The 64,042-nt window shown below is 52.8% G+C and overlaps 2 protein-coding genes across 2 annotated transcripts; one reads left to right on the forward strand and one right to left on the reverse strand.

Moving 5' to 3' along the window:
* Positions 1-2,248: 2,248 nt before the first annotated feature.
* On the reverse strand, positions 2,249-5,866 carry MLN (motilin). The gene is made up of 4 exons (XM_063178046.1): positions 5,750-5,866; positions 4,365-4,481; positions 3,134-3,236; positions 2,249-2,374 (listed from the first exon to the last, which is right to left on the reverse strand). Exons 1-4 carry the CDS (start codon positions 5,864-5,866, stop codon positions 2,367-2,369), a joined length of 345 nt encoding a protein of 114 aa, XP_063034116.1. The 3' UTR covers positions 2,249-2,366.
* A 14,489-nt stretch (positions 5,867-20,355) lies between these two features.
* LOC134430194 (green-sensitive opsin) lies at positions 20,356-23,512 on the forward strand. The gene is made up of 5 exons (XM_063177746.1): positions 20,356-20,716; positions 22,319-22,487; positions 22,741-22,906; positions 23,010-23,249; positions 23,381-23,512. Exons 1-5 carry the CDS (start codon positions 20,356-20,358, stop codon positions 23,510-23,512), a joined length of 1,068 nt encoding a protein of 355 aa, XP_063033816.1.
* The last annotated feature ends 40,530 nt before the right edge of the window (positions 23,513-64,042 follow it).

A 64,042-nucleotide genomic window follows, 5' to 3' on the forward strand; every position in this document is an offset into this window, starting at 1 on the left:
CCTTCTTACCCAGATCCAGAGCCCTGACAGCCTGGACTGGGCTGGTTGGGGTCCCTCCATCTCTTTCCAGTGGAAATGTTTCTGCTTCTCCTTCTCAGGCACCTGAGAGAGGAAGGAATTTACTCCCAAAAGTTGAAGGTGTACTTTGGTGCCTGTTTGGACACCACAGTTGGTGCTGCAGGACAGGACAGGGGTTCCTGTGGTCTCTGTCACCACCAGCCATTACATCCTGGGCTCATTTATAACTGGGACAACTGGGACAAGCAATGGAAAATCCATGGCGGGGGTCAAAGCTGGCCCTTGCTGATGCAGCTTGTCTGGGTCCAAGGGTAAGAGTCCTGCTGGTGGATCTCCCTCTGGAATTTTCCACAGCGTCAGCCCCACCATCACCCCAGTGGGAAATGGTCCAGGGAGCAAATCCAAGAGGCTCATGTTCACCTTCTTTCTTTCCATCACTTTCCTTCCTGCATGGCCCAGGGGACGTGTTAGCCTAGAGAATGACAGGAGTGAAGGAGCTGGGAAAGGGCACGCTGGAGGGACAGCTCTGACCCACAGTGGAGCTGATGGAGGGGGTTTGGGGGCAGTTTTCCCTTTCAGGGGGAATTCTCCTTTGCTTTCATGTGGCAGAATCAAACCTGGAGTAAAGGTTTGGGTGTCTCTGAAGTGACAAGGCAAGAGGTGCCCTCTGAAGAGAACAAGGCTCTGACCGTGCTGCACACTGGTGCAAATGTGGCACAGCTCCTCCTGTGATTGCCATGCCAGCTCTTCCGTGGATATCACCCCTCTGCAGATGGAGCTCCTGCAGCCCAGACTGCTCTCACTCCCAGCCTAATGGAATGTGTTATTTCCCATCTCCCTCCCACTCAGAGTCATTACAGAGCTTCCACAGCTCACACTGCCTCAGCATTACTGGGAGCTTCCTGGAGCTGATCAGTCCCTGGACAAGGAGCGTGCCTTTGGATCAAACATTAGAGCTGTAATCCGCTGCACGCTGCCTGTTCCATTACCCATTGGGAGCTTTCTCCTCTCCCCAGGGCTGCTTGCAGCAGAGTGCTCCGAGGGGTGTTGTTCCAGCACAAACAGAGCTCTTGGAATGAGCTCAGCGAGAACAGAACTCCTGGTAGGTTGGGAGGATAAAATTGGATTGGAATTGGATATATTCACGTACATACCATTGATCTCATCCATCCGTACTTTACATATGTTGGATTTCCTGCTGCCAGCAGAGAGGAGTAGCTCTCAGATAAGCCAAAGGTATGGAAATGGAGAGCAGGATGTTCAAGTGGAATTAGGGTTTCACCTTGGGGTGTGTTTGAGAGGCAGGAGAAAGGGCAGAGTGCAGTTCCCTCACACTGTGCCTGGCACAGCTGCCCCTCACTGTGCTGGTGGATTTACAGCACCAGGCTGACAGGAGGGGTTTGGGCACTGGGAGAGGCTGCCCATCAGGGCTCCTGCATTCTCCAGCAGTGTGGGAATGTGCCAGAGCACCCTCCTGGAGCAGGGAACTGAGTTAGGGACACACAGGTCCCCCCTTGTGTCACCAGTTCGGCCAGGAGGTCTGGTAAAGGTTTGCCTCGGTTTCCCTTATGGTTAAAAGGGAGGGATAAGACTTAAACTCCTCAAAGATTGATTCCTCAGGCTCTGACACACACTTTCACAGAATCACAGAATCCTTGAGGTCAGAAAATCCCTCCAGGATCATCGAGTCCAACCTGTGCCCACCCTGAGCACTCAGTGCCACCTCCAGGTGCCGCCTCCAGGGATGGGTGCTCCAAACCCCCCTGGGCAGCCCCTTCCAGCCCTTTCCATGAGGAAATTCCTGCTCATGTCCAACCTGAGCCTCCCCAGCCCAGCCTGAGGCCGTTCCCTCTCCTCCTGTCCCTGTTCCCTGGGATAAGATCCCAAATCCCCCCCGGCTGTGCCCTCCTGGCAGGAGTTGTGCAGAGCCAGAAATTCCCCCTGAGCCTCCTTTGCTCCAGGCTGAGCCCCTGCCCAGCTCCCTCAGGACTTTCCAAACCCTTCCCAGCCCCCTTAGGAGTCTCCAAACCCTTCCCAGCTCCCTCAGGATTCTCTCTAAACCTTTCCCAGCTCCCTCAGCTCCTCACAGGACTCTCAGAGCAGTGCTCAGGAAAACAGGGATGTTCCCCAGAACCTGGAGCCTTTCCTCTCTCTTCTTTCCCACACTGGGCACTCCCCATCTGTTAGAGAGGCTTGCAGGACAGAAGACACAAATCCTCCTTTTAATTACGTTGCACATTTATTATCTCACCTCAGATTTTGTTAATCTCTCTCACAAATTTCGTTTACATAAGTGGAGTCTTTCAGCTTGAGCAGCTCCATCACTCTCTCTTCTGATCCTGCAGATATCAGTCAGCTAAACAGAAAAGAGAGACAAGCACAAGTGTCCTTAAAGCTCAGGAAAGACTGAATGAATGCCAGATTTATGCGTTGTTTCCTCCTCCTCAGCTCCCCAGCTGAAAGCTCAGAGGCAAACTGGGGTGAGCACAGGCAGAGCAGAGCAATCCCACAGGGAGAGCAGGACCCCCTTTCCTGGCCTTAAACATCCCAGAAAAGGCAAAGGCTCAGGGACAGCCCCATCCCACCACCCCTCAACCTGCAGGAGGAAGAGCAGCACAACAGCCTGCCCCTGGATATTTGCTGCTGCAATTCCCACACACGGTCTCCCAAAGGAAAGGGAGGATTTGCAGCAAATTGCAGTGTAATTAAGTGTCAGTGTTAAGCCCCCGTGCAGGCAGAGAGGTGTTCCAAGCTGGCTGCACATGCTGAGCTGCCTCGCAGGTACGGCTGCTGTTATAAGCTCTGCTGGAAATTGTTCCCTGGAGACTGAGGACTTTTTGGGAGGAGGAGGAGGAGCAGGGAGGTGGCAAACAGAGCTGCTGGGAAGGGTTGTGCTGCTGCTTCCAGTCAATATCAGCTCTGGGCAGCACTTTAGGAAGGAAATAACCTTCCCAAAAGGGTGCACACGGGAGTGGTTGGGATCTGAGGGCTCCACAAAGTGAGCAAACACGACACAAAAACCCTTCTGGGGAATATAAATATCTCTGTGCTGATGAGCTGGTGAGAAGAAGGAAAGGCAGAATTCCCAAGGCAGAAATCAACCCTCTGACAGTACCATCTGGGGTGTCCTGTAACAGCTCTGCCAGCAGTTTCTCCAGGACATCTTGGTATTTTTCCAGCTGCCTTGGGGTGAGCCAAGCTCTGACAGGAAGGGCTTGCTGTGGAGGAAACCAGAGAAGTCAGAAGAAAAAGGTGAGGGGAGCAGAGGGAGGGAGGTTGGGGTGCTTTGACCCCACTTGGATCGAGTTAGTGGAGGGTTTAGGATTTGGAGGGAAGAGGATGAGCCTCATATGGGGAAAAGCAACATTTTGAAGGCAACACACTCTTGAGTTGTTCAGAGCGCTGTTGCATAACCCGTGGGCTGGCTCAGAAATCCAGATAAAGGCACCTCCTGGCAGCAGGGATGCAAAGAAAATAATTTCTGAACCTTCTAATCCTCCACTGTGTGGCACATCGACCCTTCCAGCCGGAGCCTGCAGAGCTCCTGCCCTAGCAACAGCTGAGGACGAGCTGTGGTCCTGCTCCAGCCCGCTGGACCTGGAGCCAGCTGTGCCTGAAGCAAAGAGCTCTGTTCTGGTGCTGGCCAGCTCGGGGATGTGCTGGGGATTTCACACTTTGAACTGGGCATTTTGCTGTTCAAATCCTGTTACTGAGTGCTGGTGCATCACAAGTGCAGGAGGAGCTGCACATTGAGCTGGGCCTTGGCCAAATCCCAGCCTGGCTGGTCCTGCTGTCTGTCCCACAGGGTCTGTCCCTGTTTGGGGGGATCTGCACCCTCCTCTTGCTGGCAGAGAGTGGCTGAGCTCCCTGCAGGAGTGACTGCCCACACAGGAAACAGTTTGCTGTGCTCAAATGGCAAAGCACAATTTTCAGACTTGGCTCACCAGGTAAGTCTGCCTTTGAGGGCTTAGCCTGGCACTTCAATCCCTAAAATTGCCCATTTTCTGCTCTGTGCACAGACTCAGAGCCCAAGTTTTTACATAAGGCCTCTCCAGTGCACAGAACTGTGGGGACAGAGGTGACACCAAGCAGGAGCTGAAGCAGAACTGGGAGTTCCTGCCTTGCACCTGGCTGGGCTTCACTGCCTGGCAGAGACCTCGAGCTGTTCTCATCTTCCTCAGGGAGAGGCTGTTGGGTCTCAGGGGTGACCTGGCTGCTGAAGGACCAAGATAATTTAGGGTGGAGCTAAAACTTCTCTCTGATGTAAGCAGGCAGAGGACATCTCTTGGACTCCTTGTCCCCTGCATGTCCTCGTGGGCTTCTCAGAGCCCAATGGCTCCACATACCTGGAGGGTCTTGGCTGCATTGACATCCACACCAGATTGCTCAGAGAAACCTTCCTCCTCCAGCTGCTGCAGCGAGCTCAGGGATTTCTTCTGCCCTGCCTTGTTCCTCTCCTTTTCCTGCAGTTTTGGGGCAGAGAGCAGAGGGGGCAGTTGGTGATGCTGGGAGCAGCAGCAAAGCCACTCTGTGCTGTCCCAGCAGCCAGGAATCCACAGTGCTGGGCACAGAACCAGTGAGGTGGTGGAAGGGCCCATCAGCTGTGGCCTGAGTGACCTTTGGGGACTGAAATCCAGCAGTGCTGGGGGCGAGGTCAGGTTACGGGGCACGGTGTGAAGGTCTGCAGTAAACGGGAGCCACGTCTGGTGGGGGAACCCTGTCAGGAGGACATGGGAGCTGACAGCACTGGGACCTTTCCATGGGAGCTGACAGCTCTGGGACCTTCCCCAGCTGTCCCAGAACCTGGCCAGGTCTGTGCTGGAGCCCTGCAAGGAAACTGAGCCCAGCCCTGCACGTGTAGTGCCCTGCATGTGCAGAGGTCACGTTTCTCCAGCCTTTCTGCAGGTCTGTAATGTCAGCCCATCCCCATTTATTCAGTTGCATTTAGGACCCTCTGGAAAAAGCCAGAGGTGCTTTGGAATATGACAGACACACCAGGACACATCAAATGTGGCACAGGCCATGCTCAGTGTGCAGTGTGTGAGCACAGGCGGGGCAGGGACAGCCTTTGGGGACAGATTTCCCCTTTGTTCCCCCAGAAAACCCCAATCCCTGGCACACACGGAGCTACAATGCCATGGGGTACAAACACAGCCCATGTGTGTCCCCATCCTCGCCAAGGACTTTGCAGAACGCCTGTGCTCCCCACAAACAGCCATTGTTACCCAGGGGGAGGTGTTGGGATCGGGATTTCTCCCGGCATCCAGGGGCTCGGCAGTGCGGGGGAAGCTGGCTGGGGCTGCGTTTCAGAAGCTGCCGTCTCCGAGCCTGCCTGACACCTTTCAACGGTATTTGTTTCACTTCAAAAGGAAAAAACGTTCTCTCGGCACGTCCCAGAGGTGACAACCAGCCGGGGGATGGTTAATTATTTGTTACAACAAAAGAGCCATCACTGAGCTGATGCAGCTGCTCTGGAAGAATTCCAGCACCAGCAAAGGGAAAGGACCCGCAGGGACCGCAGGTGACACCCCCACAGGTGTGGCTGACCTTTGGTAGGGGGTCCAGGCTCTCCCTTTCTATCTCGCACCTTAAAAATCCCCTCTGCCTCCCCCCAAAGCCGTGGATTTTGGGAGGAGGGTATCACAGTGTCTCCTGTTGTTGGTGTGCGCTGCAGTTCGGGGGATGAGGGCGGGAGAAATCTATCCTGGTTTATTCATTCCAGAGGGGTTACCTGCATTTTCTGGAAGTCACTCTGGGTGAAAAAGGGCATGAAGCCTTGGGTCTGCTCAGCCAGCACGGACAGCAGGGACACCAGCAGCAAACTGGCCACCACCTTCCTCGAAACCATCCTGAGAGCCTGGACAGCACAGGAAAGGAGACAGCAGGACAGGAGTGGAGAGGGAGGTGTGACAAAAACCTTTGGCTCTCCACCAGCTGCAACCCAGCCCACCTGAGGGATATTTACTCTTCCAGTTGCTCCCGAGCTGAGAACAGAAGTGCTTTGACTGAGAGTAGAAGTGCCTTGACTGACAATTCTCTTCTCAAAGCTGTTTGTGTAAACAGATTTGTTCTTGAGAAACATCTGCAGGGATTTCAAGCCCAGCCCTTCAGGACTGCTCGAGCCCCCCTGAGCTCTGGAGCCCCAGCCCTGCAGCTGTGCTGGTTTAAGACCTGATCACATCCAGAGCAAACCCATCAATCCCAGCATGGCAGACAGAGGTGCTGCAAAGAGAAAATCCTTCAAACAGCTGGTTTTTAAATTTTTGTTTTGATTTGCCTCACCACCGAAAACCTTCCTGGGTGGACTGGATCTCTCAAGAAGCCTCATTGAGTGCAAGGGAAATGGGAAAGGCGTTTTCTGTCTGAGCCTGGAATAAAGGGCTTTAAAAACCACCTCTGAAGTGATCTAAATGTGACTTCACCTCAGGAAAGGACTTATGTAAACATTGAATGTTCTCTTTAAATATTAAAATATTCTCTCTGGACAGACTTAATGAAGTCTGGTCCTACAGCTTAACTTCTCCACCTGATTGGAGCCTGATCCTTAATTAGTTTCAGCAACCCCTTGGTTTGGACATTATTGAGAAGACATTGTTAAGTTAGATTTGACTCCTGAATTAGATTTCCCATAAATATCAGCTGGTATTGAACCAAGGGCCAGTGGAAGTTAATAAATATTCCCTTTCCACAGCACCTGTCAGTCACACCCTCTCCTGTCCCTTCCCTGGGCACTGCGCTGGTGCCATCTCCCCCTGCCCACCCAGACTGGGCCACCAGAGCCACCTCCAGCCCTGGCACATCCCAGGGTGTCCCAGCCCTGTTTCCTGCAGGGATCCAAGCAGGAATTCTCCGGCTCTGCCCTTGCAATGCAGCCTCAGCAACATCAATCTTTGGTGCTTTTTCATTTGTTCTATCACTGCAGTAAATATATAAATAAATAAAATCCTGCTGAATACAAAGAAAATACACCCAGTCACTTCCTTCATCTCTTCTTGGCTAATCCCTTTGGGAATTGATTCTCTCTCCCTCTTCTCCCAGGAAAAAACACCCACACAGACCTCTCCACTGAGAAACAGCCCTACTGAGAGCCCTGCCTTGCTTGGCAAGCAGGACCTGCATTCCAGCCCCGAGATCTCCAGCTCAGCACCTCTCCAGCAGAGAGCACTTGGTGGATTTGCTTCCCAGCTCCACAGGGAAAAGAAAAAAGCAGGAGGATCCCGAGTTCAGCATCAGCACTGTGGGCACACAGGGCTGGGACACCCCTCAAAACCCGGACAAGTGCCAGCCTGGGGGCAGGAGGGGTGGGCAGCTGGCACAGTGACAGGACAGGATATTCACTACTGAGCTGTCTCCCCAAAAATCCAGCCATTCCTGGCACTGGGACCTGTCTGAGAGTCATTTTCTGCCTGCTCAGAGGGCACCAGGGGCTCCCCACAGCTCCGTGGCAGTGCCCAGTGTCTGCCAGGTGCCCACAGGAGGCAGGAGCTGCTGGAATTGGTGCTGCTGAGGTGGGGATAAAGGAAAAGCATTCCCCATTGTTTCAGCATTGATTTTGTTCCCTCCTCCTCCTCAGAGCTGGCTCTGCTGTGGCCAAGAGGTGCCCAGACCTACCTGGGGGTGCAGCCACGGGACACTGGGGGTCAGAGCTCTTCTCCCTCCTGTCACACCTGGGTGCTCCTGCTGCTTCTCCTCCCTTTATAAACCCATCCAGGCACTGCAGTCACTCACCTGTGACCCTGTCCAGCTGCCTGGCCTGCATGGAAACGCCTTTCCCAGGCAGGGAATGCTATCTGCACTGGAGGTTTCTGAGTTTCCCGTTTCCAGGCAGATCCCCTCTGCTCCCTGCCCACGTTCTTCAGCTGCTCCTGGTGGTCCCACAGCTGAGACAGATCAGCTGCTGCCTCCGTTTCTCCATCTCTAATTTAGAGAAATTCCTCTCTCCTGGCTTGTGTTTCTAGACACCGAGCCTGCAGAATGAGTATTTTAGTTGGTGAATGTCCCAGCACTACAATGACACCTGTGTCAATTATATTTCTACTGTAATTGCAAATCACAATAATATCAAAATTGCCACTTGGAGTCTTCAAGTGGCTCCTTCTCCCATCCTCACTGAGCCTGGCGCACCGATCCCCCTCGGGAACACAAATCCTGCACTGTCATCCCTCTCCAGACAAACGAGGTGCTGAGAGAGGGAGGGAATTGTGCAACAACTCATCCACGCTCCCCCAGGACCATCCGCCAGGAGCTGGTGCCAGAGGCTTTGGGATCAGGCCAGGCACATCCTGGAGCTGCTCCTGAGGGACTCTGGGAGCAGCCAGGCGAGGAGCAGGAGGGAAAAACGAGCTGGGAATCCATGAAATCCTCCTGCATCCAGGGGCTCCATGGGCTGGGAGAGCGGGGAGCATTCCTGCCCGCCCGGGGAGGGATACCGGGAACGGCCATTGCCCAGCCAGGAATGGCATTGGTCACCTGGGAGTGGCATTTGTCACCTGGGAATGGCGTTTGTTACCTGGGAATGGCATTGGTCACCTGGGAATGGCGTTTGTCACCTGGGAATGGCATTTGTCACCTGGGAATGGCGTTTGTCACTTGGGAATGCTGTTAGTTACCTGGGAATGGCGTTTGTCACCTGGGAATGGCATTTGTCACCTGGGAATGCTGTTTGTCACCTGGGAATGCTGTTTGTTACCTGGGAATGGCGTTTGTCACCTGGGAATGGCATTTGTCACTTGGGAATGCTGTTTGTCACCTGGGAATGCTGTTTGTTACCTGGGAATGGCGTTTGTTACCTGGGAATGCTGTTTGTCACCTGGGAATGGCGTTTGTCACTTGGGAATGCTGTTTGTCACCTGGGAATGGCATTTGTCACCTGGGAATGGCATTTGTCACCTGGGAATGCCCTTTGTTACCTGGGAGTGGCATTTGTCACCTGGGAATGCTGTTTGTCACCTGGGAATGGCATTTGTCACCTGGCCCCATGGCAGGCAGTCAATAGGACGCGGGCACACGGGTGTCACAGGGAGCTGCTGCTGTCCCAGCTGTCAATAGCGCTCGATTTGGGACACAGCCCTCCTGAAAGGCCTCGTGTCCAGCACTCAGGTGCTTCCCGGATCCCCGGGCATCCTCCCCAGCTTATCACAAAGCTCCCAGAGGCTCCAGCTCAGCTTTGCTCCCTGGAAACCTCCCTGGGAATGTGGCTGGGGGTGATGGAAAGGATGTCACCCACAGAATGTGGGGTGACACCTCCCTTCCCTAAACAATTTGCACAGACCCCATCCCATTCCCGTTTGAATTGACTTTTCCAGTGCTTTTCTTCACATGGTCGTGATGGATGCAGCTGAAGAGTCAGCAGATGGTGCTGGGAAATGACAAATGAGTTACCAAGAAAGGTCACTTTTCCCAAGCACTGAACTTCCCCGTGTCTTGTCCCTCTGTCCCTCCAAGACGCGTCTGTCTGGCCGCTTTCCATCCATCTGGGACGGAGCCTGGGGAAGGACAACCTTCCAAATCAAGCAGAGGGATGGAAATTAATCATATCTGTATTAGCTGCGTGCAGCCTGCCAGCTTCACCTCTTAATTATGCAAGAGTGCTCCGACAGGAAGGAATCGTGGAGCTGAAAATAAAGGATCTGACTCCAGGTCTGGGAGTGCCAGGGCAGGTGGGAGCAACAGGCACCTCCTGCCTCTGGCTCGGCCCAGTCCATAAATGCAGCTTTTGGCACATCCTGGCTGCAAAACAAGGATAAATGAAAACAAAAAATCCCAGCTGGAGGCCTCCCTGCCAGCGCTGTAATTCCAAAATTCCATCCTGCTGCATCCCTGGCACAGTTTGCAGCCTGCAGCCCCCGAAACTCCCCTTTGGGCTGCGGTGCCAAGCGGCAGCAGAGGTTAGAGGCAGCAGAAACACGATGTGCAGGATGGGTTTGAGTGCAGTTCTGCTTGTTCTGAAAGTTAAACATTTGGCATAACTGGGAGTCGTTTTCCCAGGAAACTGGCAGTGGAGTGCAGCCCACTGGGCCTGGCAGCAGTGGTAGTGCCAAGGAACAAGGGGCAGAACGAGCTGCTCGTGCCAGCAGCACCCCCAAACCTCTCTGGAAACCAGCTCTGAGGTGACCTGTGCACCCCAAAACTGGGGAAATGCTGCCTGTTGCCTCAGCTTTCCATGAAAGAGCAAAAGAGGGGGAAAATGGTTTTCTGGACAGAGCCTGGGTGGGTTTGGCTTCTCTACAAGGGCTGGAGGGGACAGGCACTGACCAAAAGCATAACAATCCTCTTTCACTGGGATAAAAAAAAAATTAAAAATCCCTTTTTCTAATAAAATAAATGTCTGGGCTTATAAAAACTTTCTCTCTGCTCAAATAAGGAAAGAAATAAACAGGAGAAAAATGTTTCATTGCCTGGTTTCTCTACATTTTTGGTCACTCCTTTGCCACCCTCTCCCCGATGTGGAAGGAGTGAAGAGAGAAGGGAGAGGAGGTGAGAAAACACCATGGATGCAGCTCAGCTGTTCCCATTTTGGTTTTCAAATCCGAGCCACCCGGTTTTCACTTGAGGGATCAGGAATATTTTTAGGAATGGTACAAAATGCAGCCTCACACCCAGGGAGGGGATGTGACTGGTTTGTCCCTTGGGGCTGGGTGACATCCCTGGGCACCCCACTGTTCTTTTGGGGTGCTGTGACCCCAGGCAGGCGATGGGAGAGCTCAGAGCCAGGGAAATCACTCAGATTTCAGCCAAAGAGATCCCTGCCCTGCTCCCAGGGGATGTTTGTTCACTTTGGTGAGGAGGAGTTCAGCTTTTCCACACTCCAGGCACCCTCTGACCTTTCATTGCCTCATTCCCTCCTTCCCCTGCCCTGTTCCCGTCTCCAACACCAGTGGATCAGGTTGAGCTCTGCAAGCATCACCACCAAGGCACCAGAAAAAACCCCCAGATGGTTTTTGGGGGGCTTTTGAGGGGAAAAGGGGCAGGGAAAACAACTGGAGGGGGAGAAAAGGAGGGAGAGAAAGAAGAAGAGGGAAAGAAGGGCAGGGAAAACAACTGGGGAGAAAGAAAAGGAAGGGAAAAAAGAGAGGGAAAGAAGAGCAGGGAAAACAAGCAGGGGGTGGATAAAAGGAGGGAAAGAAACAGAAGAAGGGGGAAAGAAGAGCAGGGTAAACAAGCAGAAGGAAGAAGAGGAGGAAAAGAAAGAAAAGATGAGGGAAAGAAGGGCAGGGAAAACAATTGTGGGGAAAGAAGAGGAGGGGGAAAAAAGAGAGGGAAAGAAGAGCAGGGAAAACAATTGGGGGGAGAATTAAAGGATGGGAAGAAAGAAAAGGGGAGACAGAAGGGGTCCAGCATCATTGTGCTCAGCAGTGCCAGCTGCCAGCAGATTTCCCAAGACTGGATGATGCCAAATTCCCAGGATTTATTGGTGCTCTCACTGGACTCTCCCTGCTCATCCCAGCACCTCTCAGCAATCAGTGGCCATTTATCTGCCACAGAGGAGAAGGGTTCTGGCTCTCAAGGCACCAATTCATCCTGGGAGGAACAAGGAGGCAGAACTCAGGGTGAAAAAGAGCCTCATGTGGCAGGTCAGTGAGCTCCTGGGCGAGGAATCCCAGGAGAGGCTGGGAGAGGAGCAGCAGCACATCCATCCCAGCTGGGATGTGGGAAAACCAGAATGGAGAATTGTGACAGCAGCAGAAAGATCTGCAGAGCCTCGGGGCCTGTGCAGCCAGGCCTGATCCCAGCACAGGGCTCACTTTTGAGAAAATGCCCCTTTAATCCGTGGATGTTTTGCTTCGGCGCGGAATAGCAACCTCAGCGAAAGCCTCTCAACCACAAAGGCTTTAGAGGGCTAAACAGTAAAGATTGGGAATTAAGAAGAATAAATATTAATGAAAGGGGTGGGAAAATGCATCATTTCTCCAGACAACCCTGCCTGTGCTCCCCTGCACGGGGCTCTTTGGTTTATTGTTCCCTGGAGCAGGAGCTGCACGTGCTGGGATGGAGCCACACAGAGCCTGGAGAGAGCCCACAGCCCATGGGAGAGGGAAAAGGGAGCAAATTGCCCCAAAAAAGGGTCAATATGGGATTCAACATGCAGCAAACCCTGCGCTGCTGTCAGTGGCTGTGGGTCAAGCACAGCCAGAGCCAGAGCTGTTACATAAAGGGATGGGGAGCAGCCCAGCCTGGGCTGGATGGAGGAAATGAATCCAATTACAGGATGAAGGGCACGGGGAGAGGATGGACACATTTGGTCTGGAGCAAATCCCTAAAAGGCTTTAAAGCAGGGACAGCAAGAATGAATCATGGTAATCATGGCGCAGGACACGCAGCCACCACCGAGAGGAGCTGGAATGGGGCAGGAGGCAGGAATGGGGCTCTGCACCTGGCTGGGGGACAGACAGTGCCAGGATGTGGATCTTCTGGGAGCTGGGACACCAGTCTGGCTGTTCCTGGGGATGTTGGGGCGAGGAGTCAGCCCAGCCAGGCAGCAGGGAACAGCCCTGCTGGAAAGAGGAAACAAGCAGGCAACCCCCAAATTTCCTCCGTGCTGATTCCTGTTGCATTTACATTGCTGTACTGTTGCATTCACATTGTTGCATAATTATATTTCCTGAGTCTCGTACCTTCTCTTGATGGTTTTCTCATAGTAGATCTTCTCAGCAGTGGTGTTGTTGCTTCTCGGTCAGGGCTCCTCTCCCAGGCTCTCCCTGACCACCCCGCCCCCTTTTATCTCAGCTCTTTCCATGGGCTACAGCTGCTGCCCAATCAAGGACATCACAGCTGCAGCCCATTTACAATAACTAGAACCAGGGCGGGGTCACTAATACAATAGAGAGATCTTCAACTGCCATACATACAATACATAAGTTAACTCAGGCCCCCAGATACACATTCACTCAGCCCCCTACATTTCCCCCTTTACTTTTACCAATTTTACAGTTACAATATACATATCTGTCCCAGCTCTCAGGCTGCCACAGCTCGCAGCTGTCTTTACTTCTGTAGTCCCAGCTCTCAGGCTGCCACAGCTCGCAGCTGTCTTTACTTCTGTCCCAGCTCTCAGGCTGCCACAGCTCGCAGCTGTCTTTACTTCTGTAGTCCCAGCTCTCAGGCTGCCACAGCTCGCAGCTGTCTTGAATACATACATAGAATATATACATATCCTCCTCTTTTTTTCTTTTTCTTTTTTTTTTTTTTTTTTTTTCCTTTTTTTTCTTTTTCTTTTTTTTTTCTTTTTCTTTTTTTTTCTTTTTTTTTTTCTTTTTCTTTTTTTTTTCTTCTTTTTTTTTTCTCTTTTTTTTCTCTTTTTTTTCTTTTTTCTCTCTTTTTTTTTCTCTTTTTTTTTTCTTTTTTCTCTCTTTTTTTTCTCTTTTTTCTTTTTTTTTTCTTTTTTTTTCTTCTTTTTTTTTTCTTTTTTACTTCTAGCAACTTTATAACTACAATACACATATTTATTTTAGCTCTCAAGCTGCTACAGCTCGCAGCTGTCTTTAAACACACACACAAATCCCTAGATGTTCTATATTTTAGAGTCCCAGCTCTCAGCTGTCCTGAATACATACTTTACAGTCCCAGCTCTCGGCTGTCCTTTCTTCTGGAGTCTCAGCTCTCGGCTGTCCTTTCTTCTGTCCCAGCTCTCTGGCTGCCACAGCTCGCAGCTGTCTTTACTTCTCGAGTCCCAGCTCTCTGCTGTCCTTTCTTCTGTCCCAGCTCTCTGGCTGCCACAGCTCGCAGCTATCCTATCTTCAGTCCCAGCTCTCTGCTGTCCTATCTTCTGTCCCAGCTCTCTGGCTGCCACAGCTCGCAGCTGTCCGGGGGATTCCATACCTTCTTTCCTTGGCTGCATGTTCGAATCACGTCGGGGTCACCAGAATGTTGCATTTACATTGCTGTACTGTTGCATTCACATTGTTGCATAATTATATTTCCTGAGTCTCGTACCTTCTCTTGATGGTTTTCTCATAGTAGATCTTCTCAGCAGTGGTGTTGTTGCTTCTCGGTCAGGGCTCCTCTCCCAGGCTCTCCCTGACCACCCCGCCCCCTTTTATCTCAGCTCTTTCCATGGGCTACAGCTGCTGCCCAATCAAGGACATCACAGCTGCAGCCCATTTACAATAACTAGAACCAGGGCGGGGTCACTAATACAATAGAGAGATCTTCAACTGCCATACATACAATACATAAGTTAACTCAGGCCCCCAGATACACATTCACTCAGCCCCCTACATTTCCCCCTTTACTTTTACCAATTTTACAGTTACAATATACATATCTGTCCCAGCTCTCAGGCTGCCACAGCTCGCAGCTGTCTTTACTTCTGTAGTCCCAGCTCTCAGGCTGCCACAGCTCGCAGCTGTCTTTACTTCTGTCCCAGCTCTCAGGCTGCCACAGCTCGCAGCTGTCTTTACTTCTGTAGTCCCAGCTCTCAGGCTGCCACAGCTCGCAGCTGTCTTGAATACATACATAGAATATATACATATCCTCCTCTTTTTTTCTTTTTCTTTTTTTTTTTTTTTTTTTCCTTTTTTTTCTTTTTCTTTTTTTTTTCTTTTTCTTTTTTTTTCTTTTTTTTTTTCTTTTTCTTTTTTTTTCTTCTTTTTTTTTTCTCTTTTTTTTCTCTTTTTTTTCTTTTTTCTCTCTTTTTTTTCTCTTTTTTTTTTCTTTTTTCTCTCTTTTTTTTCTCTTTTTTCTTTTTTTTTTCTTTTTTTTTCTTCTTTTTTTTTTCTTTTTTACTTCTAGCAACTTTATAACTACAATACACATATTTATTTTAGCTCTCAAGCTGCTACAGCTCGCAGCTGTCTTTAAACACACACACAAATCCCTAGATGTTCTATATTTTAGAGTCCCAGCTCTCAGCTGTCCTGAATACATACTTTACAGTCCCAGCTCTCGGCTGTCCTTTCTTCTGGAGTCTCAGCTCTCGGCTGTCCTTTCTTCTGTCCCAGCTCTCTGGCTGCCACAGCTCGCAGCTGTCTTTACTTCTCGAGTCCCAGCTCTCTGCTGTCCTTTCTTCTGTCCCAGCTCTCTGGCTGCCACAGCTCGCAGCTATCCTATCTTCAGTCCCAGCTCTCTGCTGTCCTATCTTCTGTCCCAGCTCTCTGGCTGCCACAGCTCGCAGCTGTCCGGGGGATTCCATACCTTCTTTCCTTGGCTGCATGTTCGAATCACGTCGGGGTCACCAGAATGTTGCATTTACATTGCTGTACTGTTGCATTCACATTGTTGCATAATTATATTTCCTGAGTCTCGTACCTTCTCTTGATGGTTTTCTCATAGTAGATCTTCTCAGCAGTGGTGTTGTTGCTTCTCGGTCAGGGCTCCTCTCCCAGGCTCTCCCTGACCACCCCGCCCCCTTTTATCTCAGCTCTTTCCATGGGCTACAGCTGCTGCCCAATCAAGGACATCACAGCTGCAGCCCATTTACAATAACTAGAACCAGGGCGGGGTCACTAATACAATAGAGAGATCTTCAACTGCCATACATACAATACATAAGTTAACTCAGGCCCCCAGATACACATTCACTCAGCCCCCTACAGATTCCCATAAGATTATAACCCAGCTGCCCGTGTCACAGCAGGCTCCAGGCTTCCACTGAGAAAACTAAGGGCTTGTATTAGAAAGAAAAAAAAAAAATAAATTGACCCAGTTATGACAAAACAAAGCAGCACGTTCACAGCATCGCTGTGGAAACCCATGAGCAGCCACAACAAGGCCCTCGGGAGTAACAGGATTCCACTTCAAATGAGATTTACAAATTAAAAATAAAAGAGCTGGATTATTTCTGTGTGCTTGAACCCCCTTTCCTGGCTGCCCAGCCAGCCTCAAGTGGACACTGCAGGGTGGGGAGGGGTGCCATGGACACACAAATCTCAGGAATTTGGGAAATCCTTTCCTTTGCCTCTCTGACTTTGCAGTCAAACACCTGCCCCATGCCAGGCAAAGGAGAGAGCTAGACAGAGATCCCTGGCAACTGCCCCAGAGAGCCCAGAAACCAGACCAAAATCCAGACTGGTTCCAGTTTGCCAGGCAGGGAGATCTGAGCGGCGTTTTTGCCGTTGCTCTTGGCAGAGCACAACTCGCTCTGGCTGCAGCCTCGGGAGCTCTGCTGGAGCTGCTGGGATCTGCCAAAGCTGCTGGGATCTGCCAGGATGTCCTGGAGGTCCCAGGATCTGCCGGAGCTGCTGGGATCTGCTGGAATTGCAGCGATCTGCAGGGATCTGATGGAGCTGCTGGGATCTGCCAGAGCTCTGGGATCTGATGGAGCTGCAGGGATCTGATGGCTGTGCCAGCTGCTCCTCACTGTGGGGCCGGGGGAATGTCTTGCACACCTGCCCACTCTGCCACAGCCCCGGGTTGTCACCGAGGGAGAAGTGTTGACAGCACCACGCGGAGCGGAGCAGGCTCGCAGCTGAGCCGGGATTGCTCAGCTCCTTGGCAGGGAAATGACAGGGCCCAAAGAGCGCCTGCCTCTCCCAGGAAATCCTGCAGTGCTTGGGGAGACATTACCTGGATCAGCAGCGGGAGGAAAAGGCTGGGAGCTGACAGAACGTGAAGAGCTTCGTGTGGGGGAGCTCTCCCCACATCCCAGCTGCTTTGTGGCTTGGGGGGAGAGCCTGAGCAGGATGGAGATGGAGAACCTGCATGGAAAACGGGAGCTGGGGTCCCTCCTGCTCAAATTTTGTGCATGAAAGACAAAACACAGCCTGCTGTGCACTCTTATTTTTTGGGACAAAAGCAAGGTCACCTCCCTGTCCACCCCCAGCCCCTGCCCTGGGTACCACAGAGCCACCAGCCATGGCCAGGTAATCCCTGCTGGGGGAGGGCTGGCCCAGAGAACCCAATTGTAAATACATCAGTGTCCTCCTTCTCCCTGCCACACGTTTAAATCTATTTGATCCACTCTAATGGATTGATCTACAAGTTTGTGCACACACATCCTGCTTTGGACGGGCGGCTGGCAGCGCCTCGCCCATCACGGCCTGTCAGCTCCACTCAGCCTCACCTCGAGCGCAGAGCGAATCCAATTACAGGATAAAGGGTTTTCTTCCCCTCCATATGGTCTCTATAACGCTGGGGCTTTATCTTGCCTTAACCCCTTTCCTGGCGAGGGAGCTCCCGAGCCCGGCCTAAGCGGCTCAGCGCCGCGGCCCCGGGTGGCTGCTATGTGATACGGGAAATGGGGTCTTCCCAGGGCACCCAGAGGCACATTCCTCCCTCTTTCCCTGCCCACTGGGGAGGAATGAGCCCCCCAGGGGAGGGAGATTCAGGGCAGCACTGGTTCTAAAAGCAGCCAGAATGAGCCCAGCCATGCAGAGCTGTGCTCGCAGCCAGGGTTCGCGGGGCTGCGCGTCAGCCCAGCGCCAGGAGCTCAGCACAGATGTTCCCTTCGTGACTGATTTGTTGTGCTCTTGCATTTCCCTCCACCTTGCTCTGCCAGGTGTTACCTGGGTGGCAAGTGGCTCCTGTGCCCAGCAGGGCTGGGGTTGGGCACCACAAAGGGCTCCAGGAGCCCCCCTCCCCTGTGTGAGCTGTGCCTGTCTCTGATCCCTGTGAACCAGGCGTGTCGGCTCTGTGCAAGCCGGTTATTTGATTATAATTATCATCCCTTGCTTTACACAGGACATGAAAGCCCAGAGCAGCTCAGGGCCCCGTCACGCCGCGCGCCAACAAACAATGAGCGAGAGACAATCCCTGCTCAAAGCAGGAAAACCTGCAAGGGGCAAGAAAAGCCTTTTCTTGAGGACAAACACAGAGCAGCAAAGCTCTCTTCCCGCATTAGGCAGGGCCTGGAATTTGCTGCTGTCGTAGAGTCAGCACAGAAAACAACCGGGAGCTCTCCTGGAGAGAGAGCAGCTCATAAACTTTCCCTGCTAAGAGACAGCAAATTAAAGCCATCTCTGTGACAGGGCTGCAGCAGGAGCTGAGGTTGCATTCAGGACACGTCCTGGAGGGACCAGGCGCTCTCAGTGGTGTCATTTCCCTGCTCTGGGTTTACTCGAGGCCTTGGCCATTGCTCCGGCTGTGCTGACCTGCCCAGAGCTCTAAATCCTCCAGCCCTGGGGCAGTGACCCCAGGGGACACATCCATGAGGACAGCTGGGAGGGGACAGCCCTCTTACAAAGCACAGGTGACTCAGGCTTACCTGCTCCACAGGCAGCTCCCAAAAAGGGGAAGGGCATGATCCAGGTTGGTTCAAACCCTCTCAGCCCAGTTGTCCCTTTGAAAGGTGGCTGGGGGCCACCCATGAATCCAAATCTCCTCCTCACTCAGCTGCCAGGTGAGTGGAGAGGATCTGCTGAGCCAGGAAAGGTCCCTCTACCAAAAAGTGCAGCTGAGTGTTCCCCCAGCACCCAGACTCAGTGTCCCTGTTCCCCCACAGCTTCCTTTGCACCACTCTTGACTTTGGAAGAGGGCAGGACACCCCAAAGTGGCGCTAGGAAGGGATGGGAGGTGACAATTAACTTTCCCATGGGGTACCTCTGTCCAGATGCAAAGCCTTGGAGAAGCTCCAGAACTTTGGGACGCTGCTGGCACTGGCAGTGAGGTCCAATTGTTTTTGAAGTGAAATCTTGGAGCTGAAGATTTGCTTTCTCTTTTGAAGGTGGGCCACCACAGTGAAATATTGGAGCTGGAGACGGTTGCTTTTTCCCATGGGAGCTGGGAAGTGCACACTGGAATTGAGGCAGATGCACAGTTGGTTTTGTGGATTAGAATTTCTGGGATCTCCTTTGATATTCAACTCATTCTGCAACAACGTGCCAAATTTTTGTACAAATTTTTTGAGCTTGACTATGGCCAGGAGAGGCAGGAAATTCCTCCAGGGAAAGCTCTGTGAGAAGCAGGGCCATGGGACTCCTCCACTTTCCCCTCATCCCCTCTAGGAAGACCTGGAGCAGGAATTTGGTGCCTGGTGGTTTCACGGTGTGACGACTCCAAGAGGCACATCCATCCCGTGAGGAACCCTCATCCCTGTTCCCAGGGCACCTGAGGCTGGCCTGACCCACTTCCCTGCACCACGTCCTACTTCTGCACCCACTGGGTCAGGAATTAGGACACCATCCATGCCAACACCCCCTTAGCCTTCCGCTCCAGCTCCAGGCGTGCAGGAGCCCTCATTCATCCATGACTTTTTCCATGGGCTGTGCCTTGAGGAGGAGGAGGAGGCCCAGCTTACCTCGTTATCCGATCAGCTCCCTTAACCCCCCACATCCCCAGGATTAAGGGAAGAGCTGCCCTAAGGCGCCTTAGGCAGCTCCCCTAGAGAAGGAGCCCCCATGACCCAGAAGGAAGAAATGGGGAAGAAGAACTTGGATGAGATGGAGCATTGGCACTGGCCCTGGGGATCCCACACTCCATGCTGGGAGCCTGGGAGAAGCTCCCTTCCATCCCTCTGGCTCTCCCAGGCTGTGCTGGTCTCTCTGCAAAGAGTTCAGGACATCTTTGCTCTCCTTTGCCCCGTGGCTCAGCCAAGGATGTGATCAGGGCTTACACAACCAAGAGCTCTGCCCCAAAACGCTACCTTTACCAAAAAATTACCAACTGCATTACCTTTGCGATGGGAAGTGGCTTCCCCTCCTACCTTTGCCGAGCTCCAGGCCCTTGGCTGTGTCAGCAGAGCCCGGATTTGGGATGCAGAGCCCGGATTGGGATGCAGACCCCAGCAGTCCCCAGACTGAGCCAAGCACCTGAAACAGAGCCCAGCCAACAGCTCAGACCCACAAAGCTCAGCCCAGTCTTCCCCCGGTGACCTGCCCAAGGTCAGTGGGGCAGAGCTGGCCACTCCCCAGTCCCCAGGTGGTCTCACAGGGTTCTTCAGCTGCCCAGGGACACCCCAAACCTGTGACACACTGTAGACCCCAGAACGGCCCATTTTCACATCGCTCCTCCCAAACTCCCCCCTGCTCCTCCCACCTTTGCCCCTCTTCCCAAGCGCTCCCCACCCCATCCCTTCCTGCCCCCAACACCTTAAACAACATTAAACACTTAATGGCAATTAATACTCTTTAATGCAGGTTTTGGGGCCAACTGGCTGCTTAGAGGGTGCTTAAACCATCAGCCCCTCTCAATCCCGTTGCCCTTGTCATACAAAGTTAGCCGAGCCCCTCGTCAGCCTCCCCCTCCCGGAGGGTATAAAACCACCCCGGGGCGCGGCACCGCCAGCCCCCGGCGCGGCACAGGGCAGGGCACCACCTCCATCCCCTCACCTTCTGCTGCTCCTCGTAATTCATCCATTTTTTGGGTCGGAGGGGAACCTTCTCAAGGGGGTGGGGCTTCCCTTTTTTAATTAACCAGGGTCGGAACTCAGTTCATTGCAGACAATCCCTCCGTAGCCAGGGCAGCATGAACGGGACGGAGGGGATCAATTTCTACGTGCCTATGTCCAACAAGACCGGGGTGGTGCGGAGCCCCTTCGAGTACCCGCAGTACTACCTGGCCGAGCCCTGGAAATACCGCCTCGTGTGCTGCTACATCTTCTTCCTCATCTCCACCGGCTTCCCCATCAACTTCCTCACCCTCCTGGTCACCTTCAAGCACAAGAAGCTCCGGCAGCCCCTCAACTACATCCTGGTCAACCTGGCGGTGGCTGACCTGTGCATGGCCTGCTTTGGTTTCACCGTCACCTTCTACACCGCCTGGAACGGCTACTTTGTGTTCGGCCCCATTGGCTGCGCCGTGGAAGGATTCTTTGCCACGCTGGGAGGTAAGGGATGGGCATGGGAGATTGGGGTTTCCTTCTGCAGGGCTTTGGGAGTCTGGTTCCATCCTTCATGGCACTGTTGGGATGTGCAGAGTTGTCCCTCCATGTGTGAGGCGAGCCCTGCGCTTAAAATGGGGGAGGGAAAGAGATTTCTGTGTGTTTGACGTTGATAGCAAGGAGCCTCCATGGCATGGGGCGGGGAAAGGAAGCCTGGGGAGGGATGCTTGTGTGTAGGGTCCAGTCTGGGGTCACCTGGCCCTGCTTGTCACAAGGTGGTTACCAGAGACCTGCCAGGGATGACCACAGCGTGTTCCAAATCAACGCCAAGCAGCTCAGACCAAGAACAGGCTTGCACTTGAGGTCCTTTCCCAACCTTCACGATTCCATGATTATTCCTTAACCCAAAGGCTTCCCTTTTTGGGGAAACAGAGGGTTTAGAAGGCGGAGAGAAATCCCTCAGGAAGGTAACCCCACAGAAAAGCTAGAGATGTGGAGAGATGAGAGGGCTCACAGCTTATCCAGGGGCAAAAGGAAGGTGAGGAGGATCCAGGGCAGTTCCCAGGCTCCTCAAGGATGGCTCAGCTCTGTCCCAGCTGCACCAGATTTGAGTGCCCTTGGGATTTTCCTTGAGGCGTTTCTCAGGGACGCACACGAGTGCTGCCAACACTTGGCCCTGCAGAAAAACAGGGAGAATTCACTCGGCAGCCGAGCCCACGCAGCCAGCCCTGCCCACGCCACACCTCGTGATGGATCTGACAGCCACCAGTCCTTGCTGGAGACACCCAGAGCCACCACAGGGACTTTGCTTTCCTTCCCCTAAACGGTGCCATTTCCCACAGTGATGCTGCTCTGAAAATACACATTTTAAAAACACGGATATCCTGCCAAAGGCACAGCTGAATGTCCCTATCCAAGGCAAGGAGCAAGGAAAGGCTCGGGTTTGGGGTCTGAAGATCCCAAAGTCTGCTCCATCCCTGCTCAGTGAGCCTTGGGCCGCGTTATTTTGCCTTTCCAATGTTTATACCTCTCAGAGGAGGAGGAGGAGGAGGAGGCTCCTGTTCCCAGGGAAGGAAGTTGGCTGGGAAGCAGCGGGCTGTGCGAGCAGCAGGTCCCCAGCGAATCCCAGCACAGGGTGTCGTTATCAGCAGCTTATCACAGCTGGGGGCATTAGCAGGCTTACAGCACCGACTAAACGCTCCCAAATCCCCTGAAGTTTAATTATCCCTCATAAATACATGTGCACGTTTCCCACCCACACAGTCCCCCCCTCACCGCGCCTCCCCCGATCCAGCGCCAGCAGAAGGCTCGTGAAATGCACAATTTAAAGGAATCAACAGGTTTGGAGGCATCTGGCAGCATTGCCAGGAACTGTGCTTCCCCACGCCCAGGTGGGATTCACTCCCTTGATTCTTAATTTATTAAAACCCCTCCGCCCCCAGCATCCCCTCTGCACGTTATAGGTGGAGGATTCCCAATTTCCTAGCAGGATGCTGCTTATCCCACGCTGATCCCCAGCTCCCCCTGCTCTCCTCTGGAAGCACCAAGCGAAGGTGGAGCCCAGAGGGGCTCTGACCACACCGCGGGCTCTCCCTCTCCTCCCTGCAGGCCAGGTCGCCCTGTGGTCGCTGGTTGTCCTGGCCATCGAGCGCTACATCGTCATCTGCAAGCCCATGGGCAATTTCCGCTTCTCCGCCAGCCACGCCATGATGGGCATCGCCTTCACCTGGGTCATGGCCATTTCCTGCGCCGCCCCGCCGCTCTTCGGCTGGTCCAGGTGAGCCCCAGGGTCCCCAGCAGCTCCTGGATCCCTGCAGGGAGAGCAGGTGGCTCCAGCAGGGAAGTGCTTGGCCTTGGAGGAGGGAAATGAATGTCCCGTTGTCATGGGAGGGAGCGTCACAGCAAGCTGACACCACGAGCACCCAAACCACCTGTACCACCCTCCCAGCATCCCCCATCCTCAGGGAATTCCATCCCTGTTGCCCCCCAGGGAGGGTCCTGGAGCAGATTCCCACCTTTCTCCCTGCCAGGTACATCCCGGAGGGGATGCAGTGCTCCTGCGGGCCCGACTACTACACCCACAACCCCGACTTCCACAACGAGTCCTACGTGCTCTACATGTTCGTCATCCACTTCATCATCCCCGTCGTCATCATCTTCTTCTCCTACGGGCGCCTCGTTTGCAAAGTCCGCGAGGTAAGGGCGGGAGGGGACTGAGGGGACAGGGGGTGGCTCAGGCAGGACTGGGGGATGCGGGTTGGGGTGCAGAGCTGCCCCTCACCGCCCTCTGTGCGCACAGGCAGCTGCCCAGCAGCAGGAATCGGCCACGACCCAGAAGGCGGAGAAGGAGGTGACGCGGATGGTGATCCTGATGGTGCTGGGCTTCATGCTGGCCTGGACGCCCTACGCCGTGGTGGCGTTCTGGATCTTCACCAACAAGGGCGCCGACTTCACGGCCACGCTGATGGCAGTGCCTGCCTTCTTCTCCAAGAGCTCCTCCCTCTACAACCCCATCATCTACGTGCTCATGAACAAACAGGTGAGACAGCCACATCTGGGGGCTCCACGGGCACGTTGCTCCTTCCCAGCAGGATCTCAGTCCATCCTGGTCCTGTGGCACGTCCCTCCTTGCCCCCGGTGCCACCATTGTCCTTTCTCTCCCCTCCCCAGTTCCGTAACTGCATGATCACCACAATCTGCTGCGGCAAGAACCCCTTTGGGGATGAAGAGACCTCCTCCACCGTATCCCAGAGCAAGACCGAGGTCTCCTCCGTCTCCTCCAGCCAAGTATCACCTGCATAGAGAGCATGGACAGTTTGAACTGGGGTGACCTGCCGAGCTCGGGGACCCCGACAGACGCCCCCCAGCCATTCCCTCGTGCCCCGGCCCCCTCCCCTGCAGGGGAATTTGGCTGTGCCCGTCCTGCTGTAGCTGTGCAGACCCCACCCCACACATCCCCGTGGCACTCTGAGCTCTGCCAGAGTGCTCCCACTCTGAGGTGCTCCCAGGAGCACGTCACCTCTGGGGGACTGTCCCTACCTGTCCCCATGGAGTCTGAACAGCAGTGGTTGGTGGGGACCCCAAACCTTTTCCTGCCTGAATCTCACTCCCCGCCAGCATCGCCCTTCCCTGGGCTCCAGAAGCATCACAGGAGCACCAGGGCCTCATTTGCAAAAATCTAAATATTCTGGCAAAGCCCCAGGAGCAGGACCCTGTGGCTGGGATGGCCCCAGCTGCCCCTCACCCTGGCCTGAGCCTGGGGCTCTCTGAGCCACGCTCCCACCGGGATTCCCAGAGGAATCAATTCCTGCAGCCTCTATAAATCAATATAACAAACAGAGCCACGAGCGGGCTCTGCCTCCAGCCCAGCTCCCTCTATCCCCAAGACAACACTGTAGATACATTTTTTTGTCTTGGAACCTGTAAATATTTGCTCATGTCCTTTGAAATCTCTATCCCTCTCAGCCCTTTCCTTTCTCCTCCTGTTGCCCACTCCAAAGCAGAGAAATTCCCCTTCCACCTCTGCTCTGGCTGGACAGGCACGGCCAACCTTGGAGGGTGGGGCCGGGACCCGAGCTCTTTCCTGTACATATTTTATAAATAAATAATCTCATGTCAGCACAAGGACGTCTGCAGTCAAGGAGTAGGGGTTTAAAAAATTAAGAAATAAACAGAAGCAGCACAGAGAAAAACACAGATGCTCAGTCCTTGTCCTTTCTCTTGGGCTGTGGGGACAGGATGCTGGTGGCCAGCTGGGGGAACACAAGACACAAACCTGCAGCTGTCCCAAAAGCCGTGGGAAGGGGGATCTGTGGGGGACACCATCCCCACAAGGTGGCAGCCCCATTAGCTGGAGCCCCAAAGGTGTTTAGACGCAAAAATTGACACACGGGGCACAGCCCTGGCTGCCCAGCCAAGAGTTTTGTACTTGAATATTAAAGATTTCCCCATGTAGCCTTAAATAAAGCTTCAGCTGAGAGCTCCTTGCAGAGTTCAAATTCTCCTCCCTGTGGGCCCCTTCCAGGCAGCGTTGTGACAGAACTGGAAGAATCAGGGAAAAGTTGTTCCCTGTGTCAGTGAATTCATTCAGGAGCGGCTGCAGAGCGACCCCAGTGCCAGAACCTCGCCCTCCTCCCCTCCCTGCTCAGCTCACACCTCCCCTCTCCGGTGTTTTTCCTCCTTTTTGGGTCCAAAGCCACCAAAACCAGCGGGAAGTGCCAGGCTCATCCCTGGCAGGGATAGGAAGCATTTTTGCCCCCAAACACCAGGCCTGGGAAGGGAAGGATGCAGCCCCAGCCCCTCTCTCCTGTCAGGCACCCTCCTGTCTCTGCACCCACCCAAACGTGGGGCTCCTGGAGCAGCTCCCACCCCACTCCTGCTGTGCTGGGTGATTCATGGCCACTCTGCCCATCCCGGGAGCCTTTTTTCTTTCCCTACAAAGCCCCAAACCAAGCTCAGAGCTGATTTCTTCAAACCATGCGAGCAGGGGAGGAGCAGCCACCAGACAACCAAAAACCCTAAACCTCACCCAGCCCAACAGACCCAACCCTTCCCTGACAGAAAGCATCTCATTCAAAGGTTCCTCTTGAAAAATCACCCAGGAGTTCTTCCCTTCCACTTTTCCATAAATCCATGGGTTTATCCAGGCACTGCATTTGCAACCAGCAGGGACCATCCTGGCATCGCCCACTCAGAGCAGGCAGCACCAGCTGCTCCAGTGCTGCTGGCCTGGCACTGCTGCCACCCAAATTCAGATACAAACTGAGGAAAGCAGCCAGACTCATCCAGGGAGTGGAGACAGCTGGAATCTCAGGCCCAAAGGGCATCTCAGTGTCTGACTCCCATCCTCCTGCAGCTGGGACTGCTCCTCCTCACCCCAGCACTGCTGTCAGCTGCTTTAGGAAAAGTGCAGTAATTGGCTCAATTCATTTTAAATCAGTTCTCATTTGTGCAAGCAGCACTCGGGGAAAAGCAGCTTGGAGTTTATAACATCCTGATTTGGAGCATCCACAGGGATGAGGGGGAGATCTCAGTGAGGTTTTGTGGTCTTTGCCCCACAGCCCTGGGCACAGACAGAACCCAAAGAAAAGGGACAAACCAGGGTGCTGGCCCAGTGCTGTTCCCAAAAACATTCCTCCTGCCCAGGGCTGATCTCTCCAATGGCACTGCCTGGATTTCTCCCAGGACATTTTTATCCCATCACTGCAGAAGGAGCAGCTCCACGCCAGAGGGTCTGGCTCTGCTCGTTTGTCTCTGCCAAAGGAAAAACATCTCCTTGTCCAGCCACGAGGAACAAGAAGATTAAAACCCTCAAACACTCCCCCCTTCCCTCAGTGCCATCACACACAGCATTGGAGGTGCCAAATCCCTCTCTGGGGTGCCCAGACCCTGCTACCAGGGGGAAAAGCTGCTCCTTAAGGGGAAAACTGCTGGAATTAGAGCTTGGGAGAAGCCAGGATTGCCCCTGACAGTGCCAGGGGGACCTAGCACAGCCCAGGGAGACCCAGGCAGTGTTTGCCTCCCACCCAGGAGGGTTCAGGAGTCCCCACATCTGTGTCACTTCCCAGCAGGGCCACGTTTGTGTCACATCCCCAGCCCGAATCCATCAGGGCTGCCTGTGTCACGTTAGCAGCAATGAAAGGATTCAAACAGCAATTCCTTACTTTTATGAACAAATAGCCCTGGCTGGATGATTCAGGCAGCATTCAATTCCCAGCCAGAAAGTGTCAGCAAAATCCCAGCCTCTCACATGTAGGTGGATAACTGCAAATGAAAGGAGGGAATTATTAGCACTTAATACCCGGTGGGTTTGCGCTGCCCGTGCTCCTCTCCAGGAGATGCCAAACGCTCCAGTGCTCCTGCAGCTGGGGGGGCCCTGCCAGGGGGGCTGCAGGGATTGGGGTGGTGGCTTTGGACACTGGGATCCGCCTCACCCCGCTGCCAGGGCCCTGCTCCAGCCCAGCCCCACCGGAACCCCCGATCTCCTGCAGCCTGTCCCTTCCACAGCCCTTTTCTCCTCTGATTCATCCTCTCCAGAATCCCTTTTATCCTCCAGACTTCCCCTTCCAGAACCCCATTTCTCCTCCAGCTTGTTCCATCCAGAGCCCCTTTTCTCCTCCAGTCTGTCTTTTCCACAGCCCTTTTCTCCTCCAATCCATCCTCTCCAAAACCCCTTTTATCCTCCAGACTTTCCCTTCCACAGCCCTTTTCTCTCCCATCCCATCCCATCCCATCCCATCCCATCCCATCCCATCCCATCCCATCCCATCCCATCCCATCCCATCCCATCCCATCCCAAGCCCCTTTTCTCTTCTAGCCTGGCCTTTCCAGAACCCCTTTTTTTCCTCAATCCCATCCTCTCCAGAACCTCCTTTCCTTCTCCAGCCTGACCCCTCCAGAACCCCTTTTCTCCTCCATCCTGTCCTTATCAGAGTCCCTTTTATCCTCCATCCCATCCCATCCCATCCCATCCCATCCCATCCCATCCCATCCCATCCCATCCCATCCCATCCCATCCCATCCCAAGCCCCTTTTCTCTTCCAGCCTGTCCTTTCCAGAACCCTTTTTTCCTCCATCCCACCCTCTCCAGAATCCCTTTTCTCCTCCATCCCATCCCATCCTGAACCCCCTTTTTCCCCCCCAACCCATCCCCTCCAGCCCTTTTCTCCTCCCCACACCCCCTCTCCATCTCCCCCTCCCCACCCAGAGACCCTCAGGGACCCCAAGCCCTCGGTGACACAAATCCCCAGCTCCAGAGGGACCCAGAGAGGTTCCCCAAGCCCCTGGGGCCGCTCCTGGCCGTGCAGGATCGTGCTCCTCACTCTCCATTTCTCCTTCACCCAGCCTGCCCGTATTTTTCTTGTTCATCAGACTGACAAATGGGCAGAAAACAGACTCCTGGTGATTTCCTGCACTGGCTGCCCACTCCTCCTCTCCCCTCGGCGATGACTGAGAGCTGAAAAAGCAGGAATAGCATATAAATTTCCTCCCTGCTTTAATAAATACCTCTATTACCTTGTGCTTTCCCCCGGCTCACTGTGCAGCTCCTGCTGCCCGCCAGGCAGACGTGATAAACCAAAATTCACATTTCTGTGGGCAACCAGCAGCAGGGCTCAGGCAGGCTGGCAGCAGCATGGGAGGGGTGAAGCTCCCACCTCGGGGGTCTGGCCGCAGCTCCACATCATCCACGGGGAGATAAATTAATTCATTTATTGCCAAAGGGGAGCTGGGGTGTGTCTGGTCCCTCTGTGGACTCCCTGTGCTGGTTCCAGGGGGAGGAGGGGTCTCATCATTCCCAGACACCTCTGAGCCCCTCGGGGTGAGCCTGGGGTTTCCTGAAGGGTGGGGATGGAGACAAACCCTGCTAAAATCTCTGCAGGGGGAGCAGAAGGGTTTGGTGCTCCCGATAATCCTCCAGGAGGGCCCCGAACCTGCGAGGGATGAACAACTGAGCAGCTGGTTAAATATTCTGTGAGGGTTAGAGAGCATCGGTGGGAGAGGGGATTTCAGAGAGGGAGGGACACAAAACTAAAAATGGAGCCCAAAAAGTGGAAAAAGGAGATGGGGAAGGGAAGGGAAGGGAAGGGAAGGGAAGGGAAGGGAAGGGAAGGGAAGGGAAGGGAAGGGAAGGGAAGGGAAGGGAAGGGAAGGGAAGGGAAGGGAAGGGAAGGGAAGGGAAGGGAAGGGAAGGGAAGGGAAGGGAAGGGAAGGGAAGGGAAGGGAAGGGAAGGGAAGGGAAGGGAAGGGAAGGGAAGGGAAGGGAAGGGCATGCCTGCAGTGGGATCAGCACAGCCAGGGGTTTTGGGGGATTATCCCGTCCAGATGTGCCCTGCCAGCTGTGCTGTGCAGATGTGCAGGGCTGGCCTGCCCCTCCAAAGGGGAGGAGGACCCCGGGAGCAGGGAGGGAAGGGAGGAAGGTGCAGCAGGGAGGGAAGGGAGGAAAGTGCAGCAGGGCTCCAGCCCAGCCTGCTCTCACAGGATGCCGATGCTGCCCTCGAGGGCCGAGCTGCAGGGACACAAAGTTTTGGCAGCCCAGCCTCGATGAGATGTGGTGCCAAGGAGATTTTCCACCCCATTCCCTTTCCTCCTCTTCCTCCTCCCCAGGGATCAGGGCTGCATTCCCAGCGAGGAATCCCCGGGCTGATGCTGGAGGGAGATCGCAGAGGATGGAGAGGAGAGTCCGGGAGCTCCCAGCTCCTTCCAGCCTGGGCTCGGGGTGGTTTGGGCTCCCCAGAGCCCCCGCAGCCCCGCGGATGGAGGTAGAGGGCAGCAGAGGCTGCTCCTTGTGGCAGCCGGGATGTGACGGGTCCTGCCCGCTGGAACCGTCCGAGGAATAAACGGAATAAATGGAATAGATGGAATAGATGGAATAAAGCTGCTCCACGGCAAAGGAGCAGCCAGGCTGCTGCGGTGGGAGCAAGCTGCACATCCCAGCGGGGACGGGGGATGGAGCAGGATGGGTCCTGCAGGCTCTGGGACCTCCCTGCAGTGGCTCTGGGGACAGCAGGGCCACAGCTCGGGTCCCCAGGTGTCCCCTGCCATGGCCACGTGTCCTGCTGGGGCCACAGTCCCAGACAGAGTCCAGACACTGGAATGTGCTCTGATTTCCATGGCATGACACCAACGCTGGCAATGCCACCCCTCGTCGTTTCCAAGAGGTCTAGAGGGGATAAATCAATAAAAAAAAACCCATGTTTACAACCTCCAAATCCCATTCCCAACAGCTTTAGCTGGGATCTCAGGAAGGAGGAGCTCAGCCAGGTGCCCCCATCCTTTTCCCTCTCCTTGTCCCAGTTCCCCCCACACACCAGTGATGGACCCTGGGGGTGAAACAGGGAGAGGAGCTGGGGCTGGGATGGATCCCGGCCGTCCAGCCCCAAGAAGGAGTCGGGGAAGATCAAATAACCTGTCCTGAAACACTGGGGGAGAGGAGCTGGGACTGCAGCAGGAGGGACCCCAGACCCAGGGACTGAGCCCCCTCCTCACTGAGGGCTGTGCTGGGGAGGGGCTGGTGGATTTGGGGTTTGGTTGGAGCCTGTTGCACTCCCCAGGGTTTATCTGGATCCATACCCAAGTGCCAGAGAAAAGAGAGACCCTTGGGCCCAAGCTGGGACAAAAATCCTGAGTTTCGCTGAGCCCTGCTTGTTTAAAGGAACAAAAAAGGGAGGTTTTTTTCCTAATTCCCACCCCAAGAAGCTGCAGAGAAGTGAGGGAGGGGTCTCACTGTGCCCCTGCCCTGAGCTCTGGGCAATCCTGGAGGTCCCAAATGGGGACATGGATAGATCCCTGCCATGGGCACAGGGAGGGACCAAGCGCCACTGGCACATGCCCAGAGCACGACTCTGATGCTCTTTTTCATTTTCTCTTTTCGAGGGCAGCGCTCACAGCCTCCTTTTCCAGTTTTTTCCCCGTTTTCCCTCCTTTTCCTGGTTCTCCTCCTCCCCCTCGGGCTGCTGCCTCCCGCCTGCCGTGCAGATGGCCCAGCATATGGGCAGCCTCCCCTCGTGCTCGCACCTTGTAAGCAGATTCTGTCAGGTTTCGAGAGGAAAAGCTTAATTAAGCAGTTGTGTGTGTACAATCATGTCCTTAATTATCTCCGCGTTTGGCTCCTTTGTTGTTCCCCGTTTGTGAGAAGTTTGGGAACAACCGCGGGCGTCCTGCAGGAGCTTTTTCCTTCCCTGGTTTCTCTTTTTCTCCTGCCTCGTTTCAGGGATTTTCTGGCTGGTGGGAGCTGCAGGATGAGCCCCCCCTCCGGTCCCTGGGATTCGCTGACCCCAGCTCAGTTCCCAAAGCAGAGCAGTTGCCAGCTCTGCCCACACAAAGCGCAGCTTCAGCTGCTCGAAAGCTGCTCCAGCGCAATTTATCACCTCCCACATTCGTGCTCCAGTGCCCCAGCCCTGCCCCAACACCCTCGGGAATGAACAGATCCCGTGAGAGCATCAGCAGGGTGATGCTTCATTGCTCCCAAACCCCATAATGCCAGCCAAGGGGATCCTGCCTAATTAATTCCTCTAATTACCCCATTTCCCAGCTTGGGCAGCAAGCCTGGCACATCTCAGGGTGATGCTGGGTCTGGAGCCACCTGCAGAGATCAGGGACAGGAGGTGGCACAAACAACTGGCTAATTTGTGGTGGTGCTTTTATTTTATGCTCAGAGCACTAAACAGCCATAAACACCCCGAGCTGGATGGTGGAGCTGGGGGTGGTTTTATTGTCTGGAAGTCCTTGAAGTTTGGCCATGAACCTTTTATTAAAAATAACCCCAAACTCTCGTTCCTCTAATTGAGTGTATTTCAGAACCCACACGCTCGCATTTGTACCCAGGTATCTTTATACCACCACCAGTTAGTTTTTATTTACCTTCTAGTGAAACTCATCTTCCTCCTTTAATTCCCAGGCCTGCATTTCCTTTCAGATCAGAATTGGGACCCAACAATCAGCCGTGAATTTAAGGTGCCATTAAATCCTCAGCTCTGCTCTCACAGCTTCCAAACCCAAGCGCAGCAGTGACCTCCCCCTCCTTTTCCAGGCATCCAAGCAGCGAAAATGAATCTTCATCCAGCTGAGAGGTGCCAAGTGCCGGGAATGAGCCCGGGGAGAGCGGCAGGAGCGGTGGGGCTGCAAAGGGAGGGATGAGGGAGATTGGAGGGAAGGAGGAGAGGAACAATCCGTTAGAAATGCATGTTCTACGACTGGCTTTTCGCAAATGTTCAAATGAATATTAGATGTGTTGCGTTAGAAAGTGACGCTGTGTTAATTCCCTGAGCTGGACCAGAGCACGACGTGTCCAAGTGGGGCTGGGGCAGCTCTTCCCCAATTCCCTGCCCCGCTCCCCAATTTTCCACTCCAATTCCCCTCTCTGCTCCCCAGTTCCATTCTCCACTCCCCAAATCCCCACTCCACTCTCCAGTTTCCTGTTCTGCTCCCCAGTTTACCACTCCCTGATTCCCCTTCCCGCTCCCCAATTCCATTCTCCGCTCCCCAATTCTCTGCCTCATTCCCCAGTTCCGTGTTCTGCTCCCCAATTCCCTGCCCCGCTCCTCAATTCCCTGCTGCATTCCCCAATTCCTCTCTCTGCACCCCAGTTCTCTTATCCACTCCCCAGTTCCCTGTTCTGCCTCCCAGTTTTCCACTCTCCAATTCCCCTCTCCGCCCCCCAATTCCGTTCTCCACTCCCCAATTCCCCCTTTGCTCCCCAATTCCCTTCTCCAGTCCCCTGTTCCCCTCTTCACTCCCCAATTCCCTGTTCCACTCCCCATTTCCCTGCCCCACTCCCCAATTTTCCACCCCACTCCCCAATTCCCTTCTCCTCCCCGCAATTCCCCTCTGCACTCTTCAGTTCCCCTCTCTGCTCCCCAATTCCATTCTCCACTCCCCAATTCCTCTCTCTGCACCCCAATTCTCTTATCCACTCCCCAATTCCCCCTTTGCTCCCCAATTCCCCTCTCCACTCCCCAATTCCCTGTTTTGCTCCCCAGTTCCCCTCTCCAGCGCGGGGCAGCTGAGGACAGGGGCGGCTCTCAGGCTGTAATTAACACCCGGCGGTAATTAACACCCGGAGAGGAGGGCTCTGATCCCTTTCATCCTTTCATCCGGGGGCTGCTGGAAGGCACCAGAGCCCGGCAGCTTTGGGGCTGTCTCGCCCTAACCTGGCGTAAATTCAGTCCCTTTTTGGGGGGAATTTGAATTGTTTTTGGGGTGCAGAGAGCAGAGGATTTGGCAGCACCAACATCCAAATCCCTGCTGCTCCTGCCCAGCCCCAGCATCCCCATCAGGGCAGTTTGGGATGCAGGATGTGGCTGAAACCCCAAATTCCATCTCCAGGGGTGATGAGGAGGCAGGTTCAGGGATCCCAACGCTCTCCTCTCTCTATTCCACACAAAAATTATTCCTGTCCAGCAGGAATCTTACACCCTGCGGGAATTTTACACCCTGCGGGACTTTTACACCCTGCAGGAATTTTACACCCTGCAGGAATTCCACCAGGCAGCCCAAAGCAAACACAATATTTTAAAGTCCTTCCCAGCCTAACCATCCCCAGCGCTATTAATAACACTTGTAAGGAGTTGTTCTTGAATAGATATGATTTTTATCTTGACAGCGTCTCCCTAAATCATTTTTATCCCCGCCAAGTTTGCGAGGAGCAGATTTTCCTGAGGGCCATTTATCTCGGCAAATATCCCCACCCCTGTTTATTGCTCACTCCCTCTTTAGTGATGGTTCGGGCTGTTCCCCACCCTCATCCTCAGCTCCCAAATTCTCCATCCCCTCCCTCCACGCGTGTTTAAATAAACTCAAAATCTCCAATTTCTTTGGCTGAGGAGCTGTCGGGAGGTGGGACGGGGGTGTGAGCTCGCTGCCAAACATCCTCCTGTCCTCCCTCCCCCCGTTTTCAGCCACAATTCCGCTTCAGAAAAGGCTCAGGACTGCCCTGATGAATTATCTGAATTTTCAGCTTTTCCCCTCGTTGTGGCAGATGGACAAAGGCACGGGGAAAGCTCCAGGCAGGGGAGGCAGTGGGGCCACATTCCTGCTGTCACATCCATCACTGGAGGGAGAATAAAGAGTTTTGTAAAGAGGAGAACTGAGGGGAAAGGAGCAGATTCTCTGATCCTGCTTGGGAAACACCGATTCTGCTGGCAGATGGCCCGGGCTGCTCCTCCTGGGGGGATGAACCCATCCCAAAGGGGCTGAACTCACCCCAAAGGAGCTGAATTTACCCCAAAGGGGTTGAACTCACCCCAGAGATGCTGAATTTACCCTATAGGGGCTGAACTCACTCTGGGAATGCTGAATTCACCCCAAACATGCTGAATTTACCCCAAAGGTGCTGAGTTCAGTCTGGGAATGCTGAGCTCACCTCAAACATGCTGAATTTACCCCAAAGATGCTGAACTCACCCTGGGAATGCTGAATTCACCCCAAAGATGCTGAATTTACCCCAAAGGTGCTGAACTCATCCTAAACATGCTGAATTTACCCCAAACATGCTGAACTCACCTCAAACATGCTGAATTTACCCAAAAGGTCCTGAACTCACCCCAAAGGTGTTTGTGGATGAATTTTCCTAACCCAAGAAGCCCTCAGGAGGTGAATTCAGTGATCTGAGCTGGGCCCTGCCACCAGCCCCAGCCAGAGCTCATGGACTGGGAATTTGGGAATTTGGGAATGGAGGAGGTTTCTCTTCCCCCCATGCTTTGCAGCACAGAGGGGCTGTGACAGCAGCTCCAAGGTGCAGAGAATTCCCCCGCTCTCGGATACAGGGAGCAGAACATCATTTGTCATCTTTAAAGATACGCAGAGCCGGCGAGAGAATGAATTCTTCTTCATAACCCAGTTCCCAGGATATTTTTACTGTGCACCATAAATTATAATACCTTTTTATTTTTGCTTTATGGCCTGTCCCCCGCCAATTCCGGTGATCTACATCCTCACCCCCCGCCCAGTGCTTTAGGAACAATCCCTGCCTGGCTCTCTCCTCCTCCCATCAGCTCCCCAGCCTCTCTCCTTCCACCTGCAGCTCTTGTTCCTCTTGTCCACCCATGGGAGTCACCAGGAGGGGACCAGGAGGGGACAGTGACACCTCTGAGGTGCTGCAGAGCCTCGGGCAGGGGTAGTGACAGGGGACAGTTGTCAGCATCCAGCCCAAAATGCCCCTGTGGGTTTGATCATGACCCCTGGAGCAAATTACCAACCTTGTATGAAGATCAGCAGGCCACAGCAGTTTAAGTAGAATATTAGTGAAGTTATCACGGGGTGGAAAAGTAGATTTTGGGGTTTTTGGTATGGGGGTTCAGAAGGCAAAATGGAGGGATCTGGGCATGTCCAGCCTTTCTCCTTCTTCTTCTTGGCCTCCATCTTCTGCTGTGATGGTGGCACTTACAGATTGGTTTAGAGCAGAAGCTCACTGTCTAACATAGGTGATAGGTGTTGGGAAGTAATTGTAAATATTGTATATGTATGTTTTAGTATAAAGACATAATACAGGGGCAGGCAGAGTGCCTGGAATTGTCCTGCTGGACGGACCTGGGCAGGGCAGGAGAAAAATTTTTTTATAGATAAGATACAATAAACAACCTTGAGACCGAGAAATGAAGAGTTCTGACTCCTTCTTCAAGGAGTCAGAAAAGAAAAAGGAAAGGGAAAGGGAAAGGGAAAGGGAAAGGGAAAGGGAAAGGGAAAGGGAAAGGGAAAGGGAAAGGGAAAGGGAAAGGGAAAGGGAAAGGGAAAGGAAAAGAAAAAGAAGAAAAAGAAACTTTTGAACTTTTCTCGGGGTCACTCTGAGCAGCTAGAGATGCCAACAGACAGTGACACCTCTGGGCTGCTGCAGAGCCCCAGGCAGGGGTGGCCAAGCCACAGCCCCAGCTCTGACCCACAGCCCTGGCACCTCTAGATCCTCGTCACTGCTGGAGCAGCCCTGCGGCTCCCTGAGACCTCCCTGCGTGGGTGAACCAGCCCTGGGCACACCCTGCCTCTCACACCTGGGCTCCAGGTGCTCCTGAGGTGGGCACAGCTCTGAGCTTGGCGCCGGCCTCGCTCAGCATTGATGCATCAGCACCCAGGGCTGCCTCTGAGCACAGCCAGCTCTGGGGTCCCAAACTGAGGTGGGGCATGGCGAGGGCACAGAAAACAGCTCAGTGCAGCCCCCGGGGTGTTTGCAAGGCCGTGGTGCCCGAGAATGTGGGCACACATCGGCCCTGGGGCCACCAGGAGCCCTGCGAGGAGAGCAGGGCAGCAGTGACAAATGAGTTTAATTCCTGGGCAGACACCGATGCGAGGGGGTGATTAATGAGCCCAGCACCTCATGGTGGCCTCAGGGAGATATTTGGGCAGAGGGTGGAGGCGGCAGGCTGGGAACTGAGAGCGGGCAGGAGGTGACAGCCACTCCCAGTGTCCCTGTCCCACAGCGTCCCTGGCTTTGCTTCTTCCCTCCTATCCACTGTGAAAAATGCGTATTTTATCATTGGCTTTTCGTAAATATTCAAATGAATATTGTGTGTGTTGTGTTAGAAAGTGATGCTGTGTTAATTTTCTTAAGTAGCGTGTTGAGTACAGTTTTAGGTTATAACATAATGTTAAAATAGAAATGATGCTATGTAAGATACTTTTCTTGAGAAAGGACTCGCAGTGAGATAGCAGCCACAGGACACCTGAATCTTTCAGAGAAAAAGAATTTCTTCCTCTCTTATCGAGTTCTTCTCACCTTGCTCAGCCCTGAAGACACCGTTAGGATTCAGAGGAAGAATCCTGTGTTTGAATGGAATTTATGCATCATGTATGAGGTGTATGAATATGCAACAGGTTATTGTTTTTAAGGGTTAATCCTCTGTTAACGTGGGTCCTTTTCCGAGCTTATTTTGCCCAAAAAGAGGTACCCAGACTGTCCATAACTCTTTGTTTTTATTGTCTCATATTGTCCTAGTCCAAATTGCCCAAATTATTATTACTGCTATTTCAATAACATTGATATAATAATAATAATAATAATAATAATAATAATAATAATAATAATAATAATAATAATAATAATAATAATAATAATAAATGTTATTTTAAAAAAACCAAGTGATTGGCGTCTTTCACACACACCCTGCATAAAATCCAGGCTCTGAGCTGGAACTCCCCAAAAATGAGCTGGGACCAGGCTGGGCTGGGGAATGCCCTGGGAAAGGTGGGGACAGGTAAAGCAGGGTTGGCACTCAGGAAGCTCCCAGGGAACAGCAGGAAAACCTCACCCCTTTACTCACCTGTCCTGGGGGCACACCCAGGTGCCTGCAGGAGATTAATGACCTTGGCAAAATGTAATTACAGGCCGGGCCCGCGCCGTTAATGAGCGCGTATTCTCGCTGTCAATGCGCCCTAATTGAAAATGAGTAGGCGACTCGGCTGGCAGTGGAGCTGGCTGCAGAGGCTCGCTGCTGTATTAATTGTAGTAATTAGCAGTCACTTTAGGCTGGAGTCAGCTATAAATAGGGGGTCCGTTCGTTTTGCGCCGAGCGTGATTTAAAATGCAAATAAAATCTGTACGTCGCTGCTCTCCCCCAGCCCCACGAAGCTGCGGGGATGCTCTGGGGAGTTTGGCTTCCAAATGGGAAATTATCCCCTTGTTTGGCAGCCCGGGATGGTGGCAGCAGTACCAGGACACCCTGGAAATGAGGTTTGGTGCTGCCAGGGTGATGGGCACCCACAAATCAGCCCCATCCCACACCCAGGGCTTGGAATGTGCTGAGAAAACTCCAAAAGGGTGATGGGCACCCACAAATCAGCCCCATCCCACACCCAGGGCTTGGAATGTGCAGAGAAAACCCCAAAATTAGGTGATGGTGATGGGCAGCTCCCAAATCAGCCCCATCCCACACTCAGGGGTTGGAAAAACCCCAAAATAGGGTGATGGTGATGGGCACCCCCAAATCAACCCTGTCCCACACTCAGGGCTTGGAATGTGCTGGAAAAAACCCCAAAATGGTGATGGGCACCCCCAAATCAGCCCCATCCCTCTCTCAGGGCTTGGAATGTGCTGGAAAAAAAACCCAAAATTTGGTGATGGGCACCTCCAAATCAGCCCTAACCCTCTCTCAGGTGTTGGAATGTGCTGGAAAAACCCAAAATCCACCTGATGCAGAGCAGACCACTAAGCCAAGCGCTCCATCTCTGTCCTGGAGCTGCAGGGAAAATTTTTTGGGGGGAAAAAGCACTCAAGGACTGTGAAGATCCAGGAAAAGGGAATGAAGGTGCAGGAAAAGGGAATGAAGGTCCAGCCAGGGCAGGCACAGTGCCAGGGTGGGTCCCACGGCCCCAGGCACGCTCTGGAGCTCTCAGGCTCTTCCTGACACGCTCCATTTATTTGATTATCACCAAAGGAAGGACAAGGGAGAGAGGAAGGAGGAGGAATGATCTCTTATTAATGCAGAGCTGCTAAATTACAGCCTGTACGAGCAGGGACAAAGTAACCTGCCTAAAATAAAATCCTGGCTCTGAAAGATCCCCAAAGCAGAGCCATTAAAAATTAAAAAATAAACACAAAAAATGCCTTTTAGCTGCTGGGCAGTCCTTGATTTAGCAGGGACCACCCAACCCCCTGCCTGCTGCTGGGCCGTGGAGGTGTGGGGAACTCGATTTTAGGGAATTAAAAAAAGCTAATAAAAGAGACTGGGGGAGGAATGAACGGCTCCTTGATCAGCTTTGTGAGGAGTTCCTGCTAATTGTGGCTGCAGCTTGGAGCTCATTCCCCCTGTGGCATGGGGGACGCTGTGAGTCAGGCAGGGCCAGCCTGGGGCACGTCTGGAGATGCCACCATGTCACTCTCAGGTTTTGTGTTGCTGAAATGCCCCAGGTATTAAAAGGTAAAAAAGGTATTAAAAGGTAAAAAAGGTATTAAAAAGTCTCTTTTTTTCCAGCCCTGTGACTGAAGAAGAAGTTGAGATTCTCCAGCTGTGCTTTTCAAGGTTGTTTATTTTCTCTTACCTATCACATTCTGAGATCTGTCCAGCAGGTTGGGTTGTGGCACACTGACCACCCTTGGGGTGGTGTTGGATTTTTATACTAAAAACTACCTGTACTTTATTTACAATAATATTTCAATACCTATCACCTATGTCAGACAGTCTGTCTCTAAACCAATCCAAAAGTGTCCATCGAAGAAGAAGAAGGAGGAGAAGAAGAAGGAGAAGAAGAAGAAAGAGAAGAAGGAGGAGAAGGAGAAGGACGAGGACGAGGAGAAGAAGGAGAAGGAGAAGGAGAAGGAGAAGGAGAAGGAGAAGGAGAAGGAGAAGGAGAAGGAGAAGGAGAAGGAGAAGGAGAAGGAGAAGGAGAAGAAGGAGAAGAAAGAGAAGGAGAAGGAGAAGGAGAAGGAGAAGAAGGAGAAGAAAGAGAAGAAGAAGAAGAAGAAGAAGAAGAAGAAGAAGGACAAGAAGAAGGACAAGAAGGACAAAAAGAAGGACAGGACATGCCCAGATTCCTCCATCTTGCCTCTTGAACCCCCATTCTAAATCCCCAAATTTCTCCTTTTTCACCCTGTGACAAATTCACTCTCATTCTACTCACTCTCATGGCTTGTAACTCCTCACACAAAGCCGGGAATTGTTTCCACGGGCTAAAATCAAAGACACAGGTGATTTTGACTCCATTCCAAGGCGTCTGAGCCCCCTGCCAGGGTCTCCAGGGCAATCAGAGGAATGTTCTGGGTTCTAACATCCCAGGATCCAGCCCTGGGGTCCAGCACCTCCTCCCCTGCCAGGGCCTGGCAGATGCTCTGAGCACAAACCCTCAGGCACACGGAGCCTCTCCAGCCCCAGGCTCCCAAAAAGGCCTTCAGAGTGAGCAGCACTGTCAACAAATGTATTTAAATTACAAAAAAAAAAAAAAAAAAAAAAAAAAAATAGCCCAAACCCAAACCTGATGTGCTTTTAAATTGGAAAAGAAATTAATTGCACAGGAGACAGAGGAGAGAATTATTAAAATCTACGTAGCCTTCCACGTTTTCCTCCCAAAATGAGGAGGTTGGATGCTCAGCTGGGGTAAATCTCCTTTAAGTGACACTTGTGTTAATGGTCCTGCCCTGATTTACACCACAGGGTGGGGGATTGGCTCCCTCCCTGCACATCTGTCCTGAGAGAACCAATAAATAAAACTCAAACAAAAAATATTCATCCACCATTTATTCTGCTTAATTATTTAAACTTCAGATTCTGGAAATAATAAAGGAGTAATAAAGAAGAGATTTACCATCCAGCACAATTGCTGGGAGCACTCTGGATAATTTCCTCATTCACATTTTAATCTCTCCCTCTCTCTTTTTGCTTCCTTTTTGCCTCACCAGAATGAATCAATTTATTAAAGTTGTTGCCAAACTGCTTTGCTCTGATGTGCTGGTGGTGATGGAGAGGAGTGGGCTGCTGTGTCCCCCCTGGAGAAGGGGACAGGGAATGTGTGGTCACCCTGGGATCTCTTTTTGCAATGCTGAATGTGAAATACAAAGCTGTGTTTGGTGTCAGGTACATACAGGCAATGTGAGTATTTGTGATTGTGATATGCGTGGAGACCAACCATGGGACAGTTGTGAATTCTAATAATAACTGAGCAAAGTAAAGCATGGAAGAAGGCCTTTGAACTTATCCTTTGTTTGAAATTAACCCTGGTTGATTTGGGAGCATTGGAATTAAAGCGTTAAGGATGTTGCTCTTTGCTTGTAGTTAATCCTTAAAGAGTGGTGCAATAATGACCTTTTGAAGTGTAATTTTAGAATATTGCTTGTATCCTTGAAACTATAGCTTTGGAATATATAAAAATAAATATAAATATAAATATAAATATATATAAATATAAATATAAATATAACTATAAATATAAATATATAAGCATGCTTATCTCACACCTTAATAAAGTAGTGAAAAGTAGCTTGAGAAAGGAAGAGGAACATCAACTCAAGGATTTATAGTTTTGACCAAGGGAAGCTGGACATCACTGCTATGAAGTTTATAGTCCTTGCAATCAAAAGGTGGACCCACATCTGGAATCTGGACCTCACCAGATGGGATTCTTCTTTCAGAAACCAGACCAGCACCATCTGAGGATACTCCTTTTTGGGATACATGCTGAGAAAAACAAAATCACAATAGTGTATAGAATTGTGACGTAAAAATTGGGAAATAGAAACTGCTGATGAGTAAAAATTGGAATAGAAACTGCTGAGAAAGCTGATGAGTGCCCCTATCAATACCTGTAACCCTCAACTATGGGTGTGCAGTTGGAGGGAAAACTTCCCCCACTGTACCCACTGCTGGATTGCTCATACTTTACCATATTAATTAATAAATTGATTGCTGCTTGAATATTGGCCTAGCCAAGCTTCTTATTCACAGCATGAAGGAATCAGCTCAAGCTCCACATCCTGATTTTGGCACCAGCTCCGAGGAGCACAAGGCAAACACAGCGCTCAAAAGAGCAGCAAGGCAGTCCCTGGGGACAGGCACCAGCTGGAAAAGGGAACAAAAACTGTTTGAGAAGATTAGAAACTACAGATAAGAGCACAGACCTGTTCCCACAGAGCTCCATCCCCAAATCTCCAGCACTGGAGCCTGAACAAACAAACCCACAGCCCAGCCAAGGGGCCAGGGACCCCCATTCCCACCCTTTCCCCCCAATCTCCCTGCAAAGTGGCCTTTCCTCTTCCCAGAGCCTCAGAAATAAATTAAAATTTAAAAATATGGGGGAAATTATTCACCATGGAGATTCGGAGAGACAGCAATTAATTAATAAAAATAAATATTGCTAATACTGGGTTTTCACACAGCCCTTTAAATTGCAAATTCCTCTCCAAGCATGCACTATTAATTAAATCATTTACATCCACCGTGACCCTCAGATACAATTATTTATTCTGATAAATAATTTCGTGTTTATCCTGACAAATCTTTTCTTTTTAATGCTGATAAATAATTGGTGGGGAAACGCAGGGCTGGCAACGCGGCCTGGCCTGAGCCTGCCTCCTGCACAGCCCTGTCTGCCTCAATCAGCCTCAGCCCCTGGGCCCCCCCAGCTGATTCCCAGCCTCTCAGAACACAAATAACAATTCTCCAGCCCACATCCTTGCAGGAGAACGCTGTGTTTGTGGAGCAGGGAAATGCTGTGTTTGTGGAGCAGGAAAATGCTGTGTTTGTGGAGCAGGAAAATGCTGTGTTTGTGCAGGAACCAAGGCCTGGGGCTGTTTGAGGCCCAGGGCTAGATGGATGCTTGGGCTCTGGCCTTCCCCTGCCATCAGGGACCCCAGGCCTGCAGGGTTTTCTGGGGTGAAGGAGAGCTCTGCCTGGCTGGCTGATGGACAGACGGACAGGACAGACGGGTCTGACAGACCCAGGGCAAGGATGAGGCTCTGAGCTGCCTGAAAAACCCCAGGGATGAGCCAGAGCTGGAGGAAAATGAAGCAGGAATTCCCTACAGGAACCAGTGCCGGCATCCCAGGGAAATTCATCCACCAACACCACAGGTTTGTGTCCAAAAAGGAGACAGAGAAATTCTGTGACTTTATTCAAATAAAGGGAGAGGCCATGGGGCATTTCTCTCAGAGTTTTAGGGGACACAGCCTCCTCTGCACCTGGGGTAAAGGAATGAACAAAAAGCCAAACAAAGCCCAAAAAGAGAAAAGAAAAAGCACAACAAACTAAACCTCAGCCCTGCACCAAAGCGATTGATCCTGTCAGAAGCAGGAAAAAGGCACCCAACAGAATCACAGAGCGAGAAGTTGCAAAGCAGCAAGAGGTGACAAGTAATTATAGAACAGGGAAATGCAGAGGGAACTCATTTGGATGAGCAGCCACTGATTAACGGGCCCAACATTTATTTTCTTTATTTATGGCCTGGCATCACAGGAAATTGATACAGAGCAGCCCATATACAACATGGCTGGTGACATGTTCAGCAAATGAAGAGGCTGGGAGGAAATCAAACTGAATTATCCCTGCTGTTACTCAGCCCCCCCTTGCCTCTCCTGTGACCGTGCTCACAGGGGTCCCAGAATGAGGATCTGACCCCATATTTCAGAAGGTTGATTTGTTATTTTATGATATATATTACATTAAAACTATACTAAAAGAATAGAAGAAAAGGTTTCATCAGAAGATTAGCTAAGAATAGAATAGAATGGTAACAAAGGTTTGTGGCTTGGGCTCTGTCTGAGCTGTGATTGGCCATTAATTACAAACAACCACATGAGACCAATCGCAGATGCACCTGTTGCATTCCACAGCAGCAGATAACCATTGTTTGCATTTTGTTCCTGAGGCCTCCCAGCTTCTCAGGAGGAAAAAATCCTAAGGAAAGGATTTTCCATAAAAATGTCTGCGACACTCTCCCATCCCTCAGAGGGAGGAGCAGGGGTGGCACAGCCCCAGGTGGCACCTGGGTGTCCCCAACAGGAGGGGAAATTTTGCATTTTCCTCGTGTGGAAAATGCAAAATTCTTGCCCTGGCTTTTTCCAGAAGCTGTTCAGCAGCAGCACGAGCTCATTCCGAGCAGAGTGAACAGGAGAAGCTGCCCAGGTGCTCAGAGCAGAGCAGCTCCTCCTGGTTTGCCCTCACAAGTGCCAGCTCTCGTCAGGATCTGTGTTCTGTGCTGGAGCCTGAGCAGGGTTAAGGCAAAAAGGAGCTGGAAGGATAAAAGCTTTAAAATGGCCAAGAACAGAACACTCGAGTCCATCAAAAACAGGTTTAAAAATTTATAATTGCCGCCCATGCACTGTGCTGTAAACACTCCCTTCTGCTGCAGCTTCCAGGCTGGGCACCTCTGCACCTGCCCCAGTTCTGCTCAGGGGAGACAGGAGCCCCTCCAAATCCCCTCTGTGCCCCTGCTGCCCATTCCAGGGCTGCCAGACGTGGTCAGCACCATGGAGGGGTCTGGGATGCTCCAGCCCCATGGCTGAGGGTCAGCAGGTGCCAAAAATGCCATTGTGAGCCCCCAGTGTGAGCAGGGGCAGTAAACCCCCCCTCTGCTCCCCCTGAGCTCAGCAGAGCCCAGAGCACCCGTTTAGGAGGGACACTGGGTTATGAAACACGGGTGATTTAAATGCAAATGAGTGAAAAAACACCAACTTCCTTTATTAAAATGGAAATTGCACTTCAAGCTGGTTCCTCACAGCCCCGGGGTGTCCTGGTGCTGGCAGCAGCCACATCCTGAGCCACCACCTCGGTGCTTTGGGGGTTCAGGGGGTGCCTGGGATGTCATTTCCAGCCCTCTGCCTACTGCACATCTCACCTTGTGAGAGGTGTCACTCAGCTGCAGCCTCCTGACATCAGCTGTCCCCAAAGTGCCACGCTGAAGAGAATAAATATTTTCCCATTTCCTGAGATCTCCTCACTAAATTTGTTCCTGTAGGAACAGAGAGAGGAAAATTAAAAAAAAAAAAAATAAAGGCAGATATGCCTTGCTGTTCCTCCCCAGGATGGTGGGGAATTGGGATTTTTGGGACACTTGGGGCTCAAGGCAGAGGAGCAGGGATGATTCCTCCCTTGCAGCCTTCCCCATAACCCCCATCCCCTGTGGCTCTGCACAACCTGCCCTGGGATGTGCTGCTTTCCCAGCTCCTCCAGCACGTCCTGGCTGTTGCCTTCAGCCACCAGCTGGCTCCAGTTGCTGGAAGATGATTAAGGCCAGCAGGGACTGGAAAAGTCCCAAGTGGTTGCGCTCTCCATTCCCCCATTCCCCCAGGAGAGCATTTAATTGCCTTTTGAAGGATCCCACAGCCTCGGCAGGAGCTTTCCTGACCACCCAACTCTCCTGCCATTTATTCATCCACAGGGCCTGGCTTGAACTTTGTTTTCCTTTCACTTCCTATTACTGTTCCCCTAATCCTCTCCTCCAGCCCTTTGCCGTCCTTCATCCCTCATCTCCCGCCCTGTCCTTCCCAGCTGCGCCTCTCCAACGTCCCTGTCCTGATCCTCACCACGGGAAATGTCACTGTGAGACGTGGCAGGGCTGAGATGGACCTGAAACCAAAGGCTGCCTGCAAACTGCCCCCAGTGCTGGCCAGGGAGAGCCCAGGATGGACAGGGAGAGACTGGAATGGACAGGGAGAGCCCAGATGGTCAGGGAGAAGATGGTATCCACAGGGAGAGCCCAAAACAGCCAGAGAGAGGCCAGAATGGGCAGGGAGAGCCCAGAATGACCAGCAAGAGCCTGGCATGGTCAGAGAGAGCCCAGAATTGCCAAGGAGAGCCTGGCATCAACAGGGAGAGTCCAAAACAGCCAGAGAGAGGCCAAAATGGGCAGGGAGAGCCTGGCATGATCAGGGAGAGCGTGGCATGGACAGGAAGAGCCCAGGATGGACAGGGAGAGCCCAGGACAGCAGGGAGAGGGTGGCATGGCCAGGGAGAGAGCGTGGCATGGACACACACAAACCCCTCCTTGGCCTCCATCAGGACAGGGACAGACCCCTCAGCCTGGGCTGGGGGCAGTCACCTTCTGGCTCTCACCTCTTCCAGGATTTGTAGGAATGGGAATGGGGAGAGGAGGCAGGTGCTGGTCCCCCTCCAAGGACAGGAGCCTGTCCCTGAACAAACCATGGGAGACACCACAACTGCCTCGTTTCCAGCACTTTACAGAAACACCCATTTGCTTAAGGCATCTAAAAATTAATGTGTGACAAACCCAAGCGGCCCCATGAATCCCCCACACCCCTGAGCAGCTCTGGAAGAAGTTCTGCCAAGCAAATCCTGCAGGAGCTGCCCACGAGGTCACAGCCTCCATCCTCCAGCCCGCTCCTTCCACTCCAGCACCATTTAATCACCATTTGGAGTTAAGCATCCAGCAGAACAGGCGCTGTGCCAGCGTGGTGAAGCATCACTTCATCCATCACTGTCTCCCAAGCTGTCTCTCCTGCCTCCCGGGCATCATTCCTGCCCCTCCCAAAGAGCCACCAAGCCACCGAGCAGGCTCTGAGCCAGCCCCGAGGCTGCAGCTCCTGAGGAATGAGCCGGACTCGCTGTTCCCTGATCGGGTCCCGTCTGCTGCTGATGTATTTATTTTCATTACATCCCATCCAGGGGTGCTCTCCTCCTCCCACCTTCCCTCCAGCCCGGGAATGGAGCCACCTTCCAGCTGATTTCTCATCCAGCAGAGCCAGGTCCGTGTTCCTGTCCCATTTAATTAGCACAGGGAGGGAACTGGGCTGTGCAGCCGCGGAGCTGCTGCCTCCACGCAGGAACCGGGGTGGGCAGAGCATTCCAGAGCATCCCCCAGCTCATTCCCCCTCCCCTGGCACCCAAACCCACCCTGTGCCACCCCAGCCAGCGCACCCAGGTGGGGCACGGATGCTCCAAAGTGGATTTGCTGGGGGTGACTGTAGGAGCTTAAATGAGAGATGCAGGACTCCAGGCAGCTCTCCAAAATGCAGTTTATTGTGTACAAAATGCAGTTTATTGTGTACAAAATGCAGTTCATTCCATCCAAGAGGTTACAGCAGTCCAGGGTCGTGGATGACAGAGCTGTGCCTACAGCTGTCAGCTCCAGCTGCAGACAGGCCTGGAGACCCTTTGGTTTTGGTTCCAATGCATTCTGTACTTTTCTTTAGGTTACAAATGCATTATATACTTTTCTTTCGGTTCCAATGCATTCTATACTTTCCTTTTGGTTCCAATGCATTATATACTTTTCCTTTGGTTACAAATGCATTCTGTACTTTTCTTTTGGTTACAATGTATTATAAACTTTTCTTTGCTGAGCATCTTCATACAGCAGAACCAATCTATACCTTAGCTATTATCTATAGCCTATCATAACTACTATAATTACCATATTCATGTTACTGTTCTCCAGTCACTAAAAGTCAGTACATTACAGTTGAAACTAGAAGTTGTTTTTTGGTTTTCTTGCAGTGGAGAATTCTGAGACCTTTTTTCTACTTGCAGCTTTGCTGATTTGTTTGCCTGTGCTGTCTTTCTGTTTGGTAAAAACATCTTCTTGTTTGGGGTGGGTTTATCCTTTGCTCCAAGCCATAAAAACCCCTTCTAACCAACATATCCTTTGCCTCCTTGGTTACCCAGTGAGACTGGCTCAGCAATTCTTTTCTTCCGTATCAAAACTTGCTTCCATCTCTATTCCTTCACCAGACTCTACATTTAAAAACCTTTCTGCTAAGCACACACATAGCTGTGAGACTTTCTGGTCAAACTTTCATCCTCCCCAAGGGGTGATGAATGGAGCAGCTCTCCCCACCTGCCACAGCCGCTCCCAGGTGGCAGCAGCTGAGTCACGAGTGAATTATGTGAAGTGTGTCCCCATCCTCCCCAGTTCCCTGCACCTGGTGGGAAACAATCGCTAAATCACCTCCCTCTGCAACGTCAATCACCCGGCCAGGCTGCAGGGGAGAGCTTTGATGCAGTTTTTCTAGGTTAAAAACAACAAAAAAACACCAGGGATAACAACAATTAAGAGCCAGAGAAACTCTGAGACCAACTCGACTCGCAGTGCCAGGGTTGAAGCTGCATTTTGGGTTTGGTGGAGCTGGCAGAGATGCAGGGAGGAGCAGTGGGGGCATCTCGGGGTCTGCTGCTCAGCAGGGCAGGATTTAGGGACCCAGTGTAATTTCCAGAGCTGCTGGGCTGGCACCCTGAGCAGGACCTGCAGCACTTTCACTGCTCAGTGCTGAGATATGGAAAGGAGGGAAAGTTTTAGGGACCCAATATAATTTCCAGAGCTGCTGGAACAGCCCTGAGCTGGCACCCTGAGCAGGGCCTGCAGCACTTTCACTGCTCAGCGCTGAGATGAGGAAAGGAGGGAAAGTTTTAGGGCCAGACAGAGCAAAGCTCTTGTGTAATCATTGCTGAATTATGCGGCAGGAGCTGCAGGGGAAATATCCTTGAAGGCTGAGTTTCCCATTGAGGAGCCACTCAGTGTTTGGAGCACACTAATTATCCCTCAAACGAGGATGAGCTGTAATTGGAGGGGTTTAGCACTCACACTCGGCGGTGATGTCATTGAGAGGCAATAAATAAATCCCAGAGTAAAAGGGAGGCAGCAGATTCCCCCCAGGAGCAAGGAGGGGAGTGGGACAGCCTTTCTCAGGAGTGGGGAGGGTTGGGAGAGGATCAGACAGACCCAGAGGAGCCCTGGGACAGCTTTTCCCCAGCCTGAGCTGCAAAGAGATGTCAGGCTGGTGTTTTGACATCTGCAGCTGCAAAGAGACGTCAGGGACCCGTCCTGGTGCTCCCCAGACTCAGCAGAGCTGGCAAAGCAAAGCCCCAGAGCTGGTGCTCTCCTCCAGGGGTTCTTTTCATCCTCAGAGTGTCTGGGAGGATTCAGGATCAGTTGCAGGAAGCCTCTCCTGCTCAGCCCCGTTTGGGGTCAGGCCATGGATTGGGGAAGAACAAAAGCCTGAATTTCTCACCCTGAGCTCCTCACACACCTCGGAGCTGTTTCTGCATCGACTTCCAGAGCCTTTGAATCCACATTTCCCACGCTGAGACCAGGCTGGAGCTGAGCAATAACAGGATGCCATAAACTCCATCTCTCCCAGTAGTGAAATCCAGTAGTTCAATACATTCTTAATATTCAATTACTATTTATGTAACATGCAGCAAAGGATTATCCCATTAAACCGAAATTAAGTGCTTCGTTCATTAATTAATACAACTTATTTCAAGTGCTGCCAACATTTATCCCTGGAAACATATTGTTTAAAACCAAAACTCACAAATGAAGGCAAAGGAACTTATTTGCTTGCTGCTTTTATGTGTGCTCAGAGATGAGCTATGGAGCCTGTGAAGGATCCATCCAGAACACAGGAGAGGAATCTCCCAGGGAACAGCAGAGGAGAAATCCTGGCTGGAAATGCTTTGTGTCCCTCTGGGTGAGGAGGTCCAGGCTCTATTTCCTCCATTTCAGCTTGGACAGAACAGAGAAAACTCTTCTTTCCCAGCCTGGAGAATGAGCTCCACCAGGCACACCCAGCTCCAGCTCCTTGGGGACTGCAGGATGTCACCACCCATGGATGTGGCATCACCCATGGGGTCAGATCTGTGCTCAGACCCTCTGTGACTGTTGCCAGGGGACACTGGCTGGTTATTCCATCCCTAAATTCCTGGAGACCCACATCCTGGTCCCACTCACCCTCTAGGAATTACCCAATTGACCCATCAAACCTCCAGCCCCGGCAGCAAGCGCTGGGAAGGAGCGTGTAATCTAAATTAAGTCGAGAGCCTCTTTCCAAAACAAATTCCTTCTTGAAGAAGCAAGCCCAGACTTCATTACAACAACCCAATTATCCACGAGGCTGAGCTCTGGAGACAAGAGCTCCCCACGAGTGCTTCTCCGTGCTCTGCTCCCGTCACAACGTCCCCTCCATGCAAATGGGAGGATTGGAACAGCTGGAGCTTCCCCAAAACTGGAAATGAGAGGATTGGAACAGCTGGGGCTTCCCTGAAACTGGAAATGGGAGGATTGGGAACAGCTGGAGCTTCCCCAAAACTGGAAATGGGAGGATGGGGAACAGCTGGAACTTCCCCAAAACTGGAAATGGGAGGAACAAGAAACAGCTGGAACTTTCCCAAAACTGGAAATGGGAGGAACAAGAACAGTTGGAACTTCCCCAAAACTGCAAACAAGAGGGTCAGGAATGCAGGAGCTTCCCCAAAACTGGAAATGGGAGGGTTGGGAATTGCAGGATTTTCCCCAGCATAGCCCAGCAAACAAATCACAGCAACAGAGGCAGAACTGGAGCTTCTCTGTGGCAGAGCCTGCCTGGGGCTGGGTTTCTGTGAGCTCCCTCCAGGGCCACTCTTTAGGGTGGAAAAACAGAATTTGATCCCCAAAGTGCCCCATCTCTCAGGAAGGGGAATTAAACATGAGTTACAAGAGCTGTAAATTCATTTTTGAGCCTGTGGGTCTCTCTCTGTTGAAGGAACTCTGCAGGATTAATACTTTTGGAGTCATCTTTCACTCCACCATAAGTCCCACTCTGAGACCCTCCTGCTCCAACCCCAACTCCAACCTCCAGCCTCCATCTCTCTTTGGAAGCACCAAGGAACAGTTTTCCCCTCTTTTCCTTCCTGATTCCAGCTCTGTTTCCATCCCAGCAGCAGCTTTCCGTGGGCTCCTGGGAAGGTCACAAAATTCCAGATGCATCAAATCACCTCAGGAAAAAAAATAAAAACCAAAAACCAAAACAAAAGCCTGCAGAAAATCTTCCTGACAGTTATTTTCTAGATTGAAGAAAGGGGAAAAAAAATAAAAAAAAAGAAGAATTTACAGGTAATTTCCTTGTCAAAAGTTCCTGTCTGTAAATACAATCAAGATAAGAGTGACACGGCAAATAGCTCCTTTTCTCTCCTGAATGAATTATTCAATCCGCCACTGATCCCCTCTAACTGCTCCAGGATTGCCTTCTGCTTCCCTGATTTATTTTACTTTATTTAGTTCTGTAGAGAAGCTGCCGCCAATAATCGAAAGGAATTCAGGCAATTTCAGGATTCTACAAATCCCTCCCGCAGCCCCGGCAGCTCAGCCCGACCCCGGCTCCTTCCCACTCTGATCCAGGATTTCTTCTCCCTCAGGAGCAATCCCTGGATAATCCAGATTACCCTTCCCTTGGAATGGAGCTGAATTTTGGGGCAGGCTGCAGAGAACCTGCAGGAACAGGGGTGTCCCATAAATCTCCCTCTCCATTCCCAAAGGATGGAGGAAACCCCATCCAGTACCTGGGAGTGGGATAACCCTGCTGAGCTGCCAGATGTCTTGTCCCTTAATTTCTCCTGATCTTGTCCTTTAATTTCTCCTCCTTGGAGACACCACAGCCCCCATTAGAGAGTGGGAATTCACCTCTCCCCATCCCCACAGGGAATTATTTTTTAGGACAGCCCCAAAATCCCTGCAAGACATCAATAAAGAGCAGCGCGGCAGCCGGCGTGGAAAGCGAGGAAATGATATTACAGCTGCAAAAAAAACGCTGCTCTGCAGCCACACCAAAGCTAATAAAAATATGACTGGAGAACAGAACTGTTTCGGAGCCGCCAAATAAAATCCAGAGGATGATTCAATTACAGGGGATTAGCGCCAGGCTGGTTGCAGAGCCCAAAGTTCCTCTGCAGGGTTGGGAAGGAGAGAGGGGCAGGTGACGACTTCATAAACCCCCAGCCTGCAGTGTGGGGGCTCCAAAGGATGGAGAGGAGGAGCAGCAAAGCAGAAAGCAGACAAATAAACCCCTCATTCGGCTCACGAAACAAATCATGGGGATTTTTGTTCTTTTTCCCCCGGAGCAGGTTTCAGCCAGGGCAGCGTTTCTTTAGGTTATCGATTAGCAATTAGAGAGGTGTTTTAGCTGCTTCTCTGCTGTGTCCCTTCCTCCCTCCAGAATTTCAATTCCACAAGAGCTTTTCCCACCCAGCAGTGGGGGCCAGGAGGAAAGCAGCACTGCCTGACCCCCTGCCCTCAGGCTTGCCAAAAATGCCTCGGGGAGGAGAGGGGAAGGCGGCACTCGGAAAAAGAAAAATAGGCTGGAAAAGAGAAAGAATCTCGGTTCAATCCAGCAGGAAGCCTCCCCCTGTGGTTTTTGGGAAGGGAAGGATGCTCTCCAGCAGGTCTCTCGCTGAGGAGAGGGGTCGGGATGACAGGGCCAGGGTATGGGGACCTGCTGGTGCCTCTGTTACTGTCACCTACAGGAGGTGGCCCCACAAAATGCCACCACGACATCCAGTGTGAGGGGAGGCTCTGTGGGAAGAAGGCGAAGCTGGATGGGGCTTGGAACACCCTGGGGGATGTCCCTGCCCACGGCAGGATGGGCTTTAAGGTCCCTTCCAACCCAAACCAGCTGAGGATTCAGTGATTCCAGCAGTGGCACATTCCAGCCCAGAATCAATGAAGGAAAAACCGCCGGAATCTCTGAGGAAAGAGAGGCCAGACCCTTTCTTCAACAGCAATTTTCAAACCTTTTTATTTGCTTCCTTGTAAAAAGGGGGAAAATAGAAGGAGGAGAAATAACAAACTGATTTCAGATAATTTGCTGGGGCTCCGGGTGCATTGTAAATGTGTGCTCCAGCCAACCGGCAATTTGATGGATTTCACAGCCAGCTTTTGTGCCGAGCTACATCCTCCACTGAAATTGTGGCTGCCTTCATGTTCTCTTTAGCACACGGCATAATTGCCCCCTGCAATTTGTTGCCTGGAAAGGTTACCAGGAAAGAAAGGAAAAGGGAGAGAAGGACAACTTTGTTGGCGGGGGAACAAGGGAGAAGGGGAGAGGCAAAGCTGGCGGCGTTTGAAATGTGATTTATTCCATGGCAGGAAGGCACAGGGGCTTACCCAGACCCTGGTGGGGATGGAGATCCCACAGGGATGGGATCCCAGCAGCCCAGTATGGGCTGGACATCCCCGCTCGTGTTGTTAGGAAAATTAATCCACAAACACCAGAGGTTTGTGTCCAAAAAGGAGACAGAGGAGTCCTTTTACTTTATTCCAATAAAGGGAGAGGCCATGGGGCATTCCCCTGGGATCTCTCAAGTTTTTGGAGGACTCAGCCTCCCTTTTTATCCCAATTTCCAGCCACATTTCCCTTCTCTCTTTCCCCATTTCTGAGGTACTTGAGAGGTTCAGACTCCCCAAAACACCTGATACCAGAGATTCCCCTCTAATGTACAACCCTCCCTTTTCATTTTTAATTCTTATGGAATTTAGGGGGTTTTCCACATTTCTGAGGTATTTAAGAGGTTCAGACGTCCCAAAACACTTGATACTAGAGATTCCCCTCTAATGTATAACCCTCCCTTTTCATTTTTAATTCTTATGGAATTTAGTGCTTTTTCTTCCTCATTGTTTCTTTCCTCTTTCAATGTCTAATTTCATTTCTCAGCAAACCGAGAGTTTATTTGTAAAAGCAAATACCTTTTCCCATTCATCAACCAGTGCAATCCTTCCCATCGTATCTTTTATCTCCCAGAGCTGGTTTTATCCACCAGCAGCCCCACAGCTTGTTTGTAAAGACAAATCTGCCATTCCCCTCCATCCCAAGGGGGCTGAAACGCCAGGAGGAGGAAAGGAGGAAGCAGAGGGGAAGGGAAGGAGGAAATCCTGGTGGAAAGGCTGAGCAGGGTGGGGAGGGGGCGGCAGGCAGCAGCAGCAGCCAGTGTTTATTAATTTTCTGCTTGGCTGCTCTCGGTGCCACAGCTCCGAGATCATGGAGCAGCTCCACACTCTATTAAATAATTCAATCTGCGAAGAATCCAAGTGTGTAAGCGAACACTCTTATGCGTCTTAAAATTTAATTGTGGAGCTAAACAAGATGAAGTGCGAGGAAGACATAAAAGATATGAAAATAGATGCTGCAGCTTTTGTTTCTCAGGCTGCTCCAGCCCTGCCCAGGAACCTCTCCCCATTTTTCACACGCTGCCGCTAAAGAGCCTGAGCCTCCTTCATCTGCTGCCCCCCTCCCCTTTGCTATTTACAGCTGTGTTTGCAAGCAGCAGGCCTGCAAATCACTTAATATCCATTAGAGCAGCTCCATTCACCCCGCTGGCTCCTGCTCTGGCAGCCCTTCCCTTATAAATCCTCGTGTTCCAGGGTTTAGGGAATCAGCTGGGAGCACTTGCTCCGGCTGCCCCTCTGCAGCCCACAGCCTCCCCCTGGCCAGGCTGGAGAGCCCGTGCTGCTCCTGCAGATCCTCTCCTCCCTTTCTGGAGCCTCTCCAAGCTGAGACTCCATAAATCAGCCCTGCTGGAGGGTGGATCTCAGCTACCTGCAGGCCCTTGCTGCGCAGGCTGGCTGGAGGGATGAGAGCATCCCATGCCCAGAAAAGCTGGGAAACCTCAGAGAAGGGATGAGGGGCTGAGATTTATTTGGAAAGAGGGGTGAGATTGTCTCTTGGGACTGGGGGGTGAAGGAGAAGCCATCACTGGCAGAGGATCAAAACCTGAGGCCCCAAAGCCCAGCAGAAACCCTCGTGAGCTCATCCTCGAGCCAGCCTCACATCCAAGGTGCCAGCAAACTGAGAGCAGCCCTGGAGGTTCACAGCCCAGCTGTGAGCATTAGGGATTTGCTCACAACATCTGCAAGTGCACAGAACATCTGCTCCTGCCCCAAAAACCACACACCAGGCTCGGGGCTGGTCCCACAGCCCCAACAGCTGGTGCAGCACTGCTCCCACCTGCTGCCAGAGCACATCCCCTGGGGCTGGATCCCAGGGAATGGCTCAGTTCTCAGCCACGGAGCTGCAAACAGCCCAGGAGAGAGGTTTGGGGTGGGAGCACAGAGCTGAGGGTCCCCTCTGTGGCACAGCCCTGCTCAGAGCTGCAGCAGCACCGCGCAAACCATCCCTGCAAAAACCACTCACACTGAGCTGCTGCATTTCCCTCTCCCTGCTGGAAGATCAATCACAGCCCTGGCTCGTGGCAGGAGCAGCCAGCTCAGCCCCTCCTGCACCCAAATTTGTGGAATTTCAGCTCTGTTATTGCACCCAGGCTTGCAGGTGTATTCATGTAATTTCTTATTGCAAAGGGCAACAAGTGAGACCTCGGGCTGCTTTGTCTTCATTTGCTCTGCTGCTGAGATTTTTGGGTTGCTCCAGGGGCTGGTGGGATGGGAACTGCCACAAAACCCTGCAAAGCTCCACAGCTTGAGCCTCACCGGCTCCCCAAAAGACAGGGGGGGTTGCTGGGTGGGGGATGAGACAGCAAATCAATATCAATAATCAATAAAATACACCAGCAGGCCGAGGCACACTGGGACAGGGGACCAACAGCAGCAGCTCCACATGGATGTCCCCACTCCAAAAAAAATTGAGGGGGTCTCACCAGCCCCCACACTCCTCCCTGCCATCCCCCCGTGTCAGATCTGCTCCAGCACTGACAGTGATTGATGGGGGGCAGAGCAACAGGTGAATTAAACAGGCACAGCCGCCAGGAGTGGTGCTAAATGTCAGAAAAGATCAACCCTGGCGCTCACAGCGCGGCTCTGCTCCCGCCCAGAGAGGTGATGGAGTGGAAAAGCAGCCTGCAGAGAGGGGAGGGCAGCTCTGGAGGGTGCTGAGCACAGCTCTGAGCCTCGCCAGGCGCCGCAGGCGGGGAGCCTTCAGCTCGGATCCATCAGCTTCAGGGCCTGAGCCAAGCCACGGGGCAGGGGTCGTGTCCTCCCCATGGACAGGAGGGAGCTCTCGGGCACCTCTGAGCTCTGTGTGTGCTCCCTTCCCTGCCGTGTGAGCAGCAGGCTGGAAGCAGTTCAGGACAGCAATGAAGGTGTGAGAGCTAACTCTAATCCCAACGCTAACCCTAATCCTAAACCTAATTCTAACCCTAACCCTATTTCTAACTCTAACCCTAATCCTAACTCTAACCCTAATTCTAACCCTAACTCTAACCCTAACCCTCATCCTAACCCTAATCCTAACCCTAATCCTAACCCTCATCCAAACCCTAATCCTAACCCTAACTCTAACCCTCACCCTGACCCTATTCCAAACCCACTGGCTGCTCCAGATGCAATCCAAGGCATCCCAGCCCCACCAGCCTCCCAGGACCTGCCTGCCTTGCACAGTGCCAGGTAAAAACTCCCTGCTCTCCACAAGGGATGTGTCTCTTCCCATCTCCCTTGCCTTCCCCACACGTGGCACAATCCTCCAGGACAACCCCAGAGGAGATAATATCTGTATTCCAAGGACACCAGCCCTAAAATAATGTTATTTTTCAGTAGTGCCACTTTAAATCTCGAGCAGCTGAAAAACCAATTTGCACTTAGAAGCATTCAATTTGTTTGCAGGTGTTTTCCTCCAAAGTGGCACCAGCTAATCGGGGCTGGCAGGGGAGCCCCAGACAGGTGCCACGTTCTGGGGCACCAGCTGAGCCAGGGTGGGACATTCCAGGAGGGTCCTGGGGCTGGAGCACTGGGGAATTCATTTGTCACATGAAATGAGCGGGGGCAGAGAGGGGCAGAGCTGAGCATCCTCCAGCACGTGGTGGTGTGGAGGGGAGACCCTTGTCCTGTGGACATGGGGGACAGAGAGGGATGTGGGGACAGAGAAGGACACAGGAAATGGAGAGGGATGAGTGGCAAGGTTGACTCTTTGCCCACCTGAGAGTCAGGAGGTGAAAAGGAGGGGAAAGAGGCCAAGAGTCCTGTCCTGCTGCAGGAAAGCCGCTGCCGTGGCATGGAGCTGCCAAGGCTTGCTCTGCCCACAAGATTTCCTCTTCCCAGCAAGAAGAGAGAGTGACTAACCCCAAACCCGAGCCATCCATCACCTTAATCGATGTCCCTGACACCTGGCACCCCCGTCCCTCACCTTGCAGCCGGAGCCTGGAGGTGTGAGGCTATTGATCCCCGGATGCCCGTGTGATTGGAGTCCACAATCCGCTGCCTGCCAAGCCCAGCCGAGCCCAAACCTCTCAAATCATGTTGACACCTTTAGGAGGTGCCGGGCGCTTCATCCTCGCCGGTCCAATATGTAATTATGTCCTTGTCACCGTGATGTAGGGGCTTGGCAGGGCAATAAACCCCGGGGGCACCGCGCCGCCGGCCAGAGCGGCTGCTGCCAATCCTGGCCTGGGGTCAGACTGCAGCAAAGAGAGCTCAATAAAGGCGTGTGTGCAACACCACAGCTGGAAGTTTGTCTGGGAAAACAGCTGGGGGAGATGTCAGGGGCTGCTGTCCCCGTCATTCACTTCCTCACCTTCCTGCTGCCTGCTGTGGAAGGGAGGGAGCAGGTAAGGGCTGGGAGTGCAGCATCTAACCCTGCTCCTTTCATTTCTCTGCTTCAGGCATCACCAGCCTGACCCTCCAGAGATAACCAAACCCTCCCTCTGCTTGTGGCATCCTGGAAGCTGCTGGCAAACCAGTGCTTCTCTCCTCCCCTGAGGGCTCCGGGGCAGCCCAGGCACGGGTGGGCACAGTGGGTGGCACAGCACGGGGCCTCTCCTGCTGTCACAGCCTGCCAGGCTGGAAGGACATCAGTGGCTTTCAGCGTGGCACAGCCAGGTCCTCAGCAGCCTCAGCCGTGGCAAATCCCCTCTCTGTGGCAGCGCTCACAGGGGTTTTCCGACTGGGGATGAGATGAGGGTCTGACTCCGTGTTTCAGGAGGTTTGATTTGTTGTTTTGTGATATATATTACATTAAACTATACTAAGAGAATAGAAGAAAGGATTTCATCAGAAGGCTGGCTAAGAATGGAGTAGCAAAGAATGATAACAAAGGTTCGTGGCTCGGCTCTCTGTCTGGACTGTGGTTGGCCATTAATTAGAAACAACCCCATGAGACCAATCACAGATGCACCTGTTGCATTCCACAGCAGCAGATAACCATTGTTTGCATTTTGTTCCTGAGGCCTCCCAGCTCCTCAGGAGGAAAAGTCCTAAGGAAAGGATTTTCCATGAAAGATGTGTGAGGCAGCTCTCTGATTCCCAAATCCCTTCCAAGCCCTGGAAGGCTGCTCGGGAAGTTGCCAGCGGCCCTGCTGGGAGGCAGCAGAGCTGCTCCCCTGGCTGATGGTTCCCCCAAAGAGCACAAACAGTTCCCAGCAGCTCCATTCCTCCCCTCGGGGCTCGGCAAGCATAATTTTTCTTCACTAATACATCTTTTGCTTGATGAGCTGTCGATGGCAGGAGGATTTAATCTCCCATAGCCTCGCTCTCTCCCAAATCCACTAAGGTGAAGGCACTTCATTACAGAGGCACTCAGCTGTCCGTTCCTATCGATCACACCTTGGCATGGGTGACCTTGGATCGATGAGCTGCCGATAATTTAGTGCCTGTTTGCCCACACCAAATGCCAGCAGGGCCAGCACCAGCACCTGCACCCAGCTCCAGACAGGAGCCCGGCACAGGCAGGAGCTCACAGGCAGGAGCAGGGACACACAACCAACTCAGACAGCAGGATTTGCCATCTGGGGACAATTTGTCCCTTCTTCAAGTGGATTCAGGCCTTGGGCGTGATGTTTCCCATGTCCTGCTCCCAGAGCCCATCCTGGGCAGCATCGCTGTGCTGCAGGGCAGTCCCACTCCCTGAGCATTCCCCCATCACAGATTTGCCTTCAGGAACCCAAGAGTCCCATCAGGATAAGGGCAGTGAGAGCCAGGACAGCCAGTGATGAGAGAGGCCAGCCCAGAGGGGTGACAGAGTCCCTCACTTCCCTCCCAGACCCAAACCTCCCCCTGCAACTCTCTGCTGATTCATCCGCCTCCACCACGTCCCCTCCAACCAGTCACTGCCTTTCTTTTTTAATCAAATCCTTCGCTTGCCTTCCCCTCAGGAGCCAGAGCCATTTTTCTATTACACCCTGATTGATCAGGCCCTGTCCTGGTGCTTCATTTCCCATCCCCACCCAGCGGGGCCGAGGGCCGAGCCCCTCGCTGGGCTCCACCAACACATCCATAAAGGCACACAATTAAGGAGAGAAGGCAGGGGGAAGTTTGATCCTGCTTTTGATTTGCTGCCCCCCCCAGCTGCACAGCCCGCATCAAAGGGAGGGAGAAGCTGGTGTTAACCCTGGAACACGGGGGCACAGGAGGAGGAGGACACGGCGGTGAGTCTGCACTGCTGCTCAGTGCTGGGAGAAAGAGACTCCATCCTCGTGCTGTGCAAAAAAAATAAAAAGCAGGAGGAGAGACTCCAGGGCTGCTCGTTGCTCGTGCTAATGAGTTGTTTTCCACTGTAAGGAACCGGGAGAACAAGCCCAGACTCTGCTAAACAAGGACTGTGGCTACGCCGGGTCAGAGATCAGCCACCCCCCGAAGAGAGCGCTGGCAGGGTGGTAAAAACACGGAATTAAACCTCTTTTCCCTCCTCCCTGCTCATTGCTTGGCAAATTGAACGGCTCCTGTGTGCACAGGCGGCTGCAAAGGCTCGGCGGTGCCTCGTGTGGCACCTTGTGTGGCACAGACACCCCTGGGATGGCCCAGCTGGGCTGGGAAGTTGTGACCGTGTTCACAGGGGTCTCAGGATGAGGGAAGAGATGAGGATCTGACTCCATGGTTCAGAAGGCTTGAGTTATTATTTTATGATATATATTATATTAAAACTATACTAAAAGAATAGAAGAAAAGGTTTCATCAGAAGGCTGGCTAAGAATAGAATAGAATAGAATAGAATAGAATAGAATAGAATAGAATAGAATAGAATAGAATAGAATAGAATAGAATAGAATAGAATAGAATAGAATAGAATAGAATGATAACAAAGCTTCTGTCTCAGAGTCCAAGCCAGCTGGTGTGATTGGCCATTAATTAGAAACAACCACATGAGACCAATCACAGATGCACCTGTTGCATCCCACAGCAGCAGATAACCATTGTTTGCATTTTGTTCCTGAGGCCTCCCAGCTTCTTAGGAGGAGAAAATCCTAAGGAAAGGATTTTCCATAAAAGATGTCTGCGACAGAAGTGGCTTTGGGAGGGCGAGTTGTGCCTGTGCTCCATGGGACACAGCCAGGACAGGAGCCTGCCTGCCTGAGCGCTGCAAAACCCACACACAGGTGAAGTGAGAGGCTGGACCAGTCCATCCCCAGTGTCACCAAGCACAAGGCAGGGACAGCTGGCTCAGCCCATCCTGCCCTTCCCCTGCTCCTGAACATCCCTGCTGGCCTGGAGCTGCCTTATCTGTGCTGGCACACAGCTCAGGGCTGCCCTGCCATCAGCCACCGGCGGATTACAGGGGTTTATCAGTTTATTAGGGGACAAAAGGCGCCCGGCAGAAGGGTTCTGAGACAGTGCAAGCGGCTGATAAGAGCTCCTCAGACACCTCAGCCGTGCCTGGCGCATCGTGGGCAGCGGGACCCTGGTGCAGAAGGGGAGCTCTGGGCATGGGTGGCACTCAGGGGGGCCCAGCTGTGCTGCCTGGATGGGCAGCGATGTGGGAGAGGCTCCCTGGGAGCACCTCCTGCCCGAGCCCTGGGTACCACTCTGAGGCACGAACCCCTCAGGGTCCCCCGGTGGCAAAAACAGAGCAAAAACCGCTCTGGATGAAGCACCAAGGCAACATCTGTGGGAGCACCAGTGGAAAATCCTCAGGAGGTTTTCATTTTCCTTCTAAAGTTTCACCTGACTCCATCACTTCTCCTCCTCCTCTTCCTTTCCTTTTTCTTTTTTCTTTTTTTTTTTTTTTTTTTTTTTTTTTTTGTTTCTCCTCCTATTCCTTTTAATTAACAGCGTAATGGAACTCAATTCATTCGCAATCTATTCTGGCAAGCAACAACCCTCCCCGGACTCCAAATGACCTGACTAATAGGGTTAGAGGCTGTAAAAAAAAGCGCAAGGCGAAATTTTTCAGCTTCCTCATCCTAATTATCTCTTCTGAGCGCCGCGACAGCGCCGTGACACAGCGGCACCGGGGACACGCTCTGCCTGGCCACGCTCCCTGCATCTCAAAGCTGCAATAAAAAAGCCGATTTTTCCCTCAGCCTCCCATAACACACAGCCCAGGGCGAGCAGAGGGAGCTGGGGAGGGATGAGGAGCGAGGGGCCGGCCAGCTGGGCGAGCTGGTGTTGGAGGGTGAGAGGGGAACGCGGATAAATAGGCTGCCGGTTAATGCTATTTAGAGACAGACAGACACAGCAGGTAAATAATGATAATGATACTCTAACGAGCTCGCATCTGCACAGCACCTTGCCTCCTGACTGGATCCCGAAATGCTTTACGAAAAATAAAATGGTCCCAGCACGGTCCTGCAGCCTTTTCCTGGTTTGTTGCCAGTACTGAGGGGGGAATGCTCAGTTGTGCCCAAGAGCACCCTCGGGACAATCCCACATCGCACTCCAGGACCTGTTTGGAAAAGCCCTTCCTGGTGGTATCCCTGAATTTTTCCCAGCCGGACATGTCCCAGCTCTGGGAGCATCATTTATGAGCTCTTAAACTGATTATTTTTGGGATGTGATCTAAAAATGAAAGTTTGGATCCAGGCCTTGGTTTCCTCACAATCTCGGAGCAGAAGCTTTCAACAAACCTGGTTGGGGGCAACCTCCAAATCCTGATCCACCTCCAGGTTAATCACCACAGTAACCCGGAGCTGTTGGGAGCTCTCTGCAGGCTGGAATGGGTGTGATTCCCCAAGCTGTGGGGGAATCTCACCTCCAAACCCTTCGGAGTAAAATATGAGAATTCAGGGCTCAGTTCCAGTGCAGCCCTGCTCTAATTTCCAACTCTATTTGTTCTATTGAGTGGTTATCAAGTTAAAAATGCAAGGACTATGGATTTCTCTCCAGCTTAAACATCTGAAAACAAATGTGCTAATGAGCAATCTGACCACTATAAAAATGATTACTGACAGCACTTCAAGGACCCGGCTTTGCTGCCTTCAGAAGCACCGAGAGCAGCAGAATGCACCCGGCAGTGCCAGGGCCATCCATCCAGCCTTGGCCAGCGGGGATCTCCTGATGAATGCCTTGGGGAGAATAAAACACTCAGGGAGGTAGAAAGGAAAGCCAGGAATCAAATCATCTCTTGCCAAAGCTGCTCCAGGCCTCCCACAAGTGATTCCTGCTTAAGAGGCCGCAGGATGAGATTTGCAGATGCTCTGAACCTCTTCCACCAGTGCAGCTCGGCAGAGAGAGATGCTCCAGGTGGGAAGGGACACTCCCGATGCAGGTGGGGCTTTTCCTTCACCTGGGGCTGTTCCTGGCGGACATTTCCAGGTCTTGCCTCACCGAGGGCTTTTTCCTGTGGGATATTTCCTCCTGCACCCACCGAAGGGAGAGAGGGAAGGAGGGAAAGAGAAATTACCGCTCCAGGAGGGAAGGGACGCTCCTGCTGCATGTGCAGCTTCACCTGGGGCTGTTCCTGGTGGACATTTCCAGGTCTTGCCTCACCGAGGGCTTTTTCCTGTAGGATATTTCCTCCTACATCCACCGAAGGGAGAGAGGGAAGCAGGGAAAGAGAGAAATTACCGGGCTTCAGCTCGGAGGTATTGAACAAAGCCGTGCCCTTCCTCCGGGCCTGGTGACTGATGGTGCGGTCGGAGCTGCCCATCTGTTAGGATATAATCCTCACCGAAGGAACAAAGAGGGGCATTAAAATCCAAACCCTGCTCCATTTGAACACAGATTGGAGATTTATGGGCGTTTCACCGGCCCCTTGTTCCTGTGGTGATTGCCCATTCCGGGCGCTCTTTGTTTTCACAAACAACCGCCCATTCTCTCCGCGCCACCGCTTCAGAGGCAGGGAAAGGGACAGGTGCCAAAGACAAAGTTATTTAAAGTGTCGTTCTAGCATCCCCTGGAACGGACAGGAGCGACGGAGCCAGCCTGAGGCCACGGTGCCAGCACAGATGGGATCCACTCCCATGCCCTGGCACGGCCACTCCTGTGCTGGCACAAGCAGGGCTGGCACTGGGCATGGGGAAGGGCTGCCATGGGGGATCCCATCCTGTCCATCCCATTCTATCCCATGGATCCCATCCCATCCCATGGATCCCATCCCATCCCATGGATCTCATGCCATGCCATGCCATGCCATGCCATCCCATCCCATCCCATCCCATCCCATCCCATCCCATCCCACATCCCCTGGGGCTGCTGGGGAATGCAAAGATTCCTCAGGGGACTCTCTGGCCTCATCCCACGGTCATGCCCAGGGCCCTGCAGGAGCAGGACAGGGAAGGAAGAGGCTGAGAGCGATGCAGGAGGGTGGCATCAGTGACTCAGCCACCCCAGCCTGGCCGTGCCACCACTGCACATCTCCTTCTGGGTGAGACTGAACGAGGCCAGGGAAATGGCCTCATTCCCCCTCATTCCCCCTCCAGGAGGAGGAGGAAGAGCAGGTCAGCTGAAGCTCAGCTCCAGGGCATGAACAGAACTCTCCCGTGCTGGCAGCTGGAGGCAGAGACACACTCAGGGTCACGTCCCGGCTTTGTCACCGATCTGCTGTCCCTCAGCTTCGCTCTCATCCTGCGTTTACCCTCCTTGTCCCTCCAGACTGGAGCATCTTTCACACCTGCCGAGAACTCACAGCCTCCCCACCACGGACAGCTCCAGTCCTCCCCGCAGCGGAATCGGTAACACAAATAAAAAGGAGAATAAAGAGCAAGAACGTTCCCTTGGGGTGGTTTCCTCCCCATGCCCAGGGCCAGCAGCCCCAGGCAGAGCTCAGGGTGCTGCTGCAGGCCTGCCCTGTGCAGGCAGCCAGGAGCAGACAGAATTCCCAGTCCCAGGGCAGCAGCAGCAGCCCAGGCTGGCTCCGAGGGCACGCCAGGATGCAGAGAACACGCTCCTGCCTTCAGATGAATTGGAAGTTAACCACAAACTGCTAAAAGCGTTTGGGGGATGAAAGAGGCTCTGCTGCTGACTAATTGGAGCTCAGGAGCAGCCCAGCTTTGGGTGGTTTTGCCAGAGCTGCCGTGGGCATCCTTGCCCTGGCAGCTCCGAGGCGGGTTTGCTTTAAGCCCTGGTGCATTTGCCAGCCTGGCTGCCCCAGCCGTGCCCTCCCGCGGGGAGCTGAGAGCCCAGGGCTGCTCCTGCAGCCACCGTGGTCCCTGCCATGCACAGCAATCGCTGCAGCTGCTGTGCCAGGAGCCAGTGCCTCTGCTGGCACCCCCAGCCGGCCCAGCCACGACAGCTCCTGATGCTCCTGAGCACCACGGACATGCCCAGCCCACCCCGGAGTGACCATGTCCCCTGTCTGCTGTCCCCTGTCCACTGTCCTCTGTTCCCTGTCCCTTGTCCCCTGTCCCTGTCTCCTGTTCCTGTCCCTGTCCCCTGTCCCCTGTTCACTGTCCCCGGTCCCTGTTCTGTTCCTTGTCCCTGTCCCCTGTCCCTGTCCCTGTTCCCTCTCCCTGTCCCTGTCTGTCCCTTGTCCCTGTCCCTGTCCCCTATCCCTGTTCCCTATTCCCTGTTCCCTGTCCCTGTCCCTGTCCCCGTCCCTGTCCCTGTCCCTGTCCCCTGTCCCTGTCCCCTGTCCCTGTCCCCTGTTCACTGTCCCCGGTCCCTGTTCTGTTCCTTGTCCCTGTCCCCTGTCCCTGTCCCCGTCCTCTGTCCCTGTTCCCTGTCCCCTTTCCCTGTCCCTGTCTCTGCCCCTGTCCCTGTCCCTGTCCCCTGTCCCCTCTCCCTGTCCCCTGATTCCTCTCCCCTATCCCCTGTCCTTTCTCCCTGTCCCTGTTCCCTGTCCCTGTCCCTCTCCCCCATCCCTGTCCCTGTCCCCTTTCCCCTTTCCCCTTTCCCCTTTCCCCTTTCCCCTTTCCCCTTTCCCCTTTCCCCTATCCCTGTCCCCTGTCCCTGTCCCTGTCCCCTGTCCCTGTCCCTGTCCCTGACCCTGTCCCTGTCCCTGTCCCTCTCCCCTATCCCTGTTCCCTGTCCCTGTCCCCGTCCCCGCTCCAAGGATCGATGGGGATTAATCAGGCATCTCGCATCTCCGTTTTTCTCGAGCGCTGCTGGCGGATCACGGAGCGCATCCTCCCTCCCTCGCTGCCAGCAGAGCACTCCAGAGAGCCTTCGCGAGCAATTAACGTCGCCGCCCCCCGCGGGCAGCGGGGACATTCGAGGGAACGAGCTCCGCAGCCGCACAAACTCCCGTTAATTTGTTGACACCGCGGATCGGTGTTTTCTCCTCGCTCCCGCTTCCCAGGGAGATCTCCATCACAAGGAGCTGAGTCAAAACCCAAATCTGTTTTTTTTCCTCTCAAGTTCCTCTGAGCTTGCTCCGTCCTCAGAGTTCTCTCCTCGCTCCGGTTTTGCCAAGCTGGGGCTGATCGCTGATCCCCAGCCTTGCCCATCACCTCCGGGCCATCCTCGGGGCCTGTGTCCAGCCCCGGAGGGCAGGCGGGACATCCCCACCGCTGGCACTCAGAAAATCCAGCTGTGCTCCCGGGCCTCAGCAAGACACCTGCTCCCATTGCTAGGAAAAGTAATCCACAAACACCGGAGGTTTGTGTCCAAAAAAGAAGACAG

Source organism: Melospiza melodia, chromosome 28 (genome assembly GCF_035770615.1).
Source record: "Melospiza melodia melodia isolate bMelMel2 chromosome 28, bMelMel2.pri, whole genome shotgun sequence".
Classification (NCBI taxonomy): Eukaryota; Metazoa; Chordata; class Aves; order Passeriformes; family Passerellidae; genus Melospiza; species Melospiza melodia.

Bases quoted from the DNA above. Each gene is read 5' to 3' on its own strand.
- MLN (XM_063178046.1), bottom strand. From the start codon at position 5,866: ATGGTTTCGAGGAAGGTGGTGGCCAGTTTGCTGCTGGTGTCCCTGCTG. The intron at 4,482-5,749 runs GTAACCCCTCTG...CCAAAACTGCAG, and splicing joins GTGACTTCCAGAAAATGCAG to GAAAAGGAGAGGAACAAGGC. The intron at 3,237-4,364 runs GTATGTGGAGCC...TTTCCTCCACAG, and splicing joins ATGCAGCCAAGACCCTCCAG to CAAGCCCTTCCTGTCAGAGC.
- LOC134430194 (XM_063177746.1), top strand. From the start codon at position 20,356: ATGAACGGGACGGAGGGGATCAATTTCTACGTGCCTATGTCCAACAAG. The intron at 20,717-22,318 runs GTAAGGGATGGG...TCCTCCCTGCAG, and splicing joins ATTCTTTGCCACGCTGGGAG to GCCAGGTCGCCCTGTGGTCG. The intron at 23,250-23,380 runs GTGAGACAGCCA...TCCCCTCCCCAG, and splicing joins ACGTGCTCATGAACAAACAG to TTCCGTAACTGCATGATCAC.